Source organism: Equus asinus, chromosome 27 (assembly GCF_041296235.1).
Source record: "Equus asinus isolate D_3611 breed Donkey chromosome 27, EquAss-T2T_v2, whole genome shotgun sequence".
NCBI lineage: Eukaryota > Metazoa > Chordata > Mammalia > Perissodactyla > Equidae > Equus > Equus asinus.
In genome coordinates this window covers 32708732-32780820 of record NC_091816.1, presented here as the reverse complement: position 1 = coordinate 32780820, position 72089 = coordinate 32708732, and the positions used below count along the sequence as shown (strand labels likewise).

At 40.2% G+C, this 72089-nt stretch overlaps 1 protein-coding gene and 3 long non-coding RNA genes across 6 annotated transcripts; 2 read left to right on the top strand and 2 right to left on the bottom strand.

The window, feature by feature from the left end:
* Positions 1-4295: 4295 nt before the first annotated feature.
* LOC123281441 (alpha-defensin 1-like) lies at positions 4296-5032 on the bottom strand. The gene is made up of 2 exons (XM_044760619.2): positions 4861-5032; positions 4296-4477 (listed from the first exon to the last, which is right to left on the bottom strand). The coding sequence occupies exons 1-2, from the start codon at positions 5030-5032 to the stop codon at positions 4296-4298; spliced, it is 354 nt and encodes a 117-aa protein (XP_044616554.2).
* Positions 5033-18885: 13853 nt separating this feature from the next.
* LOC139042262 (uncharacterized) lies at positions 18886-27728 on the top strand. Its single transcript, XR_011498778.1, has 4 exons — positions 18886-19071; positions 21722-21834; positions 26593-26667; positions 27392-27728. It is a non-coding gene; the product is annotated as an uncharacterized lncRNA (long non-coding RNA).
* A 7270-nt stretch (positions 27729-34998) lies between these two features.
* LOC106841387 (uncharacterized) lies at positions 34999-38603 on the top strand. The gene is made up of 3 exons (XR_001400619.3): positions 34999-35204; positions 35610-35701; positions 38383-38603. It is a non-coding gene; the product is annotated as an uncharacterized lncRNA (long non-coding RNA).
* A 3967-nt stretch (positions 38604-42570) lies between these two features.
* On the bottom strand, positions 42571-61445 carry LOC106841426 (uncharacterized). Of its 3 annotated transcripts, none has more exons than XR_011498851.1 (5): positions 59618-60000; positions 56779-56919; positions 50559-50836; positions 46887-47035; positions 42571-44495 (listed from the first exon to the last, which is right to left on the bottom strand). It is a non-coding gene; the product is annotated as an uncharacterized lncRNA (long non-coding RNA). The 3 variants fall into 3 exon arrangements; XR_011498852.1 differs by having other exon boundaries at positions 56779-56915; XR_011498850.1 differs by lacking the exon at positions 59618-60000 and adding an exon at positions 60457-61445 and having other exon boundaries at positions 42572-44495.
* Between the last annotated feature and the right edge of the window lie 10644 nt (positions 61446-72089).

The following is a 72089-nucleotide window of genomic DNA, read 5'->3' as shown; positions in this document are numbered from 1 at the left end:
CTCAAATTAAGAAGTGTTCACAGGGCAAAGATCAAATCAAAGTTATTTCCATTAAAATGTGATTTCAGGGTAGATCTCAAGGCCATGGCTGTAAGAATGTTTGTGGCAACCTTGAAAACATTAAATGGTGGGTAGAGAAGGTGCTTTTCATCTAGAAATAAGACTTCCATGAATCTTAGTGGCTTCCCAGCGCCTGAACGTTGAGCTCAGGAGAGAAGGGCCAGTCTCTGACAGAAGTGTGGGCTCACTTTTGTCTAACAGGGTGGATTATAACTTATACACAGGAAGCCCACCAAGTTTTTAAAGAAATTATGCAGAATTGGACAGGAGGAGACGGAGCAGTGCGAAATGCCAAGAGCACTTTGGATGTGCAATGACCCAAAGGCAGGACCCCCGCTGAAGATAAAAAGCAACCGCAAACGCAGGCCATATTTTATGGAAAAGGAAGATTGACTCAAAGGGAAACTGGAGGCTGAAAGTGTGTTTTCCAGATGGTGTGAGGTGTTAAGTGAATTCAGCACCTTTAGAGAAACTGAGGTGATTGAAAGTACCAGTGTTTGTTTGAGGGTTTGCACGATGAATTGTTTATGAAATCAGTCCAATTCCTTTTGTTTTCTGATAACACCTTACACCACTGTCTTTTTATTTTGCATTTCCACATGACAATATAGAAATTGTCATTGTGTAAGTATCATATGATTTTTGGTCTACTTAACACATCTCTGGGGACATGATCACCCCCATGTTAATTAAAGAGTTCCAGTGGGACCGATGTAACCGAAGGCTATAGAGAAAGGTGTGTGATTGGGTCCTCCTCAAGGGGAGCACTCCCAGACTATGCGGATGGAGACAGTGGTTCCTGCTAACCAAGAATTTCTATTAACTATTGCGAAATCTCCCCATCGTCTGAAGGGGGAAATACATCTCTTGCCCGTCTTGGTGGCATAGGCTGATGCCCTGTTGGCTGAAGACTTGGTGTTTAATTTAATAGCTTGGGGCCTAAGGAAACATTCATTTTGTTTCTTATTGTGAGTTTTATCCAGGGCAATCGAGAATCACATACTCTCCCCCCAAAACCTCGGCATCCTGCTCCGTGGAGTTTCTTTAGGTCCCCTGACCAGTACTCTAAGAGAGATGCGAATCTTAGCTTTAAGGTATACTGATCACTGAAGGGGTCTGTCTAGAATCCTAGATGTGTTTATATTGCGGCCCCTCTGAGGGAAGCAGCAGAGCCATTCACAGACCCCTTCATTGTAGCTGATGATTGTATAAAGGCATATGAGGAGCTGGACAGATTATCCAAAATTCATATGATAATATGACACTTTAAAAGTAAGTGCAGTCAAGCCTTAGAATGGCAAAAATCCAGAACATTCACAACACCAAATGCAGGCAAGAATGTGGAGCACCAGGAACTCTCATTCATTGCTGGTGGGGATACAGAATGGTTCAGCCACTTTGGAAGACAGTGTGATAGTCTCTTACATAACTAAAGATACTCCTGCCATACAATCCAGCAATCATGCTCTTTGATATTTAGCTAAAGGAGTTGAAAACTTATGTACACAAAAACTTGCGCACAGATGTGTATAGCAACTTTATTAATAATTGCCTAACTTGGAAGCAAGCAAGATGACCTTCATAGGTGAATAAATAAACTGTGGTACATACAGACAATGGAATATCATTTAGTACTAAAAAGAAATGAGCTAGCAAACAGTGAACAGACATAGAGGAACCGTGAATGCATGTCACTAAGTGAAAGAAGCCAATCTGAAAAGTCTACATACTATTAGCTTCCAGCTATTGACCTTCTGGAAAAGGCAAAGCTATGAAGACAGTAAAAAGATCAGAGGTTGCTGGGAAATGGGGAGAGGGAGGGACAGATGAATAGGCAGAGCACAGAGAATTATTAGGGCAGTGAAACTACTCTGTATGATACTGTAATGACGCATAATGTGGCTATATATTTATCCAAACTTATGCAGTGTCCAACACCGAGAATGAACGCTAATGTAAACATTAGACTTTGGGTGATTATGATGAGTCAAGGTAGGTTCATTGATTGTAACAAAGGTACCACTCTGGTGGGGCGTGTTGTTATTGGGAGAGGCTATGAATTTTGGGGCTAGGGAGTATGTGGGGAACTCTGTTCCTTCTCCTGAATTTTGCTCTGAACTTACAATGGCTCTTAAAATGGAAGCACTAAAGTTATATGCAGCAACACGGAGACTCTCAGAAACGTGATGTTAAATAAAAGAAACCAGACACAAAAGAAAAAAAAGGTAAGTGTAGAGACCAAAGAGATAGTGGATTTGATCTATGGGTCAGGCAGGTAAATAAAGGACCATCGAAAGAATTTTTAGGCAACCAGGTCGGACTCAGAAAATCCTGCCCGTTTCCATCTGCTCTCCCACCTGATCGCAAAACACAAACTTAGTTGAGAGGCCTCACCTTCCGAATGATACACTCGTGTCCAGACCCTGGGCTATCTCCACTCCCGTTCTGGTCGCTGCAGCCAGAGAGCCTTGCCCGCTGGGTAGGTGCATGAGAACACTCACTCTCTTCTATCACACTCACTTTTGACTTTTGGATCTAGGCTTAGGCTGTGTTAGCAACATCAGAAGGATCCCTGTTCTGGAGAAACAAGTAGAGAACCCAATCCCCACCATCAGCTGGTGGGAGGAGAGCCCTGACCACAGAGCTCAGGGGAGAGGAAGCAGGGCCAGCCATCACTGCATTGATGGATTCTTCGATATTGGAAGGGCTTTTGTGCACAGAGAAAAATGTCACCACTATTTGCACTAAGTTTAATGCTCAATCAGTGCTTTGGAAAACCAGTTCTTGAGTAATACATATTGATACTAGTGTGATAATTTAAGTGATCTTAACCATTCTACAATGAACTAATGCCTTTAGCATGTCTACTTCTTTTTGATACTTCCATCCTTCAAAAACAGACAAACATACTCAAGAACATGGATCACAAACTCGTTCATCGATTTCACCAAAACTGTTAGACAAGTGTTGATCTCATGGATTTACCTCTGTTTCTCTTTTGTTCTGACAATGCTCCCTCCCAAGGTTTTTGGGATAATCCCAGACCCAGGATGAGGCTCAATGAGGTTGCAGATCTTTGTGTCAAACAGCTGACTCTCCATCAGGAAAAGGAGCTGGGTGTGTCTCCATGTTGATTCACATCTGAGCGACGGGTTATTACCAGGATGAGACTTGTTTTTGTAATAAAAATAATTTCTTTTGTCATATCATGGTGCTCTTAAATACCTGCCTTTTATAGAAATTTTGAGTTTAGGGACTTGCCTTTCTGACACATAAGGTGTTCTTTAAGTTTTTTCAGGACAGTAAGTGTAGGAGCCATTGTCTCATCATTATGATGTATTGACTTGGTTCGTTAGCATTACTGCAAATGCACTATTTCTTGCTGGAATTTCACTAAAATAAGTAGGGGTTTATTATAATTAGTAGACTCAATGACTTTGAAGAGAGATAGCTGAGACCACCTCCTTCATTGGACATTGGCCTAATTTACCTTTTGATGTTCGATGGTGGGCCAATTATTTCACTGGTCACTGGGTGTGACCACCTCTTCTGACCAGCTTCTGGACCCCCCTTCTCTCTGGGCATTAGTTGGGGATACTGCTGCTGATCAATATTTTATGTTTGCGGCACACTTCTTACTCTTTCCTTGGTTGTGGCTCACTGAAGCTGTAGTTCACTCTGTCTTGTTGATAGAGTTAGAAAAACATATATATGTGTACTTAACATATACTCTTAAAATAAGAAAATATCCTGTATATCAATGCCCTCCCATCTGTTAAGTGTAAGGAACAAGTAAAGAAGCCCATTCCATCCATTTTTCCTTTGAGTCCACACCACCTTCTCTTACACTTTATAGTTGGATTTCTCATTGGAGGGTCATTATGAATGGATGGAATTTTGTAGATTAACATTGTTGTAATGAACAATCATTTTTATTTTTTCTGCTTTTGTTGTTGTCGTATAATTCTCAAATTTTGCAGCACTGGGAGGTAAAGTCCAGTTAACTTAATGATACCATTCTGGACTGAATTCTCTATACAAGTCAAATGAAGCTATGAACAAGCTCTATGAAAAGCCAAAAAAGAAAAAACAGAAGAAATTGACAAACACACTGCGTTGAATGCTGGAAGTTTATTTTGGAGAGAGAATTGAGAAAAATTGAAGGTACAAAGAGTAAACCCTTTTCCAGGTCTTGAAATAGAATCCTTTGCTGCGTGGGTCTCAATCCACAAAGCTCAGGCAAGACGAGGAGGAGGACGAGGAAAAGGAGGAGGAGGAGGAGGAGGAGGACGAGGAATAGGACGAAGAGGAGGACGACAGCAAACCCCTTTGAGTGGGCCTTTGTTAAAGATCCCTTGTGGCTGAGAAGGTCTTTGGCAGGAGGGGCCGCAGTGGCTCATAAGATCTGGCCTAGAGCCTGTGGAAGGAAGAGGAGGGTCAGGCACAGGGGCAAGGAGGGAGGGCAAAGAGACAGAGCCAGCCTCAAGGGGATATGCAAAGAGGCCAGGTGTCTTCTTACAGTAGGCCAAACCAGTCATGTTAGGGTGGAGAGAATTCACCTTTTCGTCATAGCTCACAAGAAATCTTACTGACTAGGTGTTCGTCATGCAGCTTCCTAATTTTTTCTCTGATCCTACTCTGTCATGTAGATTCTTTCACAACAGTCCACCTCTCAAACTTAGGGTTACTTACTCCTCACCCCACCTCATGCACACACCCAATTTGAGCCCAGCCTCCATGTACTGACAAGTCCCTCTAATTGGCCTGCAGATCCTAACAGCAAACTGGTTGGTCTCTCACCTGCAGCATCTCGAGTGGAGCGTTCGTCCCCTTCAAAGGAGATGGTCATCCCCTGGACGTCGGCTCCAGGCTGGTCCTGAGCAGGAACCTGGTCATCTTTCTCTCCCAGGGGCTGAGCCTGGGCATGGAAGGCCAAGAGGAGAAGGGCAGCGAGGAGGGCGAGGGTCCTCATGACTGTGAGTCACCTGGAGGACAGGGTCCAGATGGGAGAGCAGGAGCCTGAGTGAATGCGGAGCCCAGAGTCAGTCTGTATTTATAGGAGACAGATTGGAGGAAAGAAGGTGTTGTCTTGAAAGTGTGACTAGGTGAAGGTGGGGCGGCCAAAGATCCTCTTGTCGGCCCAGAGTAACTTTGATGTCCTTTTGATCTAGTTGCGCCCCCCTGTCCCCACCCCATGATCCCTCTATTTTCTGGTGTCCATGTTTGTTTTTCAGCTGTCGTGACTAACGCCTCATAGGAACATGATAACCTTCCCTATTTCTCACCTGCCTGAATATTTACCAGTAAAATGTGTGCATACGCCTTATAGGGCATATCAGACCTCAAGAGATGCGGGTGAAAACTTCTAAAATAGTGGCTAACAAAGAACAATAATCAGACGTGTACAAGATTTCTCACTTACACTATCTACTAGATTGCATTTTCACAAATTCTGAGAGAAGATAACTTAAATATAGAATTCTGTGCTGAGGCAATATATAATACCATCTATAGGGACAAATGGTCTGCTTTTGGATGTTCTAGACTCAGGAAATTGTTATGCATGAAGCCCTTTGGGAAAATATTGCTCCAGGATGCACTCAAATCAATTAAATAGAAGATCCAAGTGAGCTGACATGAGAGCAAAGAACTTATTACTAGTCTATCTTTATTAATTTCCCATGAATGTTTGATAAGGCTATATATCTTAAGGCTGTTGTTAAGGAAAGATTAGTAAACAAAGGAGGAAAATTTTTAAAAAAATCATGAATTGTTATTGGGAATCAGAATTCCCAAGAAAATCAACCAGACTTGGGAATTGATCAAGAAAGAAGAGGAGATGGAGATCAGGGATCATGACTAACTCTCACTGTTCACAGGGAAATACTCATTTACGTATAGGTTGAAAAGATATGACGTTTCCCACTGGAAGGATATACCAACAGAATAATCAACATACGGACACAATGGAAGGAAGGATGGAAGGAAGACAATTCATTCTTCCTAAATATGAGAGAAAAAGTCAGGAATCAGAATTAATAGAAAATGTCTGGAAGGTCATTAGCCTGGCCTGCATCCTTTGTCTGTGCTTTCCCCGCTCGCTGAGGGAGGGGCCTTGAGGGCAGGGACCCCATTTGTCTCAGGCCTTTATGTCCTGTGTGTGTGCATCTGGGAAAGTAGGTTTCTGCCCCTCAGTTTCTTCGTCTTCATTGGGTTGTTGTGAGGATAAAATGATAAAGCCATGCAAAATGCTTAGAGCAATGCCTGGTACATGGTCCAAACTCCAGACATGCTCTTATTGCCATTCTATGATTATATCTCCATCACACAATCATATCAAATGATACATCCTACCAGTTAAGATAGTACTCCGTGTAAAGCCAGTGCTAAAAACACATCTGCAACACCCAGGTGTATTAGCAAACGAACTGGATGACCTTGGACTGAAGTACCCGCTTCAATGACTTCAGCTTTCACTGTGCAGTCCTCCTCTGCCTGGGGCCCTGCAGCAGCAGGTTTAGTCTCCTCTCTATTCCCCCTGCCTTCCTGTCCTTCATGGAACATTCCTGAGCTTGGCATATGGAGTCCCACTATTCCCTCCCAGTCTGTATCCCTGTGACGTGTTCTCTCTTGATCTTTAGAGATGATGCTGGGGCAATTTGGGAAAGCTTGGTTTCAGTTTCAAGCTTTCTGTGTGGATTCTGTCCTGTGCTTGATCACCCAGTGTCCTTATTTATTGAAGAATGCTTTCTTCAAAGATTGGCCTTGAGCTCACATCTGTTGCCAATCTTGGTTTTTCTTCTTCTCCCCAAAGCCCCCCAGTACATAGCTGTATCTTCTAGTAGTAGGTCCTTCTGGTTGAGCTATGTGGGATGCCGTCTCGGCATGCCTTGATGAGCAGTGCTAGTTCGGTGTCCAGGATCCGAACCGGCCAAACCCTGAGCCACAGAAGCTGAATGTGGACCTAACCACTCAGCCACAGGGCTGGCCCCTATTGAATAAAATTTTCTTTTCAGCCTCTCTTCATCCTTCTGCAGCCCAGAAATTTCTTGCTTTCTTGGGAAATCTATAAAGAGATGGGAGTTTTCAAAAATCACTTTCTAGTCCCCAGTGTAACAGGTGGAGCTCAGCATTGACCTTGAACCAGAGCATGCCTGGGGGCCCATTTGCCTGCTTTGGACAAGGACTCACTGGACCCGCTCATGGCTCAGCCTAGAACACAGGGTGACTGCCGGGGTCCAGCCTCGGCAGAGTCAGGTTCCCGCGGGAGAGACGGCGTCGGCGAAAGTGTAAGTGCTAGACGTGAGACTCGAAGCAGTTGTAAGCGAGTCCAATTTACTTCAGGGACAGGGTACACTTATATAGGAAAAAACCCCACGAGGTGGTCTAACTATTGTCGTCATGGGAATAATAGATGAGGGGCAGTGCGTGACTAAAGGTAATAATCAAAGGTGGTTATCTACATCCAGATTTGCAGCATACATATCGATTGTTTAGGAAGAGGTTACATAGTTTCAGGGTCTTCAAAGAAGTTAGGAGGACAGCGAGTATATAATTAACGGACTATAGACCCCCTCATCCTTGGGGGCTGCTGTTTGTTCTTTGAGATATGTTTATTGCTAGTTCTGCCTGTTTTTACAAGGCTTCCAGGACAGAGGGAATACGTTAATCAGTAATAGGCTTTAGAAAGGAGGACAAAGGATTCTGCTTAAAGAATTATGTTCCCTGGAGAAGTGCCTTGCACGATTCTCCTTCCATTGCCAGACCTTGTCACAATACAATGGCAGCTAGATTGGGGGAATGCTTCCCACAGGCGACTTGCCGCCCAGCATCTTTTTCCTAGATTTCTTTCTGGGAGAAGTATTTCTAGAAAATTCTACTGACATTCTGGGAAATGATTGTATACTTTTAATGTGTTTCTATGGAATAATTTAGAACAAAATAACTTTCTTTTTGTCTTTCTTGTTTTGTTTACTGTATCAACTCACCATTGACTATTGTCCTTTGACTTCAAACTCACTGCCATTTACAATAACGCCTAAAGAAACGTTTTTCTTGTCTTTATTCTGAGTCTGATCCAGCTTCTGCCAACTTGAGGGCCAGGACAAACACCGTGCACACATCTGTAACGTGGAAATCCGCGGAAAGAGGGAATGAATTCCCCTGAGCCATGAGTTTAGAATTTAACATGGAGTGAACCTGCCCATGCTGAAAAGTATGGTGCAAGTGAAGGAGCCTGAAGGGAAATAAATTCTTGATATCTTAAGGCATCAATAGATCTGGTTTGGGAGGAAGGTTTTGTGTCCCAGGCTATTCCAGAGAGCAGATGATGCTGCGAGGTCCCGTTTACTGCTGGTGACCGTAAGCAGATGGGGAGAAGGAAAGGCAATATGGGCCTTTGTCAACACGCATAGGTGGTGTTGAAGGGGAGCCGTGGGATCAGAGAGCTATCAAAGGTCTGGTCAACAAACGCGTAGCCTAGGAGCACACAGACATCTCATTTTAGGACAGAGGTTTCTCCGTGGCTCATCACCCCCTGCTCCTGCTCCCCTCAGACTTGTATCCACACAGGGCTGGAGGACTCTCGCTCCCCAGGGAAGCCCAGGCTCCCGTCGCCCTCCTGGGTGCTCTCCCCACTCAGGAGGCTCCCAGCCACGAGGACCCCCTGCCTGTTGGCTCTCTGTGTCTGCTTCATCTTCAGTCCATTTCTCCCTCCACTAGTCTGAAACACCTCCATGTCTAGCCACATGAGAGTTAGAAAACAGACCATAGAAATTGATACATTGTAGGTACAGCTTCCTTAGAGAATGTGCTATGCGTTGACTACTTGAAACATGTTTTTTCCAGATGAAAAATCTATGAAAATGTTGCAGGAGTTGGTAGCGCTGACAAAAATGATTGTGTTAACTCATTCTATATAAATGTCAGACCCTTCTTTTTATTTTTCCATTTTAAAAAATTTACTATTATTACACTTCTCACAGGAATGACTGATTGTTAATTAATGAGACGTCAGAGAGCAAAAGGGAGGAAAACAGTGAAACACCTAAACATTCTGACAAACTGACATAAATGGTTAGATACTCAGATAAGATGAGGAAGCCTCTCAGTCCAATGTTCTCATTTTCTAGTGATGTCATAGCTGGTTTGTGGCACATTAGGACTGCAGATCCCCACAGCACACCGTCTGGTGTTTCACTTTAAGCCTCTTGAGTAGAGCGTTCATACTCTGCATAGGAGATTGTATGTCCCAGATCTCGGGCCTAGCCTGGTCCTCGGGAGGAACCTGGTCAGCTCTCTCTTCCAAGGGCTTAGCCTGGACCTGGAGGGCCAAGAAGAGAAGGGCAGTGAGGAGGGCGAGCATCCTCACGGCTGTGAGTCACCTGGAAGTGAATGTCTGGATGGGAGAGCAGGAGCCTGAGTTGAGTGGGGAGTCCAGAGTCACCTGTATTCATAGGTCTGAGAGGAGGAGGCTCAGAGACACACAGCACAGTGTGAGAAGGGCGGCATTTGCCTGGGGGATGGGGCCCAGGTCGCTGTGCCCTCCAATCTCTCTGATGCTCCTCTGTTTCAGGAGATTTTGTCAAGCACGAGGCTGTGTGTTTAGTGTTTGCACTTGTTTCAATCTGCAATGATGATAATAAGAAGCCTGGTCTATTTTCTATTTCCATCTGCTTGAATATTTATCTTTTAATGTTCAAAAAAACAAGAAACAGTGTTTTCATTCAAGAAGTTCAGGGAACTAATCCTTCCCCTTTTCTGAATGGGCTCTGCTTTTCTCTGCAGATCTAGACGGTGTGATCAGACCTGGACTCCAGTGGAGCAGAAGGTTAATGGAATACAGGATTCAGGGGCATTACTGCCTTAAGAAGGAAGGTTTTGGGGTTCTGAGATGAGTAGGCTCCTGGATTGGAGAAGACAATGACTTAGCAGGCTCAGGGGACATGAGCTGAGTGGGATTCCAGTTAAAATGTTGGTGAGACAAAGCCAAAAATCAGATTTATTTCAAGAAGCCAGTAAGCTCTAAACACATCATTTAAAATGCACATCAGTTACACCTCTCCACCTTGAGAAATATGAAAGGCAATGATACCCCCCCAACCACTCCTAAAATCTATGTTTTTTTCAATTTAAAATATTTGAATTCATGCCCAAGGCACAAAATTCAAAACAGAGAGGAGTAATGAGAACAAATAGAAATCTCTCCTCTCCCTATTCCAGTCCTCAGATGTTCTCCAGGAAATCCCCACTATTAACACAGCTTTTTGTAGTTTGCTTTATTCATGTAATGCTTTAGCTTGAACACTTTTATATCAATGCATACAGAACTCTATCAAAATTTTTTTTTTTGGTCAGGAAGATTGGCCCTGAGCTAACAATTGTGCCAATTGTCCCCTATTTTGATGTGTGACGCTACCAGAACATGGCCTGAAGAGCCGTTTACAGGTCTGCCTCTGGGATCCAAACCTCCGAACTCTGGACAGGTGAAGCAGAAAGCATGAAATTGACCAGTATGCTACTGGACTGGTCCCCATCATTGTTTTTAATAGCTTTATGCTATCCTGTTTTCTACGCCATCTGTTATTTTCTTATTGACAAAATGTTGTTATTTTGCTACAATTTGGTTGTTTCTAAACTTTTGCAGTTACAAAAAACACTGCATTGAGTATATTTTTATATAAATCATCTTTCTTAGATGACTACATCTTTTAGATAAATTTCTAGAAGTAGAATTGCTGGGTTGAAGAACATGTTTACACATTTACAGATGTTACTCCATTGTCCTCTGGGGAGGTTGTCCCAACAGCGCTCACACAAATACACCAGCCCGGATGCTCCCCGCCCACAGTGGAGTGGAGCCCTGGGATTATCATCCTTTCTCCCTGCTGAGAATCTAGGCAGTGATGCACTTGCTCAAAATATGTGATGTCCCAGAACCACTTTCTGCTCAGAGTGGCCCCTAAACACAGTCTGACCAATAAAATGTCATCCCTCGGAAGGGCACTCTTTTAAAATAATAAAACAAATCATTCTTATTTTTTTGCCTCTGTTGTTATGCGATTGTTTTATATTCTCCTCTCTCCCTCTGCTTGGATGACAGAAGCACTTTGACCTTCAACAGCTGTATTTTGACCATGTAGAGGATGGTTACTCCATGTGGATGCTGGACCAGGTGCACAGGAGATGCTGGGAGCTTGAGGCCATAGCTGAGCCACCTCACCCTTCCTGGACTCCCTGCCTTCAGATTGTTGTGACTTGGGAAAAAGCTCTTTTTTCTTTCTCAAGCCACTAGTTGTTGGCTTCCTGGTGTTTTTGGATGAAAGTAATTGATACAACTATTTTTGGTCTTTCCCAATCTAATAAGTAGAATTTGGATCCCATTGTCATTGGTTTGCATTTCTCTCAAGAATCAGGCAACATGTTTTCACGTCTGAGACGTATTTGTATTTATTTTTTCTGAAATGTCCTTTTTTTTTTTTTGCTTGTTTTAGGAAACAGAATTTTTGACCTATTTATTTCTATTGTTTGTAGGAGCTGTTTGTAAATTTAAGAAATTAGCTCTTTGATATAAGTATTGGAAATCTTTTCCAGAGCTTATCATTTTGGATTTTCTTTTTCTTTTTTGCTGTGTAGAAACTTTGAATTTTCGTGTCATTTAAAACATTCTTTCATGATTTTTGAGTTTTGTGCCTTCCCCACTTAAATCTGTAAAACTCAGTCTGCCACGTGTAGTGGAGGATCATGATTTTTCTCTCATCCTACTATATTTTTACCTGTTTAATTCATATTCCCCCCAACAATCTACCTCTCAAACTCAGAGTTACCTATTCCTCACTCTCTCTCATCCACACATCCAATTTGAGCCCGGTGTCCTTGTACTGAAAAGTCCCACTAATGGGCCTGCAGATCCTAACAGCAAGCTGGCTCGTCTCTCTCCTGAAGCGTCTCGAGTGGAACGTTCATCCCCTGCAAAGGAAATGGTCAAGTCCTGGACCTCAGCCCCAGTCTGGTCCAGGGCAGGAACCTGGTCATCTCTCTCTCCCAGGGTCACAGCCTGGGTCTGATAGGCCAAGAGAAGAAGGGCAGCGAGGAGGGCGAGGGTCCTCATGGTTGTGAGTCACCTGGAGGACAGGGTCCAGATGGGAGAGCAGGAGCCTGAGTGAATGCGGAGCCCAGAGTCAGCCTGTATTTAAAGCAGACAGATTGGAGGAAAGAAGGTGTTGCCTTGAATATGTGACTAGGTGAGGACGGGGTGGCTTAAGGTCCTCCTAGCACCTCAGAGTCACTTTGATGTCCTTTTGATCTAGCTGTCCTTCTCGCGTCATGCATCTGTTTGCATTGTGTCCATGTTTGCTTTTCACATGTCATGATAGATGCCCTATAGGTACATGATAACCTTCCCTATTTCTCATCTGCCTGAATGTTTACCTGTGAAAGTGTGTGCGTGTGTGTTATAGGGCATCTCAGACATCAAGAGAAGCTGGTAAAACTTCTATAAAGGAGGCTAATGTAAGGCAATAATAAGACCTGCATGAGATTTCTCACTTGCCATATTGGATACTGGATTGCATTTTCACATTTCTGAGAGAAAATAACTGGAATGCAGAATCCTATGCTGAGATAATATACAATATCATTTATAGGGACAAATGCTCTGTTTGTGGATATTCGAGACTCAGGAAATAGCTATGTGTGAATCCTTTGGAAAAATATTGCTCAAAGCAATGCTCCGACAAATGAATAAAAGATCCAAGTGAGAAGACATAGGATTAAAGAAACAGAATAAAAAAGACTCAGTAAAACTTCTTTGTAATCTGTTTTAATTAATTTTCCGTGAATGATTGATAAGACTGTACATCTTAAGCCTGTTGTTAAGAAAAACCTATTAAATGAAGGAAAATAAAAAGAAAATATGTTACCATTTGGAATACAAAATCCCAAGAAATTAATCAAGACATGGAAATTGATCAAGCAAAAAGAGAAGATGGGGATCATGGATAATGACCAACACTTAATATTCAAAGGGAAATGCTCAGTTAAGTATATGTTTAAAAGATGTAATGTTTGCCACTAGAAGGATGTCTCAATAGAATAATTAACAAAACAAACACAATGGAAGGAGGGAAGAAAAGAGGACAACTTATTTTTCATAATTAAGAAAGAAAAAGTCAGGAATGAGAGAACTAGAAGAAAATGCCAGAAATCTGTCAGGAAGACCATTAGCCTGGCCCGCTTCTTGTTTATCTTCTGTCCCCACTCTCTGAAGGAGAGCCCTGGAGGGCTGGGACCCATCTGCCTGGGCCTTTGTGTCCTGTGTGTGTGTGCATCTGGGAAGTTACTTTTCTGTCCCTCAGTTTCTTCATCTTCATTGGGTTGTTGTGAGGATAAAATGATACAGCCATGCAAAGCACTTAGAGCAACGCCAAGCACGTGGTAAAAACTCCATAAATGCTTACTGTTATTTTCTGATTTTTATCATCATCACACAATCATATCAAACGATACATGCTAAGCACTTAGGATAATGCTTGGTGTAAAGTAGGCGCTAAAAACATCCCTGCAACACCCGTGTAATTCGCAAATGCACTGGATGACCTTGCACTGAATTTCCGGCATCAATGACTTCAGCTTTCACTGTGCAGTCTTTGCTCCACCTGGGGGCCGTTGGGCACCAGGTGTAACATCCTCTCTGTTCTCCCTGCCTTACTGTCCCTCCTGAACATTCCTGAGCTTGGCATGTGTAGTTCCACTATTGCCTCCCAATCTGCCTCCCTCTGGCATTTTCTCTCTCTCTATCCATAGAGATGACTGCGGGGCAATTTAGGAAATCTTTGTTCCAGTTTTAATCTTTTTGTGTGGAATCTGTCATACGTTTATCCCCCAGGGTCCTCAATTATTGGAGAAAATTTTATCTCTAGCCTCTCTTGATCCATTCTCAGGCCCCAAATTACTCACATTAGTGGAAAATCTGGAAAGAGAATGGATGGTTTAAAAAATCACCATCCAGTCTCTGGAGTAACAAGCAGAGCTGGGCATTGCCTGTGCCCCAGAACAAGCCTGGGAGCCCATTTGTCTGTTTGGGACCAGGACCCCCTTGATTTCTTCACTGCTCAGCCTAGAACACAGGGTGACCCTGTTGCTGATCATCCATTTTTTAGGTTTCTTTCTAGCAGGAGTATTTCCAGAAAATTCTAGTCCTATTATGGGAAATGATCATGGAATTTTTGTGTTTGTAAACAGAATTTAGAATCAAACATCTTTCCTTTTGCCTTGTTTTTTTTCTTATTCTACCAAATCACCATTGACAATTGTCCATTGACTTCAAAACTGCTGTCATTTACAATAAAGTATGATGAAACATTTTTTTCTCTTCACTCTGTGTCTGAACCAGTCTCTCCTACCTTCAGGGCCACAACATGGAAATGCGCGGAGAGAGGGCATGAATTTCCCTGACCTAGGAGCTCAGAATTTAACATGTGGATGAGCTTGACCATGCTGAAAAGCATGGTGCAAGGGAATGAGCCCGAAAGAAAATGAATACTTGATATCTTAAAACATCAATAGATCTGGTGTTGGAGAAATGCTTTGTGTTCCAGGCTATTCCAAAGAGCAGGGGATGCTAAGAGGTGCTGGATACCGCTGGTGATAGTCAAGCAGATGGAGAGCAGGGAGGGCAACATGCGCCTTTGTTAACAAGAACAGCAGGTGTTGAAGGGGAGCCGCTGGATCAGAGAGTATCAAAGGTCTGGCCATCAAATGGCGAGCACAGCAGCACACAGATGTCACCTTTTAGGACGGAGCCTTCTGTGCAGCTCATCACCCTCTGCTCCTGCTCCCTTCAGACTTATATCCCCACGGGGCTGGATGCCTCTCACTCCCCAGGGAAGCCCAGGCTCCCGTCTCCCTCCTGGGTGTCTCCCCCCTCAGGAGGCTCCTGGCCCCAAGGACCCCCTGCCTCTTGGCTTTCTCTGTCTACTTCATCTTCCGTCCACCTCCCCCTGCACTCACCTGAGACACTTTCATGTCTAGCCACAGGAGATGCAGGAAACTTGGTGCAGTGCTTATTTACATGGTGAAGCAAAATTACCATGGCTGAATAAACCAGGGATTAGGGCCATTTGTTTCTCACCTAATTGTCATTTAAACCAACTATTTTGTTCACACTGTGCCTGCCTCTCTCTGTATTTAAGCGCATTGTCTGCTTCCAGCAAGTGCAGAGTCAACACGGTAGGATGACTCATTTTCCAGGCAGGTCCCTCCAGCTTCAGAAAGTAAGAAGTCCCTTGTCTGTAACAGATGAGATGAAGAGAATATCTCCTCTCCCCTCCTCCTCGTTCCTCTCTGCCATCTGGCCTTCAGCATAACAGCCAACGTTGTTCTTTGTTTGTTTTTTTTTTTTTTTAGTATGAATTCTATGTTCTGGGGAAATTTCGTCTTCTCCAAGAAGCACTCATTGAGTTCATTCTAATTTGGGGCCCTAGAGGGAGCTAGAAATGCCCTCTATGATGTCATGCAAGGAGGAGCTTCTCCCCTTCTCCCCATGCAGGCAAGCCTCAGAGGAAGGGTGGATGAGAGAAGTGAAGTGAAAGGCTCCCCACACACTTTCAGGGTGCACTGCAGGGGTTCCTAGCCCAGAGAAGGCAGGGAGGATGCCCAGAGGTGGTGGAGGCAGCTCAGGAATGCAGATCATATCGTGTGCTTTCCACTCACTCTGGGCATGTGCACATGGATAAAGTCTTACAGAAGTGAACACTGGTGGATTTCTTGAAGGGGAAAAATGAATTACAAAGCTTGGGGTTTGTCTGGGGGGGGTCAGAGCACTCCTGTTAGGACAGTAATAATGTTTATGGTGCCATTCTTATACATCTACTTCACTTTCTGGGGCTGACTCTCAGCTTGACAACTTTGCAGAAAGAACGTGATGATGATGGCATATGGCACAAGAATCTGCAGAAAGATTGTCAGGAGAAATATCCTGCCTGCTCACTATGTCAGCACGGCTTGTTTTTGTCCTGATAACCTTGCTGGGTCCAGCTACAGGTATGAGGATGAAGACCAGCCCTGGCATCAGAATTTGATGTCTGGCAACCACAGGTAGCAGTAGGCCTAGCAAAGGGTAAAGTTACAAGTATACACAGTAATGGAATCTTCCCAGCTCCTCACAGCCTTGGAAAATTCAGGCAAACCTGGTGGCAGGAAACCCAGGAAGTTAGTGTTGGGGTTCTCCAACAGTGAGCAGCAGGAACCTGGTCACTGAGCTGCTGTCCAGACTGGGCCTACAGTGTGGAAAGGCGAAATAGCAGGCGTAAAGAAAGGCTCAGATTTCAATACACCATGGAAAAGATCTGAGAGTGACCTTGAGGGCTGGTTTGGGGGTGGAAATGATTTTGAATTCCAATATTTTGGGTCTGAAATTTTTAAAAATAATTTCTAGACAATACTTTTTATTACAAGGGAAATAAATGCAAACAATAATTTAACCTTAAATGAAACCATTAGATAACCCAGTGGATAAGTTAAGAAAAAAAGGAATTTTATATTCCTTCCACAAATGGTTTTTGAGTTTCTGGTTACTACTACATTCCAACCACAGTTGTAAGCATGGGGGAAATCAGATAACACACAAGACAGAAATCCCTGCAACACAGGGCTCATTTCCCAATGTCTGAGAGAGTGACAAGAATAAAAAACTAGTTAAATGGTGCAACAGTCTGAGGGGCAGAATTGTGTCCTCCAGAATTCATAATGTTGACTCCTGAAGCCCCAGTACCTCAGAATTTGACCGTATTTTAAGATCGGGTCTTCACAGAGGTGATTAAGTTAAAATGAGGCCTTTAGAGTGAGCCCTAATCCAATCTGACTGTGTCCTTACGAGAAGAGGGAATTGGGACACACAAAGGGACGTAGGAGCACAAAGCAAAGACCAGGTAAGGACACAGCGGGTAGGGAGGCCGTCTGCAAGCCCAGGAGAGAGGCCTCAGGAGTAACCAACCCTTCGACACTTTGATTCCGATCTTCTCCAGAATTGTGAGAAATAAATTTCTGTTCTTTAAGGCACTCAGTCTGTGGTATTTTGTTATGGCAGCCTTAGAAATGTAATACAAACAGTTCATAAGATGTTAAGAGCCATGAAGAACATTAAAACAAAGTAAAGGGCATGGGTGGGGAGAAGGCAGACCATGCACATCTCTGGGGGAAGAGCATTCCATGCAGAGAGTGCCAGGGTCCACGGTGGGGAGCTAGGAGAATGCAGTTACAGCTGGTGGGGCAGTGCCTGTATAGGCAGAGGTGTGTGTGTAAAGATTTTGGATTTACTTTGGGTGAATTAGTTTTTCTAATTAATGAAAATCCTGTTGGTTTTCTTTGTTGGGTTTGTGTGATAGATGGATAGGTAGATAGATAGATAGGTAGATAGATAGATATTAAATTTAGGAAAATTTGACTATCAAAATAATGTTGGGTTTCTCAATCTCTGAATGTGGTACCCCTTTACATGTGTTAAAATCTTATTTTTTCTCTCTAAATTTTGAAAGTTTTATTCATACAACTCTTACACACCCAGTAAGTCTTTCTATTTTCTTTACTTGTTGATATCGTAAAGGATATCTTTTCTCCATTATAATTTTAAGTAGTTTAGCTTTTTTTTCCCCTATTGGTTCCCTATAAGGAGCAATGATATGATTAACAATTTTCACTTCCTCACCCCTGCCCTTTACTACCCAATTTTAGTTGTGAATATCCCTTTTCTTTTACTTAAGTATGTGTTAATTGATTTGTCATATTTAAATGATTTCTTTTTGATTTCCAAATATAAAAGCAGAGGGGAAAAGTATCAACTGACATTTTCACCACCCTTTCTTCCCCTTCCTTCCCATCATTCGTTAGTTGTGCAATTTTCCATTTTTGTTATTTGTAGCATTTACATTGGGTTCTGTATCCATCATCATTCCATTTCTCTCTTTAGTTCTACTTTAAATCAGTTTCATATTCATTCCCAATACTTGTATCATGGACCACATCTTTCTTGCCATTGGCTGAAATTAGTTCTCTAGCTTTTTTTGTTCCCCCGGGAGAGCTCCTCACTGGAGCCATGTTCCCTAAGTGCCTTCATGTTTGAAAATGGCTGTTGCCTTTATAACAGAAGGATAGTTGTTTGAGTAAAAAATTATGGCGTCACATCTCCTGTTCTTGATGGCTTTGCTGGAATTGCTCATTGTCTTCTAGTTTTGAAGGTTATTTTGCATGTCTGAGCCTTCCTGATATTATAGGCAACTGGACTGTTTTTCCTTATTATTCCAAAGATTCTTTCTATTAAAAATCCAGAAATTTTATTGAAACATTAAGATAGAGTTTGTTATTGATTATTATGTGTCAAATTTTCTTAGGACACTACTACTTTAATTTAGTAGATTAGAACCTTATTATTATTTGACTGTTCTTTTAAAAACTGTATATTTAAATTTTTCCCAGTTACCTCTTACCAGTCATATAAATGCTGAATCTGTTTTGTGTCCACCACATCAATCATTTCTGCCCCCGCTCTTCCACATCAACTTTGACTTATCTCTATGACATTTACTCACTTCACTTCATCCAGTCCTTATTGTTCCCATCTCTGTTTTCAGAAATGTGCAACCTCATTCGTGTGCCCCTAAATGGGCCTTCAATTTTGTCATGGTTTATTTTCTTCTTTCACTTCCTACTATGGTTCTATGAATTCAGGTTTCTTCTCCTTTTTGACCTCAAAATATCTTTTCTGAGTTAATACATCTATGATTTGCATTCTGTCTCTGTTTCAAAAAATGTGATTCTTTCATCATCATTATCAGCAACTTATAGTGCTCTGGTAGGTCATAATTTTTATCCATTTCATAGCGAAATTGTCAGCTGAGGGTTTCTATTCTACTAATTCTATTTTGCCCATTATTTTTCCTGTTCCTTAGTCATTTTTTTATAAATATCTTTGGAGAGATGCTGTGTGGTTTCTGGCTGATGATGACTCATCTTTGTGTAAGTGAAATATTTCTGCACTATGTATTTTAGAGAAGCTTTTGTAGGGGAGTAGACAAAACTGGGTTCTAGGCTATAGGGAATTCTCCCTATGATGCAAGATTGTTGGAACGAATACTTTGTTTTAATGGCTATTCAATGAGAATGATACATTATGTGCCATCAAAATTCTCATAACCAGATTTATAACTGCAGCCTCATAACCAGATTGCTTCTAAGAAATATGGACTCCCATGTGATGGCTAATTCAACATGTCTTTTCTCCTTCTTGAAATGTGGTGCCAGTCTGGGTTCAAAGAACCTCACACTACCCGCTCATTCATCTGACCCCACCGTTTCATATAAGGGATTGTTGGTTTGTGTCTTAGGCTGCAGGAATGATTCAGCAGAGTTGTGCTCTGGCAGCATTGTCTGAGCCCTCATTCATACCAGCTTTTCTTGTTTCCTTTCCTACCTCCACGTCTCAGAATATAATGACAGTGTATTATTATATATTCTTTTTAGGGTCATAAATGTGTATTAATTTGGCAAATGATGAAGTTTATAGTTTTATAGCTTATTTTCTTGCTTTGATTTTGGAGAGTTCCTGAGAAGAGAAGGGAGAAATCACATTTTTACTTTCCCACTTTAAAACTGGAAGTCTCTGGTTTATATTAGTTCCTCACTTGGCTTTCCTGAATCCATCCTACATCTTGCCATCGAGTTACTTCCAAATTGTAAATTTGACAATATTATTATTTCATTTAAAATCCTTCAATGTCTTCTCTTTCCTTACAGGACAAATTCAAAGATCCAAGGTCTGCTCCTATGGCTCCTATTTCCTTTTTCCTGTATCTTAGCCAAAGGAGACACTCACGATTTCCCAAATTCATGTTGAAATCTATGTCTCGATATCTTTGCCCATGAACTGCTTTTTCCCTAGATTAGTTTTGTGTGTCTGCCTCATAAATGTCAATTCTTCTGTTAGGACATAGATCAGGTGTTAACTCCAGAGCAAAAATTTCCCAATTTCTCCTCCCTACTCCCCACCCTCACAATATAGAAACAGCAACAATGGTTCCTCCCTTTAAGATGCCCTGTGCTTACTAGATCATACAGCAATGAACTAATGCAGAGTTAATCTATTGGATCAAGCTGAAGACCCCGCCTGTTCTGAGATCATGTTGGTTTATTTTATACCCTGGTTCTGTCTAAGTAACTGGCAAATTGTAGGAGCAGAGGAAATGGTTTCTTTGATGAATGGTGCTGAGCCAAGCATGCCACATCCTTGGAAATGGGGTGAGGAGAACGATAGAAATTGAGAACCAGGCAACATCTAAAAGGACCAATCTCACTAATTTCCTAACTCTGTATAATTCCTCTCACTTGAGTAATTTTCTTGCCCCTATGAATTTGCCCAGAATTCCAAAGACGTTAGATTAGTGTCCTGCCCTAACAAAAGGCAGATAAGTCTACCTTTTGTATAACTCACTTCCTTTTATTAAGCAGGAGGAACAAAACACATTTCCCTGGAAGCAGATAATACAGCTTTTACATAGTGTGGGAGGTAGCTTTTTGCTGAGAACTCATTCATGGATGCCTCCTGTCACCAGGTGCAAGAATTGGGCTCAAATGTTGTCACGTCTCAGAGTTGAAGGAAACTTAGAGATCATCTAATTTAGCCTTTTTATTTTCCAGAAGTTACTGCCCGGCGGTTCATAAGCAAGTCGTATCTCTGGAGCCTCAACACGGGTCTTCTGACTCTGGTGCTTTCTTGGTTAATCCAAACTTGACTCAATAATAATACCCTCTCATAGAAGAAATCTCTAGTGTTCTGGTTAAGAATTAGAAGAAAAATTAAAAAATAAAATAAGAGAAAAATGTGAAATTAAGTAAGAGTACGATATTTCCTTTTAGCAGCATTTTTTAATAATATCCCCAAATGATTTTTGTGGTTTCCAACCCAGACCATTTTTTATCCACTTATTTCAAATGCACTGTTATGGAGCACTCTCTGTGGACTTCCCAGGGCACTGCAGATTCCAGGACTCTTCTTCTCTTCTCAGTGGAATTAGATACTTCTCTCTCCACTGCTCACTCAGTGGCTAAAGCACAGGTTCAGTTATCATTTAATGATTTGTTTCAATGTCTGTCTCCCCCAGACGTATTTTATTTCTTTTTGTTCCTAGAATGTTTCACTGTTTCCTCTTGATTGACTCCCTTCTGCACAGCGATCTTACATTTTCCATTTGTTTATGATCTTAGCCCTAAGGAAGTTCCACAATTTCACAGAAATTTATTTTCCCAATCCTCTCTTTTCCATGTCTTCCAGTTCTCATGGTCTCAATTTCCCCACTTGAAACATGCTCTCTAAGGCAGCACTTAGATCCTCTGACACACTTCACATCTCATCCATCTGTGTGCCTTCTTAGCTCTTGGTGGTGAAAAGAAACTTCCCTGTGACCTTCCTGGGAAGCAGTGACTCTGCTGGGCACTCCCGCCTTTTAGTAGGCTCCTGTTAACTGAATCTTCTGCCTATTAGGCAAGCCCTCTGCAAGGAAAAACACATTTACCAATGCTAACAGGGGTGCCTGCTGCTAACCTTGGGTCACTGCCAGAGGCAGCCGCTTGTCTGGAAATTGCCCACTTAATGGTTTCTCTGGTTCACTAGCACCAGTGTGATCAGAACGTGGTCAGGCCATTAGCGGCACCTCCAGGAGCAACCACTGAAGAATGAAGAGGAGGCTGAGCGAGCCGCCCTGCTGCCCACAGGAGAGAGAGGAGGTGAGTGAGCACTCGGCAGTGTGCAGATCGGGGAGGATTTGGGACGGGGCTGTATTTTGAAGACCAGCTGTTTTTAGTTCCTATATTCTTAGGCAGAAGATCCCATTAAACTGAGGCAAGCACTTCATTCTCACTCACATTTCACGCCCTCTTCCCTTTGGCACACGCACACCTCTCGGAAGCACCTAGAGCCGCAAATCTCAGAACTGATGAGGAGACTTTGGCATGTCACCTCACCCAATTCTATCATTTCTCAGATGAGGGATATGAGGCCTAGAGAGGTGATGTGACTTGTAAGTCAGAGGCAGAGGCAGAACCAGAATCTAGGTATCCAAAATCTTAAAGCACCGTTTATTTTTTCTGCGTAATATTCTCAAGGTAATTGAAGCTATTTCCATGTAAAAGTCTGTGCTGCATGAAGTGATATTGTACAGTGGCTATGCACGGAAGTTTGACTCACACTTCAGTTCAATTGCTGCTTGACCACTGTGTGGACCTGTTGCCTCATCTGTAGAACAGTAGTTCTTAGAACCCATGTCTAAAGATCATTTTGAAAATGAAATGAAATGATCATGCAGAGCACTTGGTACAATGCTTTGTACATAGCAGAGTCTTGATGCCCGATATCTACCACTGGGCACAGCTGATGCTCATTTTCAGGTTTATAGCTGTGTTGTAGAAGACCAAGAGCCACCTATCTTCATATGTAAGAACATGCATTTCATTTAAATTGACCTAAAGTAAAATATTGGGTGCTTCAGAGGACACCTTCCTGGGTTCTCACTTGAAGCAGGACATTGGCAAATGGGAGTGCATTCAGAAGCGGGCAACCGAGCTGGAGAGGGACCCAGATTCCCCGTCTGAGGAGCAGAGTTCAGAGACTCTTCAGAGCAGAGAAGGGAAGGCTCAGATGGGTGAAAGCATGGCACAAAGAAGAGAGAGGAATTCCAAGTTTCTAGGCTTTTGTGAAAGGTGTTTCCTATGTTTAGGCTAGAGTTATTCTGTTTGATTCATATGGAAATGATCAACACTGAGGAGACAAAGAGAAAAGAGACCCATCTCAGGTTTTCAAGACTCCTTAGTGTCATAGGTCAGCAGGTAAAGGGATACCCAACTGGTTCTTGGTGGCAAGGAGATAATTCTACTTTTCTAGTGAGAGAGAGAGGGTTCATTCCATAAGACCTGTCTAGTCAGAGATGGTGTTAATAAGCTCAGGACTCTGTAGGCCAGAGAGTTGAAGTGGGAACAGAGCAGCCATCATTTTGTTTTCTCAGTGGAAAGAAGAGAAATGAAGTATTGACCTAGGAGCATCTGCTCAGTGGCCTGCCTTTCTGGAATGTTTCCTGTCAGGGGAGCAGACTCTTTCTCTCCCTCTCAATCTCTTTCTTTCTCTCCCTCCCTTCCTCCTTCCCACTCTACCATCCTTGCTCTCTCTCTCTTTCTCTCTCTCCCTCCAACCTTCCTTCCCTTTCTCTCTCTCTCTCTCCCTCTCTCTCTTTCATTTTTATTTTCTTTCCTCTTTCCCTTCATTTCTATTTTCTTTACTTAAGAATATCAACCATCCTTACATTTGAGAACTTTTCTCACCTTCTCTACATTCTCTGGAGATTTCTCTCTGGGCTCATCAACAGTAGTAGCCCAAATTCCTAGATCCAAAGTGGATTTTCTCTGGCTCTAATTTGTCAAATGGACATCTGGGTGTGAACTACCTCACCTCAATTTTGGACTCTAAAAAACAGATTCAGTCGAGGGGTCACAGGGGCACCGGGTTTTTGTGCTGTCATTAAACAATTCTCTCAGTTCCTTCACTGGGCACAGAGTTGTCTCTGATCCCAAGGATGACTGGGCTGAAGCCACAACGTGTGCTTCATGCATGAGTTGGAATTCTTCATCAAGTTCTGGAAGAAAAATCAAAGGCTTTTGCAAAAGAAATCACATATAGCAAAAAAACTACTGAAGCATTTCTTTTTTAAAAACTTATAAAACAGTGAGTTTTGAAAAATCTTGTTTGGTTTTGGATGTTAAGGAAGTTGATCTTTGATATGAAAAGGTCAGAATAAGAGGAACTAGAAAGAAGAAATGGGGGAAATGGGAGAAATAAGGTAATTTTTGCATGGTGGTAACTGGGAAAGAGTTCTACAAAATAAAGGCCATTTGACACAGGCTCACTCTGTGAGGTTAGTGACCTTTCTTGTTTGGCCATAGTCTGTTGCTCTGTAAAGTGAAGAGATTGGGTCAGATGATCTCTGAAGGCTCCAGTAATTGTTAATCAATGCATTCTATGAGAGAAGAAAAAAACAAGTCTGTACATCAGAATCAAGGAGGCTAAATGATAAGTATTACAGATCATGATTTTATGACTGAAAAATCATTGAGAAGTGATCACACAAAATCAAAATCCACAAGAATCAACATGTTTGCTGATGACAAAACTATTACACAAGATCAATAGCTTTCCCTATACAAAGCATAGCCAATTATAAAATATAGTGAAAGAAGAATTTGAAACAAATAGAGAAACCATAAAATATCTAGATTTTAAGTTACAAAAAACGTTCTAGATCTATGCAAAGAAATTTATTGAAGGACACGAAAAGGTTATATTAAAAGAAGACAAAAATATGTAAAGCAAAACTTGTTCTTCAAAAAACTCAATGATCCATATGTCATTTTTTTCTTAAATAAAATCTGTCCTTTTTATGCAGAATCAGTTAAAAAAGCAATAAAATCATTTTTAAGTTGATGAAGTAATTTAAAATTTCTTTGGTAAGAGGGAATCATTGAGAGCCGTGAATTCTGAAAAAGACTGAAGAGGGAGATTTCACTACCTTGAATGGTAGGCGCTATGCGATTAAAATCATGTAGTGCCGGCTCTGGGAGAGTGGATAAGAATGGAGTCCACGCTGTGAACCTGGGAACAGCTAGGCATTTGATACCTGAAAAGGTTAGGATTTAAATGCTCTGATGAGTATGCAAAATGTCCCCTCTGTTCCCTCCAGGATGTCCTGCTCATCAGGGTGGGTTGGATGGTCTTCAATTCTTTCCCATCACGTCTGATTTTATTTCTCTTCTGTGCAAGACTCAATTTTCTAAGAGAACAGAGACATAAAATCAGACGTGTGCCTTTTACATGAGATCGCGTAGGATTAGACAGTGATGGCATGTCTGTGGGTTCATGTGAATTTTCACATGTCTGGGTGGGGCAAGAAACAGTTTTCATGTCACTGTTGGGAACTCAAGTCTGTCACAGGTTTTCAGAACAGTCTTCATTGCAGGGCTGAAAGAATGAAGGACAACACTGTTCCCATGGCAGACAAAATGAGGTAAACACACGAAAAACACAAATATCTTTCAGGAAAACCAAACATGAGCAAAGCAAAAAGTAATCACTGAGAATAGTCATGAATTTTGGCTATTGGATCAGCGAGCACAGAGTAAAAAGCAAGCCAGAAATAATTTTTGCAATGCATGCAATAAACAATTAATGATCTTAAATGCTCATCGAGTTCTTAGAAATCAGCCAGAAAAGATGAATAGAAGAATGGAAAAATGGGTAAAGTGCATGAACAAGTAATAATAGATGAAAATAATCAAAGAACATTAGAAAAATAACCACATCAGAAACAATTTTAAAGATATATTAAAACAAACAGGAAATATTATCATTCACTCAAATGTTTTGCAAAGATTAAAACAGTTGATAATAACCGGCACTGATAGGAATATTGACAGTCAAAAACACTTTTATACATTGTTAACAAGAGGACACAGTAGTACACCAGTTTCTAGAGTGATCAATAGGGTGATTTCCCCAAAACTTGAAATACACGTATATGTTGACATTCTATTTCTAGGAATTTATACAAAAGTAATAGTTACATAAACTAAAGATGTATGCATAGTCATACAAATATATGAGGGATATATATTTGAATAGATACTAGAGAATTTCCAGGACAATATTTGAGAGAAAAAAAATCACACAGTGGAGCTGCTAATGAAGTAAGATTATATATTTTAAATTTAAAATAAATATTTACATCATTTTATTTACAAAAGAAAAGAACTGAAATACTCTGAATTGTAAATAGTAGTTATAATTGTAGGGTGGGGCTATGAGATTTTTTATCTTCCATTTTTTTACATTTCTGTATTATTTGGAATTTTCCAAGGTGTAATTATTTTTTATAATAAGAAAAATAATAGACTTCAATGAAAGTAAATGATAAAATTCAAATCTAGGAATAATTGGGTATATTTTTGCACTAGCTTTTAACCAATATGAGCTCTTCCTTCCTCTAGTATGGATTCTTTAGGAAAGTTATAACTAATCCACCACCATTCTGGAAATTCTTTGTAAGGAACCCTGGAAGATCCCATCAACTTGCCTCAAAATCTTTTCTAATGAACTTTCTCACCTGTGAGAAACCATCCTTATTCTCCTTTTGTAACAACTCAACTCTGGCCCTACCACTCACCTTCAGATGCCCCAGTCTCTGCTTCATCCTGATGCCACCTTCATATGATATGGTCATACAAGAGTGCCTCAACCCAAAAGTTGAGAGAAAAACAAAGCAAGCAGCAGCTGGGGCTCCTGGAGCAAAAAAAGGACAGTGCTGTTATGGCCACTCCTGCTGAGGGAAGAGCAGAGTCTTGGGCAGTGAGAAGTTACTCTCTATACTAACCCCTGGGCTGCTGTGAGTTCCCTGACAGGGAACCTTGGGCTCCTAACTTTGTCCTCTGGATTCTTACCATCAGGTCTTTGGGAACCTCCATTCTGGAACCATGAGATTCCTCCACATCTTCCTTACTGCTCTCTTTACCATCTTCCAGGTACTACCCGGTAATTACCAACCATGAATCCCTTTCTGATCATTATCTTGTTTTTTCCTTTCCCTCAGTCAACCAAAGTGAGAAAGTAAAGTATTAGGGAGCTATTCTGAGGTCATCTCTATACCCCAGCACAACTTATTAAGAAGTTAAAAAATTCCTCTGAAAGCTAGTTGTTGTGTCTTCATGACATTAAAAGTCTTGTTAGGTAGTAATCTTTTACTCCCTCCCCTTTCCCACTAGTGAACTGGATGATTGAGAACCAAATCAGTTGAATCACCTGCTTAGTACAAGTTGGTGTGGAGACAGAGTCTTTATATAAGCCCCAACCAGAGATCTCTTGCCACTTGTATGACAGTGGTGACCTTGAGTTTAGCTGGACAAGGCTTCCATCTGGTGAGACTGGAAGAATTGGGATGGGTTTTGTGTGATGGGGAGGTCAGGTGATTGATGAGATGCACTGGGCAATAGTTACTGATTGAGCAGCACACCTGACTCTCCAGTTAATGCCCAGTTGTTCCTATGGCCGGAAAGACAAGTCAGCCAATGGTTCTATCAACAACAGTGACATGGCAGAATAAGAGGGTGAAGAGAGGAGAGAGTGAGTCTTTCCCTGATTGATGTTGGTGTCTAGCAGGGAAAGATGGGGATTCCATCCAGATGGTGGGATCTCCAGCTTTCCTCATCAGACTTTCAACTTCATGCAAACATTTTTTTTATTTCTCAGACAGTACTTGGGCACTCAATTTTGAAAGACCCTGCTACCTTCGGGGTGGAATCTGCCTGAAGCAAGGGACACCAAGGTGTGAGCCCTTCAGAGGACCCTGCCGAGCATTCACCGTTTGCTGCAAAATAAAGAGGAGCTGATAGAAGCAGCCTAGTCAACGAACCCCGGCAAAGGATATGAAGCATGGCTCCGCTTGTCCAAATAAAAGCAAACAATATTCAAGTCTAGCTAATCAATTATTTTATCATTAAGATTGATTAAAGGAACAGCTGTTTTCCATGAAGAGGTAGTCAGTGGGATGGAATCAATTATAAGAATTAAATTTATATCATGCTTCAAATTTTGCAAAGCATTTTAATTCACACAATATATGTAATCTTTAAACCATTTTTGTTTATCAACTCCATTTCACAGATGTAGAAACCAAAACTCAGCTTGCTTAAATAACTCACCAAGGATGACACAGTCAGTAAACGAAGGACCACAGTCTAACTCTTTTGGTCATTCTATGATATTCTACCCACATGGAAGGGAAGTCATGATTTCCTTAACAATCTCAGGGAGGCTGGATGTGAAAGAATTCACTACAGTGGGACGAGATGATGTGAGGACAGGGCGTGGTCCTGGATCTACTGTTGCAGTGGGTAAAATGCTGAGTGGGAAGAAGCTGTTGAGGGAGCACAGTGCTAAGGGGTGTTTTGCTGTTGGGGACACACAGGACACAAGCACATGTGTACAGAGAGACTATTCAGAAAGCGATTTCAATTGCAGGTCAGAAGGCTTACACTATGAGACGGGGGATAGGTGTGATTATTTTGTGTCTTCCTTGTTCATTTTTCTTGTCCCGGTCATGACATCAGCTGCAGTATCCTGAGTAAGTCATCTTTCCTCTAGAAGAGTCACTGTCCCCTCAGCTGAGGGAGGAAGCCTAGAGATCGCCTTGACTTTCTGCAATTTACAACACAAGTTTTGCAGAGAGAGAGGGGGCAGGAATTTGTACAAATTGCTTAGGAAGTTGGGGGACAAAGAGGAAAGATAAGATACACTAACATTCTTCCAAAACCTGAACAATCCCATGGAAAAGAAAAGAGTGGCTGGCCTTACAAAGAAGACTAGCTGTATAATTGAGTCCAAATCAATGAATAACTAAAGAAAATTCAATGCAGGTTTACAGGTGAATGACACACGATTGTCAGCTAAGAAGGTTTTTTAAAGATATTCAGGTACAGACGCATATGTTAGTTTCTCTAATTGTTCTTAATTGACACTGACTTCCTATATAGTCTGCCAACAGAGTTATCAGGATTTTGAGTATTCCTGATATTTGGGATGTTAGTTGCCAGGGTGCTGTGTCAGAACCGTTTATCCATTCATTAGTAGAATGGTCTACTACCACCCAGAGAAGCTAGGAACCAAGGAGGAATTTTAAAGTAACTAATTTCCTTGTTTGTAGTTCTTCACCATAAACTTCAAACCTTCTTTGCCTTCCCATCTGCTTCTCCATCATTCACAGTCTCACTGACATCTCTCTCTTCCAAACTCTCTGGAAAACCCCAGCCATTGCCTTATGCCTCTATTCCTTGATCTTCCTTTTCTTTTCTTCTTGATTTAAGCACAGACGACTGGCTTGATAATAGTAGAACAAATCTCAGAATGGAGAGGAGAGAAAGCAAGGAACCCCAGTTGGAAGTCTGGAACTTTTTGTCATGGGTGAAGAAAAAGAAATGGGAACACCAAACGTAAATTTTGCTTGTGCGTGTCGTCACAACTCTGATGTTCTTCTTCACAGTAAATCAGTAAAGTGACATATTCCAACTTGACTGCCCGTGTTGCTTGACTACTCAGAGAAAATTCATCAATTATGTCAACTTTTATTCATTCATTTTTTTCAACAACTATTTATTGAGCTGTGAACAAAACAAATATTCCTACTTTCATGATGCCTATATTCTAATGGAGGAGATAAAGAAAAGAAATAAGTAACACATTTAATACATTAAACATTTATAAGTGCAAAATTTGAAAACAGTATCAGGGAAGAGGGATATTAAATATTGAGGGGTATGTGGCATCCAGGGAAATCCGTGAGTGATAAACTCGTCTTTCAGAATCTATCTCTGCCTTGTGTGGGTGTTAGTCACTTGGTTCTTCTGAGTTTGAGGCTGTGCTTACTCTTGGGCATCCCTGAAAATTGTTAGGGTTTTTAAAATAAAGAGGCAGATTCTGGAATGGGCTGACCTGAAGTCTTGCCCTAACCCAATTGGCCCACGTTAGATAACAGTACTGCCATGCCTACCATTTTAATTTTTCTCTCATTTATTAGCTAGTGCAGTATCTCTACAGCACAATTTCCTACTGTAATACTTGTTTACATTTTTTATCTCAGAGGCTACTGCTGAAAATAATTCATTGCAATCTTACTCCCAGGGTGCTAGTTTCACAGTGACTCTATTTCTATATTTCCTAGATTCTGGACGATGCTAGGACCCCTAAGCCCCTCAGAAGGATGTACAATAAGTTCTTTAACACATCAAAGATGATACTCTGTAAATTGGCATCATGCTTTTCGGGCAGACATTCAAGTGGAAATACTAGCTTTCTCTTACTCTGGGACATATGTCCAACAGTCTGTGCTATGAGCTCCAGAATTACAATAAGAAATTTTTCAAGGAAATAGAGCCCTCAGTTCTCTGGCCTTCTGTTCACAGTTATCCACCACTTTTGGTTATGCTAAGCTAACTTGTATGTTTAATTGCCTACACTTAGTGACGCTAGACACCAGAGTACTTGAAAAGAAGTTTCTTTCCTCACAAGGACCAAAGTCACTAGTACCCGGAGGACAGGACAGGTAGGACATGAAAGAATAGTTATGGAAACCTGCCTCCCACCATAGGAATGCTCCAATTCTATCTCAGAGAATACTCAGGGAAACATGCACCCTATTTCTACCATGGAAGGGGTCAACAGGATTCAGTTGGTGATGTCCAGGCCAGATTGATATTCTTAACAACTTGCTTGCTCACACTAGAGACCAGGAATGTTGCACAAAAGCCCAGATGGACTGTTCGTTTGGTCCCAGAGTCTCCACCCCTTTGCTTTGTTCTATCCTCTCTATTTTCTCTACAACTGCCTGGCTCCTGAATCCATGTTCTCCGAGTGGAACAGTCAGTCGATTTCAGGGACCACCCTCCAGGAGAAACATGACCACGAGTGGAATTTTCCAGAGGAACCAGATATTAATGGGGTCTACAGGAGTCTGTTAAGGAGCCTCATACTTCTGGTTCAGATTTATCCTCTCTCCTTAAAGTGTAGGGTTGGGAGAGGAGATAGAAAGAAATCTATTTTATCAGAATTGGATTCAGATAGGATTAAAGAAACAGACATTTTAAATGTCTATAATAATTATTAAAATAAAATTCTCTTCAAAAGCTATCCTAATTGGGATGGTTTGATGGATTGGAGACGTTAAGAGAGTGGTGAGACGGTCTAAAGAAGTGAGAGGCACTCTGCTCCCGATGTTCTCAGTATGCCAAGGAAGGCTGACAATGAGTTTTAAGGATAGAAGAACAAGGGTCTAGGTCTTCTAAGTGCTTAGTTCCTTGTTATCACTATCACATAACCTGTATCTTTCCAGACACAGAAGAAATACACCAATAATGTCATCATAAAATCAGAGAAATGAGGTATTCTTGTAGGAACAGGCTTCTCTCTTTTTAAATCCTTTCAGTCTCTGTATTTGTTGTATGCATACACTACATTTTTTTATCCATTCACCTGTTGCTAGACACTTAGGTTGCTTCCACGTCTTGGCTATTGCGAATAATGCTGCAATGAACATTGGAGTGCAGATATCTCTTCAAGATCATGATGTCAATTCTTTTGGCTACATACCCAGAAGTGGATCATATGATAATCCTACTTTTAAATGTTTTGAGGAAACTCCATACTGTTTTCCATAGTGGGCGAGCCATTTTCCCCCTTTTTATCTTGAAAAAATGATCAGTTCACAGAAAGTTAGAAAGTACAGAACAGTTATGTTTACCCTCACCCATTTTCCCCAATGGTTATTTCCGCATCTATATAACTCTAGCCCAATGTTGAAATCAGGGAAATGACCTTGGTATAACATGTGGATGAGTGTATATATAGCTCTAAGTTATTTCATCACAGGGGCAGACTGAAACCTACCTAACTATAACACAATAGCAAAGCCAGGACATTGACAGAGATATGATGTGTGTATGGTTCTATGTTATTTTATCACAGGGACAGATTTGTGTAACCCCTACCACAATCAACATACAGAACTATTCCATCACCACAAAGACCTCCTTTGTGCTATCCCTTCATAGTCACATTCACTCTCCCAACATACTATCCCTAACCTCTGAGAACCACTTATCTATTCTCCATCTCCATAATTTTGTTATTTCTAGAATGCTGTATAAATGGAATCATGTAGTATGTGACATTTCAAGATTTTTTTCATTCAGCATATGCTCTAGAGATCCATCCAAGCTATTGTGTGTACCAACAGTTCATTTCTTTTTGTTGCTGAGTAGTATCCTGTAGTATAGATGGACTACAAGTATCTTTAGCCCTTCATCTATTGGAGGATTGTTGTCGTTTGCAGTTTTGGGCTATTCCAAATAAAGCTGCTATACCCTTTTGTGTGGATATGAGCTCCTGTTTCTCTGGAATAAATACTCAGACATGTCGTTGCTGGGTAGTATGATAAGTGTTGATTTAGTTTTTCAAGAAACTGCCAAACCAATTTCCAGAATGGCGGTAGCATTTTACATTCTCCATGATTGTTTTTTTTAAAAGGTGGGGAGATATAAAGCGTGTTTTTTCCTCAGGTTTATTGAGGTATACTTAACAAATAAAAATCGTATATATTTAAGGCATATGACTTGATGTTTTGATATATGTAGACATTGTAAAATGATTATCACAATCAAGCTAATATATTCATAACCTCTCCTAATGACCTCTTTGAGTGTGGATGTATGTGGAGAGAATACTTAAGATTTAGTCTCAGCAAGTTTCAAGTGTACAGTACAGTATTGTTAGGTACAGTCATCATACTGTACATTAGATCCCCAGACTTATTCATCTTGCATCACTGAAACTTGGTACCCTTAGATAAATATCTCCCCATTTTCTCCATCCCCCAACACCTGGCAACCACTGTTCTTCTCTGTGTTTCTATGACATCAGAGGAAGTGACCAGAATTAGTGTTTTAAGGTCCTTCTATTTATGGAGAGAGGATAATGTATTCACTTTAGATTTTGTTAAGTTTGTCTTGTAGAATTTCAACTACCTCTAAAAGAATAGAAATCTAGTATTTAACTTTCAAGCCTAGAGGGAAAAAATGGAACCAGAAAACAAAAAAAACAAGGACTCAATTAACAAAGGCACAAAAGGTGTTAAGGAAACATAGAAAAAGGAAACAAATAGTAATAAAAAAGTGCGGTGTTAGAAATAAGTCCCTATATATTAGTAATTACAACAAATGTTAGCAGACAAAACCTGGCAATTAAAAGAAGTGATCAAATTGGATAAGAGAATTCATTCGAACTAGATGATATTTAAAAGAAAATCAAAGTTCGAGGACTTATAAAGCTTAAAAGTAAAGGATAGAACTAGACACTAGAAGCATCATAAACGAGGGATAGCTAGTATAATTTTGTTCTTTATCAGGGAAAATAGACATCAAATCAAAAAAAAAATGTTAGGTAAAGAGAGGGTTACTATATAATGATAAGCATTTCAAATAACCAGAAAGAGAACAATTTTACATTTGTATGCACTTAACAAATGCTCTCAAAGTATTTAACAAAAATTAGTACAGCTACGGGAAAAGTGTTACAAATTCACTATCACAGGTAAGATTTCAAACACTTGTATCAATCATGCATATGTTACATATCTTGTATTTGCAATATGTCTTAGTCCATTTGGGCTGATATAACAGAATACCATAGATTGGGGGGCTTATGAACAGCAGATATTGATTTCTAACAATTCTGGAGGCTGGAAGTCCAAGATCAAGGTGCTGGCAGATTTGGTGTCTGGTGAGAACCTTCTTTCTGGTTCACTTATGTTTGTCTTTTTGCTGTGCCCTCACATGATGGGAGGGATAAGGGAGCCTCCTGGGATCTCTTTCATAAGGCCATTAATCCCATTCAGGAAGGCTCTGCCCTCATGGCCTAATCACTTCCTAACACCATCACACTGGGAATAGGCTTCAACATATGAATTTCAGGGAACATAAACATTCAGTCTATAGAGGTATGTATAATATTTTACACTAAAAAGTCTAATATATTTAATCCTTCTGACATTTTATTAATTTTAATAATAAATATTGTCATTTAATTTTTAATTTATAGAAATAATGCACACGCTCTTTGTAAATCATTCAGAATCTAAAAATTAGGTAGAACAAACATTATAATCCATTTTCATGCTCCCTCTTAGAATACAGAATAGTTTTTCTCCAAGTGGATAGTCAATAACTCTGCAAAATTCATTAGAAAAATAGTCCACTCTCCTCCCTCTGTGTTCATGTAGAGGCCACCTTTATCATAAACTAAATGTCAGGATCTACATGGTCTGTTTGTGGCTTCTCTGTTTTGCCTTTTTACTCCTGGCCCAGTGCCATATATTTCCAGCCCAGCAATGTTATAAATCCTACTGACAGTGAAAGTCATCATGCTGCTGTTTGTAAAAATAATCTTGTTTATTCTTGCACATTTTCGCTAAACAGTGAACTTTTAAATCGGCTAGTTAACATCATAAAAATCTTTACTTTTAAATCCTAATTTCTAAATTATCACTAGTCTATGGAAAGTTATCAGCCAACTTATCACTCTTTTTGAATGTATAATAATTTTCACTTGATTCTAATAGCCAATCTTTATGTAAAGAGATTAGGAGAATATCCTGCAGTAGTAAAGAGCTCAGGATCTGGAGCCCGATTCCTGACTAATTCTGATTTCACCAGGTACAAACCTTATCACCTTGCTGAATATCTCTCATCCTGTTTTCTTCATGTGTGTGGTTAGGGATAATACGAGGGGCTGTGTAAACTAAGGCTAATTTGCGCCTGATTGTAGGAAGGGCACAATAACCACCTTCGATATGCTCTTCTTGTTTGCTTCTAATTAATTGTATAAATGTAAGACAAGCAATCAACCATAAGAGGGGAAAATGCTCGAGTCAGCCGCTTCTGCAGACATTTGTTATAAACAATGATTCTTTTAGAATGAGGAAGATCACTTTTTATAAGGAGCTCAAGATTTTCTGGGTGAGAAAAAATGGAAATCTCACCCCCAGCTCCCTGGGATTCTAAGTTAGGGTAGGCCGGCCAAACCCCAGCGACAGAGGAGAGAAACAACAGGTTAAGAAAAATCAAGGAGTAGGCTGCTCTGAAGCCTCTGCCTCAAGACAAGGGCCTGATCTGGGAAGAGAACTAGTTTTTCTTCAGGCTTTGGCAAAGGAGGAAAGCCCCTCAGCTTTCACTTACCCTGGAACTACGCTGTGCTGGGCAGTACGACAGCCGAGAACACGAGGCTCCATCAGTCATGAGACATGGCCGTGGCCTGGACAAGGACCTGAATCAGCAGAGTTGTTGCTGGAACAGTAGACACATTTCATTGGTCTGACTCGGGGGGACCAGGCCTCAGTAAGAACACATGGCCTGGTGACACAACGCAGCTGAGTATAGAATAGATTCCAGATGTGTCTGGAGATCTGAAAGACAGCCTCTTCAGGGAGAATAGAGCCTTGGGAGGTGAGTCACAAAAGGTAAGTGATGGTGTCCATTCTACTAAGTTCCATTCTACTAAGTACTAGAGTGATTATCGGAAAAATAGAAGATTACATTGTGACTGTATTTGTACCCGGAGTTGAAATAGCAGATTATACTAGTTTTATGAGAATAAATGGAAAAAAGAGTCATACAAACTATTCATAAGTTTTCATAAAGCAAGTCCTTCATCAATTCTAGTCATTTGCATTGTGCATTGTTAATCATCATTCTTGTTGATTTCATGGGTGTTCATTGTCCAGTATATAATGCAGTTAGTACTCTGATTGCAACTGGACATTCTCTTTTGCATTTAATCACCCTGATCAGACACATAAAAGAGGAAGTCTTAAACTAATTTTTATTCAACCACATTATAGTGCCATTTGTTTTCTCCTTCCCAGTAGCTTCAAAAGAAGTGTCTGCTGAATTGGCACCATGAATTTATTTTACCTTCTCATCTTTGTTGTCCTCTTTCTCTCTCAAGTAATGCCAGGTAAGCCCCCTTTGGCATCTCCCTTCCATGTCTGAATCTCATTTCTTTTCTCCAACCTGTTCCACTTTCAGAAGGATAGCCTTGGTTACCCAGAATCAGTGTAGGGATACTAAAATGGGAACCATGAGAAAAGGGACATTTCTGAAGTGCTTCACTGGGTTTGCATCTTCAGGCTGTCTGCACGTGAGGCACTGAGAAGAAACACTGAAACCAGAGAGGGAAAAAATGGGACAAAAATATGGCAGGCTTCCCTGGCCAATCTAATGACACCCTTGCAAAGATCCTCTTCTTTCTTTTTTTTTTTTCTTCAAACATTGGCACCTCAGCTAGCAACTGTTGCCAATCTACTTTTTTTTCCTGCTTTTTTCTCCCCAAATCCCCCCAGTACACAGTTGTATATTTCAATTGTGGGTCCTTCTAGTCGTGGCATGTGGGACGCTGCCTCAACGTGGCCTAATGAGCGGTACCATGTCTGCACCCAGGATCTGAACCCTGGGCTGCCGAAGCGGAGCGTGCGAACTTAACCACTCGGCCACGGGACCGGTCCCCTCTTATTGCTTAAGAAAGATGTATGTGGCATGTGTGTGTGGGCTGATGCAGTTTCTAAAGTTTACCATTAGCCTAATTCTAGAGTCGTCGTTTTTAATGACTGGCTCTAAGAGCAAGGAAAGAAGCAGCTTAGAGGTTTTTTAGAAGAAGGAAATTCACATATTTAGAACCATGGCATTTTGGAGGAAACTTAGAGGTTTACTCTGCTCCCTAACTTGAGCAGGGGGTGGCAGGGATAGGGAGACAGAGGGAGGCAGGAGACTGACTTCCTCCCTGTTCATTCCCTGCATCATAGAAGTGCTGATTGTCACAGAACAGCTTGGAGGGCTTTATAGAGTACTACAGCTGCATGGATCTGGGGGGAGAAAAGTGCCTTGTGTGGGTGAGCACCATGTGATCTGACAGGACGCTGAGAGTTTGAACCTTGCTTCCTGCAGAAAGTCAGCAATCTCTTCTACTGCCATGTTGTGCTTTGTACTCACCCACCTTAGTCCTCCGTCTCCCCCTCACTTTTGTCCTCTTCCAATAGTCTATCTTAAAATAAATAAATTCATCTAATCAAATATGCCATTCCTATGCCTCACTGCTGAGGGGACCTGTGCCTTCCAGAGCATCAATTCACAAAATTGATAGATAATGAGCTGAGGGGACAAGAGCTGGATGCAGCAGTGTCCCCCAGCACTGTTCTCCTTCTTTCTGCTTTGGATTAATAAGAGTCTGTTTACTGTGACCCACTGGGCATGATGACTGATTCTATTGCATTACTCAGAATAGTGAGCCAAGTCTGTTTCTTCACTGGGCTAAATTTCACTCAAAGAGAAGAGAAGAGTAGGTTATGGTGGGCTGTGAGGGAATTATAAGGAGACAATATGCAGGACTCCTCCACAATGAGACTCTTGGTTACAATACTAGGGTAAAGAGATGTTAGTGCTTCCCAGGTATAGGTGGCCCAGATGTCAGAGTTCCTTGGTCATAGCTGCTATGAAGCACAGGATGGGCATGGGTGGCCTTTTCATGGTAGCTACAACCATTTTGCTTGAAGATGGGGATACAAGAGCTCATGATGAGCAAGTTTGTAAAGCTGTCTGCTAAAAGCCCAGTTCTAAGCATCTCCCTTGCAGCATGCCGGTAGAATGGGGCAGACAGAACAAAGTGGAAGCAGAGCTGAGGTCCATGAGTGGGGTGACATGGGGGAGTGTGAGCCTTCTCCATCCCTGGCACTGATTCCACAAGGGGTGGGCACTGAGGCCAATGAGAGCCAACCCTGGTGACCTCTACAGCCTGGGTTCCAAAGTTGATGACTTCTGCTAATGACTAACAGTGGACAGTTTGGACTAGAGGGACCACAGAGACCCTTCCTTCTTGGGGCTGAGTGTAGGCTTTCTCTCCTCCACCCTCAAAGAAGCAAAAGGAGCAGGTTTTTTCAGGCCTGGCTTAGAGTCAGGTGGATATTTTTTTCTCTTTTAGGAACTTCTCTCACCTCAGCTGATTTCCTTGATTATTCAGGGTCCTTTCCTTTAGGGACTTGAATTGTAGATCGTGAATCTTATTTTTAGGATGTATCTGATACACTCTGAAGGCAGGGGTTCTAAACCTGGAAATTGTGGGTGAACTTCAGAGGGTTGCTGGCATCCCTCTAACGGTTTTGGCGTATAGTGTGTGTATGTTTGCATAACTGAGTAAATATGTATGTAGACCCTCCTTCCCTAGGCTAGGGGCTGGGGTATCATATTGTTTTCAGTAGTACCCTGCTCCAGGAAGATGAAAATACAAAAGTTGAATCTGTTGCTTCCAAAGGACATCAGTTGACAGTTCCACAATAGCAGATATCTGATGTCACACTTGCCAGCTCTGTGATATGTCAACCCAAGAGGAGTATTTGAAGTCTCTTATCCCATCCTCCAAATTACTGCACAAAAATTTCTGTTCATAACAAGCTCTTGAAGACCAGCATTGTCCTCCTGTTTAACAAGCAAGTAGGAGGGACGAGGTGGGGAAGAGGAGGTGCGTAAGACAGAACACTTTCATGAGCAATACAGTGTGGGGATGCCTGGTTGGACCGAATCATTCCTTCCCTTGTATGAAGCTTGAGCCTCTCTTCCCAAAACAAATAGTTTTTGTCCTTTCTACAGGTTATGGATACGGTCCAATGCATCATTTCTGTGACTCACACATCAGTGTCTGCCTGAGGAGGAAAAGAAATTGCATTATTCGTATGCCAGGGATGTGCCCTGGGAGGAGTTTCTGTTGTGTAAGAACGAAGTGAACTGAAGAATCTATGTTTAATGTCTCTTCCCTGAATTAAATTGGAAGGATGAGACCTCCTGGTATCATTTTGTTTCTTTGAATCATTTATGTCTTCAATACCTATTGAGCACCTTCTCTGCACTACACCCTGTACTGGTGGCTGGGGATATGGATTCAAGTTTCTCCTGCTAAGAAACTCACAGCCATGGAAATCTTATCCAAGTTGGGCAGATCAAGGATGTCTTCTCAGTGAGGGCCAGATATGAGCTGAGTTGTAAAAAAAAAAAAATAAGAATTAGCCAGGGAAAATTGAAGGAGAAGTTTAATAAATGTGTTTCAACGTGAAGAGAACAAAATACGCAAGGGCACTATGCCAGAAACGTGCCTGCCATCATGTTAGGGGGTAGTTTGAGAACCAAGATGTGATAAAAGATGAAACTAGATGAAGTATGGCGCATTGCTAGAGGAATTTAGCCTCTAAAGAAATTTCACGTTATCTTTTAACCTTCAGGGAAACATCGAAGAATTTTAAATGGAAGCATGGAGGAGGGATTAGAAGATGGAGAGACTGGAGACACAAAGGCCAGTTAGGATATTATGCAATAACTGAAGTGTGAATGTTTGGGGTTAAAAGGTGTGAGTTAAGACATTTCCAAAGACATAGAGTGGAGGCTAGTTACTTAAAAAATAACTTAGGGAGTAGAGGCATGAGGATTTGGTAATTGGAGGTGGGAAGTGCGAAGTAGAGTCCCTGTCTAGAGTTTAAAGGAGAGATAACAAAGGAGAGAGTCATTCCTGAGACATTAGGACTCATATGGGTGATAGTTGAAGCCCCACAGGCCAGGAATCCAGCAGAGACCGAGGAGTAATACTCTGAGACGAGAGAGAACTAATTTGAAGAACTAAGTTGGAGATGCCGAGCAAGCCAGCAGGTTGAGATGTAACCTGTGGTAGCTTCATCTGCAGCTATTCTGGCAATCAGCTCTTCTATTTACTTTCTGGCAACACCACAATCAATTCGAAATTGCTGAAGATCTCTGGGGTTAAAACCATTCTGATTACCACTCTAACCCCAACATCTGTTACAATAATCATATCTATCTTGAATCTAGGCCATTAAGTATTGCCATTTGGCTTCCGACAGGCTAACTTCAGTGACATCGGTGAGTTTCTTTGCACAGTGCAATCTTTCCCCATTGTCCCCAGATTATGGAGAACAGGGACTATAGAACTTTTCACACTTTTGGTGCTCTTTTCACTAATGAATTTCTTAATGCTGTGGTGAAGGAGGAGTCCTCTGAGCCCCATAAAATGTCACAGTCAGAGCATAGCTCTCTGGTCACATATAATAAACCAATTCTGGCACTCCTTCCTATGTCTTTGGATTCCTTCCTCCAAGGTATACTTTGGATATTGACACCCCAACTTCATTTAGTGCCACTAAATTCATTTTTAAGTCAACCAAGCTTCTCTTCAAGCCACTCCTGGCAGCCCGAGCTAAATTATTTGAACCAGAATCATGGGTTACTGTACATATATCCCTATATTTGGCCTGACCCAATGCTCTATTGTTTCCTTCCCATTCTAACATTCTTAAGATGCATTCAAAAACATATTTCTTGTGTCAATATTTGCAACAATTTGCAATTCTTTTGATGTACATAGCACATCTTCATAGTCAGACATTCTGTAGTTTTTGTGGATTATTGCCTAGCCGTGATCTAGAAGCAATGAGACATTGAGAATGAGACATGGAGAAACATGAGCATCCCCCCTAAAGGCAACTGCATCAGGTGAGGTCACTATAGAGCCTACAGGAAAGAGATGCTAACCTCCTTAGACTGGGGAGGAGGATGCTTCAATTAGCAAGAGATGCTAAGATCTGGGCATTCAAAGTATTTACACTTATCAGAATTTACACAAATGTCCCCATTCCAATTTCAAGTCCCATTCTTTCTTGATAAGCAGTACATTTTTCACATGAGACCTGGGGAGGCTATGCATTTCACTTGGGTCATAAATCGGCAATCAACCATATGAAATATTGGGTCTATTTTTCAGAAACACAAACACTGCAGTTACACGAGTTAAGACCTTCTGTAATGGCAGTCAGGGGAGTTGTCTGTTTATCTGACTCTGTCCTGCTTGTGGAGAAAAAGACTGGCCGCCGGGGTCCTGAGGGCTGAGTGGAGGGAGGAGGCTGGTGATTTCATATTTGACTTTATGGATTTTCACTTAACTCACCTGTTTTCAGCTCAGACTCTCATTGACACCTTAGATCTGCCCAGAATTCCAAATCCACAGCTTTCTCGTTTAGCCTTTCCAAAAAGTAAGCTCTCCACCTTCAGCTGAGGTGGGGAGAGGGGATAGACAAGCTGGGGAAGAGGCTGTAAAGGTCAACTTGTCTGTTCAGACTTTCAGCTATTTCCACATGCTTTCAGCCCCATCCTGCCTGCACACTTGCAAGTATTTGCTGCCTCAGATTCCTGAGTCTTCCTGGGGTTCTGAGCCCATCCTGGCTTGGCTCATATTGACCTGCTTTCATTTTTGCAGGCACTTGGGTTAGTGTTATCTCCTGTGCTGAATCAGCCTCCACAAATGCATCCACTTTTTGTAATATTCAAATAAACTTTTAAATTTTAGAATAGTTGTTCATTTACAGAAAAGTGAAAGTATAGAAAGTTTCCATATACCCTGCACCCAGTTTCCCCTATCATTAACATTTTATGCTACCACTATATATTTGTCACAACTAATGAACCAATACTGGTCTATTATTTTTAACTAAACGCCATACTTTATTTGGATTTCATTAATTTTCCCTAATATCTCTTTTCTGCTCCAAGTTCCCATCAAGGATACCACATTATGTTTAGTCATCATGTTTCCTTGGTCTCTAGGCTGTGATGATTTCTCAGACTTTCCTTGTTTTTGATGGCCTTGACAGTTTTGAGGAGTACGTTTGAGATATCTTGTAGAAGATCCCTCGATTTGGGATTGCCTGATGTTTTTCTCACGATTAGACTGGAGTTATAAGTGTTTGGGAGGGAAATAGATGTAGGGCCAGTCTCAACACATCAAATCAAGAGTATGTACCGTCAACATGACTTTTTACTAAAAGTGTTAGCCTTGATGCTCTAGTGAAGGTGGTATTTCTCCACTCTAAAAACTCCTCTCCTCTTTCCGTGCTGAACTTTTTGGAAGGAAGTCACATGCATAGGCAACACTTAAGTGGTGCAGAGTTAAACTCCACCTTCTTGAAGGGGGAGTATCTACGTAAATTACTTGGAATTTTTCTATAGGGGAGATTTGTCTCTTCTTTCCCATTTATTTGTTGGATCCTTTATTCATATCAGTATGGTCTTATGGATATTTATTTTATACTTTGAGGAATAATCCAATACTACGTTATTTGTTTTTGTTGCTCAAATTATTTCAGCTTTGGCCAGTAGAAGCTCTTTCAGTTGGCTCTTGTGTCCTTTTGGGTATCGTGTTGGCTACTGTCAAGATTTCTAGGCACTTTTCTACTTTTTTGCATCTTAGCAAAATACTTTCACAAAATGACTGCTTTCTTGAGTAAGGTGGTATCTGCTAGGATTCTCTGCAAAGCTATGATTTCTCTTTGACATTACTAAATAATTTGGAGATATTTTGAGATTATGCAAGTATCCTGTTTCTGCTTAAACTTTTACCCGCTAATGGTGGATCTTGCCTGCATTTATTAGTGTTGTTCTACTGTTGGTTTTTCTAGTTCCTCATCACTTCTGCATTTACCAATTGCAACTATTCGGTAATGAAGAGTTATCTCTTCTCTATTTATTCAGTTATAGATTTATGTCAATATGGATTCATGGATGTTTATTTTATCTTTGGTTTATAATTCAATACTTTGGCTTTCTGATGAAATTGTTTCAAATTTGGCCATTGGAGCTTTTTCAGGTTTCTTTTATGACCTTTCAAAGTCCTCCATTTTTTTGAGCACTTCCTTAATTTCTGGTGCTTTAAAACGCTCCAGTCTCACCTTGTATTTTCCCTGCTCCAGTCCTGGAGTTGATTAGTTCTTCAAGGATCTCTTATTCCATTTACTGGAAAATGGTATTAAGAAACCAAGATCTGAGTACTTTGTGCATTCACTGATACTGAGATGTCACTGCTGCTTATTTCTCTGAGAGGCTAAAGTTAGGAAACATACATATGGGCATTAATTCAGTTATATACATCCTCTATATATTTCTGTATCTCTCTATTTGTATATAAATTTTAAAAATTCCGTGTTCCACATCAGTATCTTTAACTTCAATCCAGCACCATAATGGTCCTTCTCGTCTTCCCTCTTCCTTTATTTATTCCTCTTTTTCCTCCATCAGTGAAAAAACTGGCCTTTATTGTTTATAATATATTTTCTTATTTGTTCAACTTTGGTATACAAATAGCTTTAGAATTGCTAAGCCAAACCACTGTGAGAAACAAATCTAACAACTAGAATGCAGTTCTTCTGTAAAGTCTTTTCATATTTATTCTTGGAATATCCAGTAAAAATGGTTTTTCAAAGTTTCTTAGGACTGTTCTTTCTCTCCCACTGCCTTTAGTGTGGCCATATGATTAATCTGTAATACAGTTAGATTCATTCATCACAGTCTGCATTCTATTTTTCTGTCCACATTAATTATGATTGCTTTTTAAATTTACACATAGTAAAATTCAAACTTTGTGGTGTAGAGTTCTAATGGTTGTTGCATGAATAATCATTTCTTCTTTTCTATTGCTGCATAATATTCCATTATATGAGGCACCACAGTTAATTTGTTAATTGAAAGACATAGGTGTTGTTTACCATTTTTGGTAATTATAAATAAAGCTACTACAAACATTTGCATACAGGTTTTTACTGTGAACATACATTTTCATCTCTTTATGGTAAATACCCAGGATTGGGAGTGATAAATTATATGGTAAGTATATTTTTAACTTTATAAGAAACTGCCAAACTGTCTTCCAAAGTAGCCTTAGCATTTTGAATCACAGTGTATGAGAGTTTGATTTGTTACAAAAAGAAAGTCACTAAGAGAAAAGATGACTAAGAAATTGGATTCTGAATGTTTCAAAATGAGAGATACTAAGATGGGATTTCCCAGTCTAATCAGCAGGCTGCTGCTGTACAACTTAAATCTAATCCATGCTGAAAACAATTCCTTGGGTTCTAAGAGAATGGTTCTAAATGGATCTCACTATTTGGAAAGACACCTTTGGAGAGGAGAAAATAATCACCCTCTATGTCTTAGTTCTCAGTAAAACAATGAGACAATGGGTTGGTCTCTGTAATCTATGAGTTCTGAGTTTATAAGTTGATGCCTAAGTGTGCACTGAAATCTCTCTGTGCCTTCAGGCCCTTCTGATCACTTTCCCAGCTCTTCAATAACCAACAGGGAGCCATTGCTTGATACCCAAGAGTCATTAAGGAGTATGAAAATGAGAACAAATTGAGAACACAATTTCAGTGACTTTTCCCACATAAAATCTATACACACACACAGTCCTCAGTTACTTTCTTCAAGCCATAGATTTATAGACATATATGAACAGGTTACAGATGGCTTGGAGAACATTCATTTGAATATTTATAGGTGCACAAGCTGAGACCTGGAAAAAGAAAAGCCTTGTCTAAAGTCAATCTGCTAATTAGTGGTGTGACCAAACTTAGAACTTAAACTCTCCCCTCCTTTCCCTCCTCAGTCAATGACCTGCCATGTAAACCTGCCCTTAGAAAGACCAGGTCCAGGATCCATGTGAGTGGTGGTGCTTTTATTCAACAGAAGTCAGTGGTGGTGAGACTCTCGTGATGCTATGGGGATCCTCAGGGGACTGAGCTAGACTCTACAGCAGTGTTTGTTCCGACTTTTGCAGTCTGCAGGAAGGATGGTGCATCCATGGGTTTTTTGGTGCTTGCAGGCACCACCCATATTTTGACATTCGTGTTTTTTCCCTGTTTTTTCATGCCCTGTAAAGGAAGGGGAGGTGAAAGAAAAAAATAAAAGCACATTTACTCAAAGCTACCAGAATTCATCTTTCATAGCAAGGATCTGCAAACTATAGTCTACATGGACACATCCATCCCTCTATGTGTTTTGGTGAGAACTGCAAGCTTAGAATGGTTTTTACATTTCTTTTAATTACAGGAAAAAATTCAGAAGAAGAAAAATCTTTGATGATATATGAAACTTGTATGAAATTCAAATTCTGGTGTCCATAAATACTTTTATAGGAAGACAATCATGATCATTCATGTACATATTGTCTATGGCTGCTTTCATGCTAAAATGGTAGAGATGAATTGTCGTGACAGAGTAGTTATGGCCCACAAAGCCTAAAATATTTATTACCTGGTCTGTTACAGAAAAAGCTTATTGAAATCTGCAGTAGAGTGACTTTCGTTTTCAGATGAAGAAGCTTTATACGAGAGAGAGCAAGTGACTCGTCTGTGCCGTGAGATTAGGGATGTACTTCACTTCACATGCTCTTCATGAAAGATTCCTAAAGTGCCTTCTTCTTTTTCAAAAGGGCAAAATCTTACAAGTATGTAGCACAAATTAGACAATAAGTATTGGACTAAGCATTCTCACTCCTGAATACTGTGCCTCGCACATCCCATGCAATGAGAGTTGTTTCATAAATTGTGATACTTTAAATGCCACAGGCAAGGCACCTAGTGAGCACCAATCTTCTTGTGCTCCTGTGAGTTAAGTTGGAAAAACAGTGGTAAGAGATTAAGAAAGTGACTACAGCAATTCAGAAAGCAACACGACAGTAGAGAGAACTTAATGTCTAAAGTCAAGAGAGCAAGAGAGAGAAGGACAAACAACCATGAGGAAACAATAACTAAGAAGAGTCTCCATCAGAGGTGTTGGCTGGTAAAGGCCCTATGTTCTGATGGAAAACACACTCAACCAGGAAATGGGTGACCTGGCTTCTAATTTCTGCTCCACCACAACTCTAGTTTTTCTTTTGGAGCTGCAGATTCTTATAAATTTTCATAATAAAAGAAAGGTAAAAATAATTATAAATGTAATTCATATATATTTATGTTCGTATTATAAATATGAATTAATATATATGAATGTTATACTCATATATTTAAAATTTATATAAATATTATATAATATGAACGCATATTCATGTATGTCCATATCTATGTCTATATCTATATCCATATCCATATTCATATCTGCATCCACATCTACATCTCTATCTATCTATCTCCATTAGGCTGTCCACCAAATAGGTCTGCCTCTCTGTTTTCTTGAAACAAAATAGGATTTACCTTTTGTGTTATGGGGTGGGGCCATAAGACTTGCTTGGTTATGGAATTTTGAGCAGAAATTATGGTCACCTCAGGGCTGGAGCCTTTAACTGCCAACATGAGACTCCTCAGAGCTCTTTCCCCTGACAGAGTGACCAGAAACATTCACGGTGGTTGCTGCTTCATCTGCAGGGTCTCAGCAGCTATGATGAACAGAACTCCCTTCTGGCCGCGATGGGTTTGTGTCATTTGAGCAAGAATTAAACCTTTGCTCTTTTAAGATGCCAAGATTCGGATGTGGTTGTCACCACACCACAATTTGGCACGTGCTGACGTGCATAGGGTTGCCACGTAAAATGCGGGACACTCAGTTAAATTTGTATTTTGGATACACAACACATAATCTTTTGGTATAAGTATGTTCTAAGTATTGCATGGATCATGTTCATATAAAAATATTCATTGTTTGTATATAATTCAACGACTAAATTTATTTTCTGGGATTATTAACTGTTTAATAAAAGCATGGCCTTTGAACCAAACTCACTTTGGCTTGAGTCAAAGGCTTCACTACATACAGTCTGCATGACTTTGAGCAAGTTACTTCATTTCTTAGCCTCATCTGTAAGGCTGAATATCATTATGAGGAATACTGGTGGGAAAGCACGTTTAAAGCTTTTGTTTTGGTGTTTGGTAAAGAGGAAGTGGTTGACATTATTTGCTATTATTATTAGTGTTGTTATTGTTGTTCACATGAAAATGATTTGTAAACTGAAAGCCCTTTAGTACCTATCTCTAGGTACTAGAGGTGTCTAGGTATCTAGTACCTACCCTCCAGTACCTATCATGGGTACTAGTTATGGATTTACCACCAAATAATTAATGTCAATCTTAGAGAAATCTTAATTTCTTTAAGCTTCTCTTTTCTTATTTGACAAGTTGAGTGTGTTGACATGCTATGCTTCTTTCAGCCATGATATGATTCAGTTGTGACATATTTCAGCGCATCATTGGAGTATGAATCCATTTGACCTTAGTGCAGGCTCCAAGGTCATCCACCATGTCATCCTACTAGGTGGATCCACAGCTTACCTGATGCCGTCTGGATGAGACACACAAGGAGTAAAAAGAGAAGGAACAGTAGCCTCATGCTGGGAAATGAATTCTCAGGATTATAGGAAGAACTGACACTGTCTGATGGTGGTTTTTTTCTTCAGTGCACATCAATGACAGCAGGTGATCTGGGAAAAATTTGAAAAGTTCAGCTAGAGAGAAAAAGCTTCTATTTCTAATAAAGGTGTTCAATTAGGGCCTGGGTGTCATTTGAGAGTATTTCATTTATGACACATGGTTACAGATCCAAGTTTCCCCCAGTCAAAAAGGAAGAGCTTTATAATAAGTCAGCATTTTCTGGTTGATTCTCACTTCTGCTTATGCCTCTGAGGTTTGGTGCATTTTTTTTGAGAAAAAAGTCATTAAAAAACTGAATTTTTTAGGCAAATCACCCATTTATTCATTCACCTCTATTGCATGTCACTGCATCAGTCAGTTTCCCTGTTAGGAATGCAAAGAAGTGCCCCCTTTTTAGAAGTTAAAAAAAAGAGAAGGAATTTTGTAAATAGAAATGATCTTGTTTCCTTTTTTTCTCTCAATAGCTTTTTTTGTTAATAGCTAAAAGAGAGAGAGCTGATCCATTCTAAGCAAACTTTTGAATCGATCACAACCCAGTGAGGCTTTGGGGTCCAGAGAATTTCTTAATACAGGATTTGTATCAAAGTATTCTCATGGTAAAGCAGTTAAATATCACAGAAGTGTGTAAGATAAAACCTTGACATTCCTCTCCATCTCTTCCTGCTCTCCTGAGTTTTGCTTTATATCATTTACAGTATGTCTCTCTCTTTCACTATTCTGTGAATTTATAACAAATCAGGTCCTGTTTTATTATCTCACATTCTCAGGTCCCTGAACAGTGCCTGGCATAGAGAAGAAACTCAAATATTTGTTTAAAAGAATAAGTCCTTTACAGACGAACAAATACATGGATGAACAAATGAATAGATGGAGGAAATAAATAAGGGAGAGGAAGAAGGGAGGAATCGATGGAGGAAAGAAGAGAAGAGGACACAGGGAGGCAGATTTCCCTACTAAGCTAATAATGGTCACTCTACATTAATAATCAATACTAAAGTTGGGGAGTCAAAGGAGAGATTGCTCCTTAGATGCAGACATCAAAGAAGTCATCCAAGCCCTGAAGTGAGCTGTGGACTTTGGGGGAAAAGAGAAAAAAGGAATTTCATCTAATAATTATGGATCTTTGGATTCAGATGGACCTTAGTTCAAAGTCTCTGCTCTGCCCCTCACTATCTAAGTGATCTTGAAATAACCTTTTAAAGCCCTGGTTTCTCCTTCTGTACATTTGATGGCAGATAGAGTACGATTCTCCTATGCCACGTCAGGAAAAGGGACTTAAGAGGAGTCAGTGGCTGACCAACACCTCTCTGTGCAGAGAGTTGCATTTTGCTTTTTTTTTATAAGATTGGCTAACACCAGTTGCCAATAATTTTTTTCTTCTTCTTCTCCCCAAAGCCCCCCAGTGCATAGTTGTATATTCTAGTGGTAGGTCCTTCTGGTTGTGCTGTGTGGGGCACCACCTCAGCATGGCCTGCGCCCAGGAGCCCAACCGGCGAAAGCCTGGGCCGCCAAAGCAGAGAGCACAAACATAATCACTCGGCCATGGGCCCGGCCCGAGAGTTGGGTTTTAACCAGGATCACTGCTAAGTGTTTCTATCTAAACTATGAGACGGACTTTCTAGGCAATTTCTGGGTCCCAGAAATCACACAGGAGGTAGATTCTTCCATCAAGTCCTGGAATGGCTCAGAAAACACTGAAATTTAAAACTTGAATGAGGGAAAATTGTGCTTTTTTGAGCCCCTGGAACTAGAGGGTGGTAGGAAAACTTATTTTTGACATGAAAGAAAGATGGTCTTATAAAAGAACCTAGTATTGTAGGTATGCACACACAATTCTTCATTACATTTCACTTATTAAATGCAACCATAGCTTAATACATTTAGATAATTTAATTAAATAATATTGATCCTCCTTTAACTTTCACTGCAGTGACAGGGACTGCTACAAAATTTTTCTTGACTACCTATTCTGTCCCAGGAATCTTAAAAACGATATCTTCGTCCCCACACTGCCTTGTGAGGTAGATATTTTCATTCTTTAAGCAAGTAAATGTGCGTTGTGCAACTGGTAATAGAGCCTGGATTTGGACTCTGTCTATCCATTGTCAAAACTTTTACTTATTTTACAGTTTTTCCTGCTGAGAAAAGAAAGATAGTTTTTTCTGGATGAAGGAATATAGCTATAGTGAGATAAAAGTGCGTGTGTGTGTGTGTGTGTTTGAGAGAATGAGTGGAGAGCTGTGTATTAAAAGTATTCTAAATACACTTTCCTATCAAAAAGGGAAAGTATGTGGCACAAATTATGTGAGTAAAGGCTGGTGCTCCCTCAGCAAGTCGACCAAATCGTTTATCATCTAACTGGGACACATTTAGAATGTAAGGGACTTAGTTATGTTGAACGACAGGCATAAATTTGGACTGTCTCACACCCTGTCCCTAGGAAAACCTCCTCCTTAACAAGTACAAGTGTCTTTTCTGGAGGTTATGCAAAGTCTGGGAGTTGATGATTCTCTCTCCAATGCTCTCTCCATTGCCACTCTGGAAATGGCCAGCAACACATCAATGGAACACAAGAGTCGCATAGGACATGGTGATTATTCTGATGGCACTGACTTATCTTTCCAACTCATCCTTTGCCCATTTTCCCCTCTCACTGCAGAGATTATGGAAGGATGGGATTGGAAATGATAGCACTACCTTCTTACATTTGGAAGTCATGTCAACTTCATTAGTAGGAACTTCTGATTTTTTGCTAAGGGGAAACACACTCTTTCTTCTAACCGTGGACCATTCACAAGCCTCTACTAATATAGATAACATTCTCACAGGTTTATGAATCTTGGAGGAAACCTGAGAAGGCTTTCCTACATCCCACTCTTTTTGGTACAAACTGATCCACCATCTCTTAGAAACCCTCACCACACTGAGATAACATCAAATCTTTCTTGGAACAAACTTGTGGTGTCAACAAATGACTTCTTTCATATTTTGGCCCAGGCATGATCTTCTGGGTTTGAGGGTCTGGTGAGACCCCATTAACTTGAGTTATCCTAGACTGTTCTGTGTGAGTGCCTACACACACTTTCCCCTCCACACGCTCAGTCTGTTATTGGCCTCACCTTCCCCCACCCACCTCTCTTCCACCTTAAAGGAACTAAATACGTTTCTGACATTTTCTTTCTCCAGAAATAACTTAGGAATAAAATGGATCTATGTTCGAATCTTAGGATCAGCATTTGAATCTTTCACTGAGTAAACATCTATATTAGTTTAGTGATATTAATGTGAAAATTAAGCACTTGTAGTAATCTGTTTAAATAAATCACACTTAATTCTACACAGTAGCTGCGAGGGCTTTACTTCCCTGTCCCAGTAACAATACGTTTGATGATAATAATAATAATAATAAATAATAATAATATTAGAAAAGAAAGTATAGACTGAAAGCTTTGGTTCACATTCTTATCTCCTATACTTATACACTGAAAACAATTCTCTTTACAGACTCCCTAAATATTGTGCATATACTCCCACCCGTTCTTCAATCATAAGTGATCTCTTCTGAAAACCTACCTTGCAGCTCGTTCCTCCACCTTCTCAGGCTGTCTGCTGCCTGTCTCGTCCGGCAGGGTTGCCTGAAAGCAACTGCCCATTGCCTCATAATTAGCAGTTAGATCTACAATGGGCAGAGGGAGGGCTGAGTCGGGTGATATAAGACGCATTATGATCTCATATGGAGAGGGGTCATTTGGGGGAAGATGGGAGACGAGCCAGATTTGAATGATATCAGCCTCCAAGAGAAAGACAAGAGGAAGCGGCGACTGCGTAGACATTCCTTTCAAAGGGTTTTTCTGAAAAATTAAGGAAAGACAAGAAGCAATAGCTGATCAATGATATAGTGTCAGATAAGAGGTGTATGCTTGTTTTTATTTTTATAGATTCAGTGGTCAGGGGTGAGATGTAGAGCAGGGGAGAGTTTCACCATGAGGAAGCTAGAGAAAGGAGACCCAGGACCCATTGGAAGCATTGCCTTGGGCTGGAGCATGAGCCCATTAGCTCATGATTTGCTTAGAAAAGCCACCTGTTCTTGTGACTAAAGTGAGAAATGTATTCCTCCCATGTGAGCATTGTAATAAGACACTTAGGAATGTTGACAATAAAACTCAAACAGATTTTATAGAGTAAAAGTTAAAACTTCAGAAAAAAATTAAAATCCTTGTAAAGAAGACAAGAGGCTAGCTAGTAAACTGTAAAACCAAATTACGTTTAAAATAAGATCAAGCCTGAGTGATAACAAAATAATCTTAAAGTAAAGAATAAAATGGGTGGAAGATATATGAGGTATTGGGTTAAGATAATGAATGAGATGAGATGAAAAAGAGGAAAAGTTTATAATTTAAAGTGAACAGAAATTCAGAACTGGGAGCAAAAATAAAACATTTAAATTAGAAGGAATAGAATTTTGGAAGTTAAGGAAAAGCTTGAATTTTGGCAATCAGATCAAATAAATGTTAAAGTTTTGGTTTAAATCCTGGGCTACACAAAACTATTGAATGCTTTTAAGATGATTAACATATTAAAATATGCTCTCTAAGATCCCTGAGAAATGATCACAAAATTTTTCATGTGGATAAGGAAGAGACTGGTAAAGTTTATTGTGACCCCATCAGGCAATGAGCCTTGGGCAAGAGTAATAAAATTCCAATCGTGAGATTTCCCTCCCTTTCCAATGTGTTGGGAGGTATATTTGTGGGCAGGCATCTTCATGGAACCTCTGAAACCACAGAACATGGATGGCATGCCCTGCGCCTCAGCCTAAGGGCAGACCTCTGCTGAAAAAAACCCCAAAGTGCGATCTTGAAATGAGAGCCTTTCACATGACATTGAGCCCAGGGACCCTCTGAGGGAGGGGAAGTTCACACATGCACCATGGGCTTTTGTCAATAAATACAAAAATGTGTGCAATCTTAGACAATGTTGGTAGTTTTTCATTATTTTATATGTGGCTCATTAAACAAATCAAGATTTTGGATCTTTGGTTCTGTACCCTTTTTGCTCACGGAATACAATTTTAAGTAGTAAAATAAGACAGCAGAGTTTAAGAAACCAACACCTTAACAACAACAATAAAAACCAAAGGAAGGACGTAAGGAAATATCATAGTGATATAGCTTTGAGAATCAAAACCATTTATTTTAGCAAATTCTTCTCCAAGTAGGAAGTAAGATGCTGCTTAAGTATAAATATTTAAGCTTACAATGCAGGCTTTTCTCTAAAACAGCATTAGTTCCCATTTTGTTTATGTCATATAACTGACTCTCTATCTTGACTCATTGGGGGAATACTGCAATGAGACCAGTGGGACCAATGCTGTCCGTAGGACGCTCTGCAATGATGGAAACGTTCTAATCTGTGATGTCCCATATGGTAGCCCTTGGCCACAGGTGGCTATCCAGCCCTTGAAACGTGACTGATGTGGCTGAAGATCTGAATTTTATATTCTATTTACTTTTCAGCATTTTTTCCCCCTTTTGACCCAATACAGAGCCACTATTATTCCCTATTACAGGTGAGGAAATAAATTTTAGAGTCAAATCGTCTTCTACATCCACTGAATATTCAAGCTTCTTCTAATACAAATCTCTCTGATGATAAACAATAATTTGCCTGTTTTCTGTGCTGTATTTTCTCTCAGCTCTCCAATCGAGGACAATTGCTGCCTCGGCACCAGGAAAGCAAAATTTGATTACATACATCCTCCTAGACAAAGAATTTCTAGCCTAATTGTGTTGGAATATATTACAGTATGTTATATTATACTTTATTATGTTAAATTTTATTATACTACATTGTATGTGTAATACATATGTTAAAGATCTGTGTAAAAATATACAGCCAAATATATAAAAATTGCATAAATGTGGATCTTGTGACTATTAAATTCTCTAAACCAAGAGAGACCAAGGGCCATTCTCTTATCTCTTTCCTCTTGACCTCTGTTGCCCTCTTCCTGAGTTGCATGGGACGTTTTGATTTACTTGTGTCTTCATTATGTTGTTTCCTCTCAACGCTTATTTGAGTTATACTTCCTCTATTTTCAGAAAAAAAAAAAACTCCCAAAACTAAACCATTATACTATAATGTGTCCAATTCAGTTTTGTGTAATTCTATGGAAATTCCTTGAAAAGGCCTTGTCTACAAAGACTTTGTAGCTAAATGAAAAAGAAAAACACAGGAACACAATCAAGGTTGAGTAAAAGACTTCCATTAAATAGAACAGAAGCATGTGCTGCACGGAGGGCTGAGAGGTTTATTCACCAGTGGGTTGGGAATGGTTTCTTGAAGGGCATGGAATCTGAACTGGGTCTTGAAAGATGGGTAAAATGTGCAATGATTAGTTGACTCTAGGAGGTGACATGTGAAGCAGCCAAAATAGCAAGAGCAATACAGAGATGATAGGAAAAGGAAGCATATATGGGAAAACAGGGGTCCAATTTATCTGGAGCTTAAATGGTAACCCTGCAAAGTAAGTTCCAGTGTGCTGTGGAGCTGCTGAATGCTAGTGTCAAGAGTACGTATTCAGAGGTAAATGAGAAATCATTCGAGATCTCTTTGACAGCCCTGAGTGAAACAACAAATAATAACCAGAATTACAAGAGGTCAGGTTCTCTGATTTGGAACAAAGTGATTTCATTGGTGTGTATTTTATGAATCACTCTTAGGCGAACAATTTCTCTCTCCAAGGTGGTATTGGTAGCTGGCTTTCTTTATTCTTATTTCCCTCCTTTGCAGCATTTTTTGTGGGTAGGAGGCACATGCCAATCTCTTCCCAGCTTTGAGGGCATTTGAAAGGAGAACAAAAGCCCCCACTCCCAATACAAGATAAAGGGAATAAGACTCTTCTGGAGAAGGCTGGAAAGAAAGGAGAGCACAAGGAGAAATTCCAGCACCATTTCAGGAAGATTCGAAACATGAGTCATTATCCTTTTTTGTAAATCCTTGGAGGAAGAGCTCCTTTGCCAAGGATGGGGCTACACGATCCCCAGTATTTTGACATGGGATAATGATTTCTTGTGTATAATTTTCCGACAAAGGGACTGGATACTTGTTTTTGAAGAACCAACTGGCTAAATGTTCTGATTTGTGGCTGAGTAACCTGGGCCAGTAGGCAGGTTCAGGTAGAAGCTTGTCGAGTGTTTCCTGCAAATCTGTCCCCAGCACAAGAAAGCCAACTAGAGGCTGTTGAAAGTCAGCAGTTTCTAAACATAGGTCAGCAGTTCTCAATTCAGAAGAGACAAACAGGAGTCCATTTGTTTGTTTTCCTCTTCCCCTAATGATCTGGTTAATTGAGTTTGCATTTAGATGGGAAGAAACACTTATTGTTTTATAAACATTTAATCATCTGAGTGCTAGCATGTGAACTCAACAAATTCAGTTAAAGGAACAAGACATTTACAACCATGTTTCTTATTTATGCAGTTTTTTCTAGTTCCTTCTCTTCCTCCCTCCCTCCTCTTCCTTCCTTCCTTTTTATCTCTTTTTCAGTTCTCTCTCCTTTTTTTCTTTTTTTAACTTCAATTTCTGTGAATGCCAGGACAAAATAAAGAAGACAACCAAATAAACAAAGCTTAAGGTCACCTGCCAACCCAAGAGAGAACAACATCCTCTATAATTTCCAATGTGAAGGTACTACATGAAACACATATAGCAAAGGTTTCCAAAATGTAGGATGGAAGCTCTAGTCATCTTATGAGTTTCTCTTAGTGGCCATACATTACACTGTTTAATTACAAAAGGATATACTTACAAAAGAATATCCTGAATTTATATTCTTAGTATAAAATTAATTCTCCAATTTCTGTTTAGAAAGGCACTTAACTTATGCTTCAAGAATAGGTATTGCAGTTTCTTGCCATTAAAAAGCAGTAGGATTTTTAACAGTCCATTTTGTTAAATTGGGTTAAGAAAATACAAAACTGAAATGTCCTTTAATATCTTATGCACCTTCAATGTTAAAGAGAAGGTGCTTAGTTTTAATGAGCAGTTCAAATAATCTATTTAGTGTAGATAAAGAATGTGTAAGAAGCTTCAGTTAATCCTCAAATTATTTCAAGCCTCTTATTTCTCAGATCCATTTTACCTGGAGCAAGAATGAGAATAAAAGAGACAATCTGTAGAAAAGATAATAAATCCTCATAGCTGACAGCTGACAAACTCAGTGAGTACCTAAGAAAGAAGACGATGGTGATTTTTTTTCAGTTTTTGTGAAGATTAAGGCAATATTGTTACTTGTAGACACGATGTTTTCAATTCTAGTACAATTATGCAATTATGAAAATAGAGCATCTTCCCTCCAGGTTCTAATGACTTGCTCTTATAACATTTAACACTGAAATGTAGGAATAAACGTTCAGTAATATAAGCTAATTCTTTGTCAATTCTATGAGTAAACGCTTTTTGGGTAGGGATCTTCCTGGAGATGTGAAATCACAGAACACAGACAATAAGCCCTCCACCTCCACCCAAGGCTTGACCTGTTCAAAATACATCCAAACCACAAATTTAAAATAAATGAGTCCCTCTTGTAATACTGATCTTGGGGTCCCCACTAAGGTAAGGAAAGTTGACATATGAACCATGGGCATTTCTATGAAAAAAAGGTATGTAAAGTCGAGTAAAATGTTGAAAGACTTATCATTTTTTCTCCGTTAAACAATGCATGTATGCATCTCTTGGGCTGCTAACTTTATGCTCAGTGTATGATTTTAAGCTACTGCCATATTGCTTTCCTACTGCTGCTGTAACAAATTCTGACAAGCTTAGTGTCTTCAAATAGGACACATTTATTATCTTTCACTCCTGGGGATCAAAAGTCTGAAATGGGTCCCACTGGGCTAATATCAAGGTGTTGGCAGGACTGTGTTCCTTCTGGAAGCTCTAAGGGAGGATGTGTCTTTTTCCCTTTTCAAGCTTTAGAAGCTGCCCACCTTCCTTGTCTCATGGCCCCTTCCGCCATCTGCAAAGCCAGCAGTGGCTGCGTGAGACTGTCTCACATCACATCACCCAACCCTCTCTGTTCTCCCTCCGTCTTCCACATTTAAAATTCCTTGTGGTTACACTGGGCCCATCAAGATAACCTTCCTATTTTAAGGTCTGCTGAGAAGGTCTGGAAGTTGGTACTTCCAAGAACAAGGCACTGGAAGAACACATGTCTTGTGAGAGTTGGCTTCCTCATGGACTTCCATCTTCTCAATGTAACCCCACGCGGCAGAAGGGACAAACTAGCTTCCTAGGATCGTTTTTAGAAAGTACTACCTTATTCATGAGAGCTCAACTCTCATGACCTAATCACCTCCCAATGTTACCATCTCCTAACTCCATCGTATAGGGCTTTAGTTTTTCAACATATGAATTTCATGGACCAAGGGATATAAACATTTAGTGCACTTCACCATGTAAGAGAACATACTCACAGGTTCTTAGGATATGCACTTATTGGGGAGATCACTATTCTGACTACCATACTTAGCAAAAATAAAACTCAATTGTGTAATAAATAAATTCTTTGGTCAAAAAATTGTCTTTAAGGAGAAATATTTCAATGACTTACAGGGTTTTCAGAGAAAATAGTGATGTCTAGTTAAATTTAAATTTCAGATAAGCCATGAATAATCTTTTAGGATATGTATGTTTCAAATATTGTAAGAGATATATTATGACAAAAACATATTGGTGAGTTTTTATCGGAAATTCTCATTTAACTGGATGTCCCATTTCCTAGGTATGGACCTACCTGCCACTTGTCAGATCATGCTGTGGCAGGCGTCCCATATACAAAGTAGAGGAAGAATGGGCACGGATGTTAGCTCAGGGCCAGTTTTCCTCAGCAAAAAAGAGGAGGATGGTGGCAGGTGTTAGCCCAGGGCTAATCTTCCTAAAAAAAAAATACATATCAAATGATAATTCTAGAACTTAAAATACAGTATCTGAAACAAAATTCACAATGGATGGGTTTAAAAGCAGATTGACTAAAGCAGGAGGAGATCTTAGGATTGGATTATGGCTCAATGGAAAATCTCCAGATGAAAGCACAGACAAATAAAACAATGGAAAATACAGAAAATAGCCTAAAATACATGTGAGGGCACAGGAAAAAGGCGTCATATATATGGACTTCTGTTCCCAGGAGGAAAGGAGATAGAGGATACACAGCAGGAATTCTTGAAGGAATGATGGTTGGAGATGTTCTAAAACCAATGCAGAATATTAGCCCATATATTCAAAAAGCTCTGCAAAATACAAAAAGATCTAGACGAAGAAAACTATACATAGACTTATCAGAGAAAAACCCTCTTCCTTGGAGAATCTCGTCACTTGCTTTAGACATAGTTGAAAAAAAGATTATGTGCTAATTATTTAGAGTTAGCCAGATGAATTCAGTAAACACAATGAACTAACTGCAGTGTTCTATCTACTATCTTTTTTTCCTCATCATATTTCAGCACAGTAGGATAGGTATGATTTTCTTTTTTTAAGTCATAAGTTTCCTGGTTTAAATGGTTAGGGTGAGAGGCAAGTGGGTTTGGGTGGAAAGCAGTTTGCCACTGCCCCAAATTTGGAATTTCTCCTGTTTTTTAAGATCCAAAGTAAACAACTCCAGCTTCCAACCCTTGTAAATTCTGGCAAATATTCAAATGTTTCTCGGAATTGCCCGTTGATGCTTCTGCTCACAATATTTTGTCCAAACGCCTACTTACAGCTTTTCCATAACCTTCTCTGGCCAATTCCACCTCAGTTCCTGTGCCAACTGCTCTCTTGCTTCAGAGCTTTGCACTAAGTATGACTGAGGTTCTCCCGCATTTCCCAAGATTTCACAATCACAAAGCAATTGAGTGAAACAAGATTTTGTGCAAATTTGAAGGTAATGGTATATGGTTACTACACAGAAGTTTCAGAAGATAAAATTCGAAATCAGAATGCACTTGTGAAGCAGAATAAAGGAAATGTCATTTAACATGAGTTTAGGGGACGGCACTAAGACTTCTGGTGGTGAACACGATGCTGTCTTTACAGAATTTGAAACATAATGATGTACACTTGAAATTCCTATAATGTTATAAACCAATGTGACCTCAAGAAAAAGGAAAAAATGAAAGAAGAAGAAGAAAATGAGGTTGGGTGACCAGAAGGGGGAGCTCTCACACACTTAACTGCTTAATGTCAATTACAGGAAGAATTTCAGTTACAGACGTCAGCAAGAAGAGATATATATTGCACCCCAAAAATAAATAGACCAGTCCAGTAACTTGGTCAATGATAACTGTCACTACTCTGAACTCTTGCCTTCCACCAGTGGACGTTTTTTCAAAAGGATCCCTCTTAACTCCCTCTTTATTCTCTATGAAGTAACATTTGTCTCCTTTGTTTACTGGACCTGCTTATGGCTTTGCTATAGCTCGCTCATCTCGAATTACAATTCCTCTGGCACTCCCAAATAAACCCATTTTCCTTGTGAAATACCTGGCTGTTTTATTTGTTTAGGTCAACACACTCTTGATGAAGATTTCTCGCCATTCTTAATTATTAATCTCTCCAGGTTATGTCTTATCATATTATAGACACACACATTCCTTTTGGAACCAAAAACTCCTTTCATTTTTAATAGATTACAGGTGGAAAAACAAAAAGTCCTTTTATTTTTAGAAATGTAGAGTTGCTTCGCTCTTACTTGCTTTCATCTCTGCTTCACAGATGTACACAGGTATCTTGCCTTCAAGACCAAAACAGCCATTAAAAAGGTTTCTTAAATACAAGAACAGTTTCTCCCTAAATAAATTGCACCATCCCCCTAGAACACAGGAATGAGTGACATTGTTCACTCAATCAACAACACATTTACTCTGCTAAACTTCCTCTCAACTATACAAAGAAGTATACTTCCAGGCACCAAGAGAGTGACACATCTATCATAAACAAAAATGCAATAAATTATTAAAAATAAATGATTAAATCAAGCCAGGACTGAGGTTTGGGTGAGGCCAGTGAATTAGAGTTGTGCAATTAGAGGATCAGATACTGTGCTTATTTAAAATGTTGATATTTTATTGATTATGGGGTTTTTGCAGTAATTTTACTTAACAAACATTGCATCATATTATTTTTCTTATTACAGAAGTTTTTGGCAGCCTCTTATGTTTCGAACCCACAGCAAGTCCTTCACTCCTCGAACCTTAGTCTTGCTGCATTATCAGGGGTCTCTATCTGGATAAAGATATTTTTATTCGAACAGGGTCTGATTACTCTTTTCAACCTGGAGTCTCAAGGAAACCTGAGGAATTACTTTGGAGCTAAAAAGCATTACCGAGAGGTACGTTATTGGTACATTGAGTGAAGGGTTAATGTAAATAGACATCTGTTTACACGTATGTACAGGCTCCCCCAACCAAACTCTAGATTTAACGACCAAACCCTCCCAAGGAAGAGGCCCCCACGTAAGGGCAGCATCCCCATTGTTCCCTGGCCACCTGTGGTCTCTTTCTTTTGGGGTTCAGTCCTCTCTCCCTCAGTTCCATGTTATATTATCTTCATTTAATCAGGCTTGCAACAAGGGCTTGTTTTCCCCCAGCGCCTACTTGCATTGTGTGATGTCCACATGGAGAGAAACGCTTTATCCCACTCAGCTTTGCCATCCAACTGACTGCAATTCATGAAGCAGTGTCTTCCCTCCACCGCCACCACATAAATGAACAAGACAAAGTCCACTCTCATAGAGATCCTACAGCCCCACAGAGAATGAGAAGTTTATCCTCACGTGCGCAAGGCGGGGCTGAGGAAGAAGCCCAAAACACAGGGAGTGAGGAAGGGGGGAACATGGAGGAGGAGGGGCTGCTTCCTGCGAGGATGCATTATGGTTTCCGGCAGGAAGGAGGTGGTGATGCAGTGCAGACTGGATGAATGAGGGCACGTCTGAGGGATGATGGGGCGGGTGAGGGCAGGAAGAACAAGGCACAGCTGACAGGACAGCACAGGCAGTGACTGGGGGAGGCCAGGTGACCATTGCCCTGAAGAGCATAGAAGGGTCCCACGTGGTGGCCCTGGTGGTCAGTATGGGGAACTTAAAGGGGATCCTCAAGGAGCTTGGAGAACAGCCTGTGTGATCAAACACCACACAACAACCACAGTGACCAGGAGGCAAGATTTCTTGTCTTTCAACAGAGCGGTTTAATCTGCTCTAAATTTTACGTGTCTTTGCGGAGGGAGCACTTTCTGGCCGCCCTTTCTGTGCTTTGTGTTACTTTCTCTTGGAGCATTTTGCCTCGCGAAAGCCACAGGTGCCGACAGGTTTCATCCCTGGAAGGCACCCAAAGGGCACGCATACGCCTCCATTCCTAAGGCAGCTAACAGGATTTTGTATCTTGTTAGTAAAACCTAAAAGGGAAATAAGACAAAAGAGTCTCAGAAACCAACGTACCGAGTCAGAAAGGCGCGCTGCGTCCCTTGAGCAGATCCTCAGCGCTTCCCTTCCCGAGGCTGCGGCTGTTCTGTCCCACAGGCTGACGTGCAGTTTCCAGACAGAGGCTGGCAGCGCGGCGGTTCCAGGGGGGCCTCGCGTTTCTAGAAGCAGAACGCTGTGCTGCGCGGCCCAGAGCCTGGGGTCTACGGAGGTCTCTGTGCGAGTTCGGCTCCCCCGACGGAGAGAATCCCTCCACGGTGTGCGAAGGCGGTTCTCACACAGGCCAGAGGTTTCAGAACTAGAGACAGCCAGCCGGTGTCTGATTTTATTTTGTTTTCCAAACCATGTAGTTGATTAAGGATCTCAGCTGAGATGGGAGAATAAAATGCAGCTTAAAGGGTAGGAATTGTTTAGTGAGAACTTAATATCTAAGTAACCTACAATGGAAAGTAACAGTGGTTAAAAAATCTTTTGTAACAATGCTTCTAATATCCGAGGATTATCTCAGATGTGGTCTTGGTCTCACACGTCCTTCACCCCCTCTTCATTGCTTGCTTCCATCATTTCTGTCTTCCCATCTTCCTCATACTCCTGTCTTCCTAACACATTTTCCCTCCTCCTTCTTGCCCTCCCTGCTACTGTTCTAAGTGTTGGAATATAGTTGTAAACATAATTGATAAAATGAAACTTTTTCTATATAATTTCTATTTAACAGCTATCTCAGTTTCCAGCCTTAGATTTTCTCTCTCCCTCCATCTCTCAATCCTCTTTCCATCTCTCCCCATTCCTCCCTCCTTCCTTCCTTCATCTCTTTTATTCTCAAGTATCTTAACAAGCTTGTTTCCAGTCCTGAGGGCTTGGCTTAATAATCTTCAGGTTGAAGGTCCCAAAATATGGTCTGACAAAATGCGGTTGCACCCCATTTTGTGGTCAGAGATAGTGAGACAAAAATGTGGGTTGCGCACCATTGGTGCCTAAGGGTTCTACCAAACTGCCACCAGCCTCAGGCAAATTTATTGGCACTTAAAAGGAATGTTCCAATTAGATTAGATCATTCAGAGTGCACTTAGAAGTAAAAACTTCAAAACTCCATAATAACCTTCTTGATATTTTTGTTGCAAAAGAGCTAATAAAAATTAAGCTATAAAAGGTACTTAGGGGAAAATATATTAGGCCATGACTTTACAGAAACCCCCGTCATCTACTTTTAGAGTTAATGAGACTCTGAGAGGCTTTCTGGGAAACTGCTATGTTCGAGATTACTGGAATCCTTCAGAACCTCTGGGGAATTACTGTTTGTCCTGGCTGAAACCTGGCAGGGACTTTGAAAGGATTTAGCAACTTATGATCAGAATTTCAGCCTAACTGGAAGTGATATTCAGAGCCTGATAGTAATTTTCTTTCCAGACCTTCTTCTCTAAGTTAAAATAAAACTAAGCACCCAGAGGGAAAGAACCATATTAGGGTAATGTCTTTGGACAGGTAGAACAATGGTCCCCAACCTACAAAGCCTTGTAAGACTGGAAAAGCAGCTCTAGAGGCAGTTCAGATTCCACCCAGGTCTTTTATCTCAAAAAGGATATCTCTTTGCCTCTCTGGGAACTGTTATCTAGCCCATCCACAATTCCTAAGACTGAAGAAATAAAAGGAAAAAAGGCCAGAAAAACAGCCAAAAGAGCACCCTCACCAAAAATCTAGCATCTTGATTGTCTTCTTCACAAGTATCAGTAAAGAAGAAGCTTAAAACAAAATCTGGATTCATAACTAGGGAGCCTCCTTTTACTGTACCTGATTCATGGCAGTGAATTTGAAACATCTGTGGAGTCTCTATGTATATTATGTATGTGTGATATCTTACCTCCTGATAGTACAGTTTCTAAAGAGCTCTATTTAATTGCCTTAAAGTGAGCTTTTACATAAATTATTTCTAAACGTAATAGCAACTAACCTAAATGTCTTTCAAGATGATGTGATATGAAATTATCTTTGGTAAATGAGAGCTTACTGAAATTTGCTGGTTTGATTGCAATAGGCTTGTCCCTAGAATGATCAGCATTGGATATGATGCAGACAGGTGACCTCATTCTACATTTGGTCAAATTAGTTGATGTTATCTCTATTACAAAACTGGTCAGCAAAAATGATAGCTTAAAATGATGGCTAATTTTGCCTAATGTCTCATGAAGTTTTGTTGGCAATCTAAATAATTATTGGGAACAAGTAACAAAATAGATATGAATAATATAAGAGTTTTAGTTGAATATTTTTAACAAAAATTATGTGTTATTGTGTATGTACTTAAAATAATTTCAAAACATTTTCCTAACCTGAAACCGTAGTTTCGCTAATTGAATTAAATAATAAAATGCATTGAAAAAATAAATGAAATGTATTGAGTATCTAGATCATTTCCATGAAAGAGAAAATATCAGATGTTAATTACTAAAATACTGAATTTTATCTATTTTTGGCTTTTTATTACAGAGAAACTGAAAGATTTTGAGTCTATTAGGAAACATGTATTTCTTTGAAAGATTGTGCTAAGAAGTAGCATGTTTGTAGAAATTATAAAAGGTATTTATAAATTAGCCAAGCCACAGAATGCTAATGTAAAAAACAGTTTGTAACTACTTACTTTTTAGTTTTCACTAAAAGTTAATGTCTCTAAGGGTTAAAAATTTTAATTAATATATGTGATTAAAACTACTAAAAGTCAACAAGGAAAGCATCTTTGTATTCAAAGAGAGTAAAATGTATATTTTCAGTAAAGAAGGTATAAAGAAAGGAAACATTTTTGTTTGTTTTGTTAAGAAAGATAAATTTGTCCTAAAGTACTAGAAGGGAATAAGGAAGACATGGGGCAAATTTTGAATATAAAAAGAAAGTTACAGGTTAATGGAAGTAAAGCCCTGAGAAATTTTGTACCTAGTCAAGTTGGCTAAGATTAAAATAAATTTAATTTAGTAAGTTTTAATATCAGAGACAAGCTAGTCCAAAAATTAGAATTTGGCTTTCTCTCTTAAAAGGGATAATTTTCTTAAACTTTTAGTCTGCTCTTGCTAAAGAGTTTATAAAAGTTTTTTCCTAATTTTGAGTGTCTACCTAAAAAACAGAAAATATGTGTTTTATTAAAGTAATTTCCTATGTTCAGAAAGATTGAGGTCTCTCTCAAGGTTTTTTGACTTTCTGATATCACTTTAATTGAATGGATAACTAAACATTGTTTCACAGCAACACGTGTTTCACAGTGGCAAGATCAGCAACCTCTTGATCTTGTTTGACCACGTGTTTTAAAACCTTTTGGTATTTTTGACAAATTCCCCAAAATTCAGATCCTAAATGAAGGCTTATTTTGGACTTAAAAGAAAAAGAAAAGAAAAACTTCTCTGAGAATTTTCAGAGGGCCCCTGGGACTTCTCAAAGAAATATTTTCTCTCTTCCTATAAAGTGGCTGATACTAATAAGGCTTGTTTGGTATGCTAAATTGCATGGGAAGCATTGTCAAGTAAATGATGATAAACCTTCTTAGGTTATATTGCATGGGTAAATATTATTCACTGTTTTACCCTGCTACCTTGCTTCCAACATCCTAAGAGGAAAAGGCCACAGCTGCATTCTATTATTTAATTGGTTTACAAACGGGTCTTCTTTAAAAGATAAGCAAGGACATTATCAAGCTGGATAGGCTGTCCAACCTCAAGAATGCTTACTACTTTCTATTAACTCTGCTAATTGAGTAAAAGATTTCTTTCTATAGACTCAAGAAATCACCATGGAAGAAAAGAAATAAAGGTGGCAACAAAAGGAGGAAAACAATACTTTTGGAAACTTTCTCCTACAGTGGCTCATAAAGCCTATATGCATGCTATATGCCCAAAATATAATCTATGGACACTACTTTATGACTCACAAGGCCACTCTACCCTTCCTAAGAGACCTTGTGAGGTATGGCCATTGGACTTTGTCCAAATGCCGCCGTCTCAAGGATATAAATATATCTTGTAATAATCTGTTCTCAGATTGGGTTGAAGGTTTTCCTTGCAGAAGAGTAATGACTTTAGGTAAATTATTATTGAAAAGGATAATTCCTGTTTGAGTAATCCCTACCAAGTTATACAATGACCACGGAACTCATTTCACTAGACAAATAATTAACTCTATTTGTGACATTTGGCCAATAATACATTTTAACTAAGGGCACAATCAAAACTCAATTGGCAAAGCTTTCAGAAAAATTTAATGTCTCCTGGCCAACAGCTTCTCTGCTAGTGCTCTTCAATCTGAGATCTATATCTTTTGGGAAACATTGCATGTTCCCTTTTGAGATAATAACTGGACGCTTATGCAATTAGATGAACGAAACGAAGGTATGAACCAACTTGGCCTAAAGGAGAATCTTAATTATTGTCAAGGTCCCATTGAGACACTTGCTAGAAATGAGAGGTTGGTAGCTGATTCTTTTCACAGTGAGCTCCTGGGAGACAGAGACCTTAAGGATCATGGACTATAACCTGGAGAACTTATTTATAGATCTATCAAATAAAAGGCTCTCTGCAGTCCTGTTGGAAAGGACCGTACCAGCTACTTTTAACCGATTCATGTGCTGCAGAATCAAAAGGTGTAGACTCATGGATTCACATTTTTCATTTAAAACAGAAGAAAAGTTTCTCCACCTGAGTGGGTTTCGGTTCCTATTTCTGAGCGCTGATTTCATCTGACCAATGCAAATATCTTCAAACCAGGATGAGAAGAAGACAGCATCTGTTGTAAACAGCTGTCCCAAGGTTTCTGTATTCCCAACCTTACATCTCCTCATTAAAACTTTTGTAATGCTTAAACTATATACCTATTTTATAATTGTTCCATTTAAGATTTTCAGAATACTATTATAGTCAAAGAAAGTGATTGATTTGGGACAGACTGGTCTCAAAGGCCAGGCATTTATCAGGTGGCTCCTAATGGAACCCAATGGTTATGTGGAACAAATCTCTGGCCGTGGCTACTGCCTGGATGGCTAAAACACTGCACCCTGAGCTTTGCTTGGATGCAGGGAAGGATTTAAACTGTGCCAACACCAGCTGCCAATCCTTTTCTTTCCACTGGTAGGCCACCTAGCAGCTATATTTGTTTCTTCTTTAGTGCTAGAAGATGTCATTTCACATATGGAAGCCCCGACTAAATTTACTCAACAAGCCCTTAACGATGATGAAGCAGGGATAATCTAATTGAACACTAAAATGATTTTAATAAAAAAAACTATACTCCAAAATAGAATGGCCTTAAATATTTTAAGTGCATCTTCTAAATCACATGCAAAAGCAGGTGAATGCCTTAAACGAATCATTTATAACTGTAAACAATGTGAGCATGACATTGTAAAAGCACATGTGCAATGTTTGTGCAACAAACTAAAATTATGCAAACTGTGAAATGCTTCTTCTGTTAATATAGACCTCTATTCCCCCCCCCCCCCCCCCGCCAGTGTGGATAACTGGGAAAATCAATGAGATAAAAGCCTAGCATTGAGGGGTGTGATGGACCCAAGGCAGGCAACAGCCACCCTAGTTTTGAAGGACAATATTTTGATCATGAGTGCTTTCTATTGAAAGATTATAGATCAAAAGGGGGAAAATGATGAATAAATGAAAAGCAATAGGATATTTGGATAATATGAAGAAGACATTTGGTTTAAAGCTAACTCAGCCTGACATTGTTTTCCAAAAGGGCCTGCTGTGGCCTGTTGAGCATGCATTGTATATCTGCTTTAAATATTTACTGTGTCTCCAAAACAAGAATTATACCCTTGCAGATAAGAATGTAACTTTCCATCATACCAGCATTTATTTAAGGATAAACATCTCTTCCTGGAAACTAAGAATTAATTACAGACCTGCTGTGCTCACCTTGTGACCACTGACCTGCTGACCACCAGCCTGCTGTGCTAAGCATCTCGTGACAATTGTAAATGGGACATTCTTGTCATATGTGATATATGCTCTTTGTACCAAGTTGGTATATGACCACTCCATACGCTTGAATTCTTTGATGCCTTTCTTTCCTTGGGAAGGAAGGCTCTTGGCTAGTCCTCAGATTTAGCTCTTAATAAACTCACTCCAATTTTAATTAATGGATTAACTATGGATTATTTACATAGACAGTCTCAAACCTTATTAACTCCTCCTTCATTGCTTCCTTCTGACATTTCTGTGTTCTCACCTTCATAGTATTCCTGCCATCCTGACTCATTTCCCTGCTCCTTCCCTCCCTCCCTGTTACTATTCTAAGTGTTGGCATATAGCTATAAACAAAATTGATAAAATGAAAGTTTTTCAATATAGTTTCTAACTAAAAGCTATCTCAGGTACCAGCCTCACATTTTCTCTCTCCCTCCAACTCTCCATCCTCTCTTTGTCTCTCCCTTCTTCTCTCCTTCCCTCATCCCTTTTATTCCATTTTCTTAAATGCAAGGATAAAATAAAATTTAGTCATACAACTTTAAACACTTCTTTGGACAGACTTTCTCTCAGCTGTGAATTGAGAGTAGGGATCTCAGGGGTGTGTCCTCAAGGACCTCAGAGCTGCAAAGACAGAGGGACAAGGGTGTTCCACAAAGGCAGATCCCAAAGAGCAGTATGGCTTTTTTATTTTCTGGGATTCTCCATTACCCAGAGACTCCACTCATTAATACAAAGATTTATAAAGTGACATTCTGCAATTCTGTCCTTGGACAGAATCAAATTTGTTGCTTTTATGAAAAAAGAAAAGTCACCTAACAAAGATGTCCTCTGTTATGCAGCAGTTTTAGCAAGAAGAGCAGCAAGAAGAGGAGGTTTACAAGCTGTCTGGTCCTTCAGATTGGCTGAAACAAGGTCACGAACTGTGCAGTAAGGTTCTTAAAGTCTTTCCATATTGAAAGACATGGTGACTGGTTCTCATAAGCAACCCATACAATCTATTTGGCCTAAGAATGTGTGTAGAAGAGAGAGGAGGGAGAGGGAGAGAAGAAGAAAGACGGAAGTAGAGAGAGAGAAGGAAAGAGAGACTCCCTCTTGTTCTTTCCATTTGTTCAGCCCTCTGTTCCCCTGGCCCACCTTAGATGGAACAGGCAACAGGAAGACAAAGAAGAATGCAGGGAGGAGATATAGGATCCTTATGTTGATGGCTGGTGAGCGTAACAGCAATTTGACAATGGAGAGGAAGCTGAGCTTTGCACCTTGTAAAGGTTCCAGTTTATTGGCTAAATTTATTATTGGCTGTGACTTTGATAATGACAGGGATTAAACTGAACATCTTATCTGCTGGGTCATGGGACTGCCTTTAGAGCACAAAGCACATGTGGTCATCTTTATGCAAATTATGACAAGGAAAATCACAGAAAAACCTCCTGTGCCTTTGAAGCTAGAAACTTTTTCCTGTCTTGTTCATTTCAGGTGGGGCATGATGGGATGACGGGCCAAGTCTGTCTTCATGTGGGAACAGACTTCCCGGTGCTTATTTGCCTGCCCCGTAGAACTTTTAGTCTGCCAATTTTGTTCTTCCTGAGTCTGGGGATAGTCTCAGGCCAAAGTAGGAACTATTTCATCTAATTCCGTCACCCCAGGACATATTGAGCTCCTGGGCATGAAGGATGGCTTTCTCAAACCCAGCGTGCCTAGAGGCAGTCATGGTTTCTCAAGCACAAGGAGGGCTTTGGGCGCTAAGGGAAGATGGGCATGGTGGGCCTGACCCTCCCCAGGTTATCACGAGATGGTAACTTTCATGTGAAAAGTCTCCTGAAATTTACCATCATCACAATGTGACAGATGATGAGACAGATGGGGCTCCATTTCTCTTCATCAGAGAAAGAATGGGAGGATGAAGTTGTGGCTAGACACATCTCCTTAGTCTATGAATCACAAAGCAAGGACAATGCTTGTAGCCTCAGTTTACTCAGTAGCTCAGGCAATACTCAGCTACATATCGTCCATGCTTGGAGAGCCGGGGGTTAATTGCTTTTCAGAGCTGTCAAAGCCAAGGATCTACCTTGCCATCAGGATCTTGTGGTGGAGAACTGAGTGGACTCTAAGTCCCCCAAACTCTTTCCCTGCTGTTGGTGGGTCCCAGTTGTGAAGGTGCCCACAGAGCTTCAGGCTTGTGCGAGGTCTCCTGGTGTCGCTGAGACCCTCACTATTGCTCTGAGACCCAGCAATACAGACAGTGGTCATAGGGAATGGACAGGGCCCTTTGACCAGTGCTCAGAGGGAGGGATTTATGAGGTGAAATAAATTGTATTAATAGTAGTTTCTTCCTCTTTAGCTTTAAGTGATGTTTCAGAGAGACAAACATCTGTTTGTATTCATTATAATTATCTATAGATAACATGTTTAGTTCCTTACAGACTTTATAGGAAGAAACCTATATTACAGGGTCAGTTTGATGAATGCTATAATATGACACTGGAGAGAGAAGTAGAATGAGTCACAGTCCACTTTATCTCTTCAGTTAAAATGTCGTGTTTTCGGGATCCATGGTTGGCAACGGGGCAGAGATGTTTCTAAAAGACCAGTGATGACTTTTCACAGGAGGAAGTTTCTGATGGGGTGTGAAGTTGAGGGCTAGGCCAGGCTGCTGTGGAAGTTCTAAGGGAGATCCAAGCTAAGGTCCCAGGTGTGATGACCAGTAGGTGATGTCCCTTGTTGTACCTTTTTTCTTTGTGTGATAAGTAGGTTGCATTGAGCAGCATGTTGATCAATCCTGACCCTTAAGCTGTTTCTTTCAGGGGAAGTAAGCATAGGGAGAAACTGAAAGTGAAAGAAAACCTAAACAGTTGTCTGTCAGTATCCATGGGGCATTGATTCCAGAACCCTCCACTGTTACCAAAATCCATGGATGCTTGAGTCCCTTAGTTGGCCCTCTATACCCAGGGTTCCACATCACAGGATACACAGGCGGTACTATATATGCTTTGCCTAAATTGAACTCTTTTTAAAAATATATACTTTCAATTTGCTTTTTAAAAATATACATTTTAATTTGCTATATTGCTTTCACCTTCTCAAGAAAGGGGGAAATTTCATGGCATTTCACCCTAATTATCTCAGCATACATCTCTTAAGGATAAAGAAAAATTCCCACATAAATCACTATACCGTTGACATACATTAAAAAATGACAAAAATTCCTTAACATCATTTAGTATCTCGTCAATATTGACATTTCCCCAGTTGTTCCATGAATGTGCTTTATAGCTGTTGATTTTATTCCTACTTCATTTTCAGTCTAGATTCACACACTGAGTTAGGTTGTTATGTCTCTTTATTTTTTTGATTAAGCATTCTTAAAGAAATACGACACTTTGGTAAAGAATTAAAGTAAGTTGAGGCAAGTTAGTGGTTTCCACCCTTTTTATCTTTGATATCATTCCCAACTCTTACAGGTTAAAATTATTGTTATAAAAGTAATACTTTTTCATTTACAAGTTCATCCATAGATAGGGTGAAGCTCCCTGCAATATTTCCAACTCCAGAGACCCACCAATATCATTTTTTATTGATATAATTGACATAAATTTCTTAGTTTCAGTTGTAGAACATAATCATTGGATGTTAGAATATGTTGTCCAATAATCACCATAATAAGTCTGGTTAACATCCATCACCACACAGTTACAATTTTTTGTTCTTGTAATGAGAACATTCAAGACCTACTATCTTAGCAACTTTCAAGTATGCAAGTCAGTATTGTTAGCTACAGTCATCATGCTGCACATTACTTCCCTGTGACTTATTTATTTTATCACTCAAAGTTGTGCCTTTTGACCCGCTTGAACCATTTCTCCCTCTTGCCTCCTCTGGTAACCATCAATCTGTTCTCTGTCATCTATGACTTCAATTTTTTATTTATTTTTTTTGTTTTAGATTCCACATATAAGACAGATGATGTGATATTTTTCATTCTTTGTGTGACTAATTTCACTTAGAGTGATATTCTCAAGGTCCTTCTATGTTGTTACAAATGGCAAGATTGCCTTCACTTAAGACTTATGCCATTTTGTACATATACCACATCTTCTTTATCCGTCCATCCTTTGATGGCCATTAAGGTTGTTTCCATATGTAGGCTACAGTGAATAACATCGCAATGAACATGGAGGTGCCGATATCTTTTTGAGTTAGCATTTTGATTTCCTTTGGATAGTAGCATTTTTTTCTATATACTTTTTGCCGTTCCCAGATCCCAATGCATTTGGGAAGGCTCTATTAGATGAGAATGAAAAATTGACCAGAAATCTGAAAATCACTGAAATGTATCACCCATGAGTCCCTGGGGACAACTACCCAAAGAAGTAAGTGGCATCAGCATGGTTGCCTGAGGACATTGTTCTGAGTGTTCCCATCAGGAATTCCTATGATTGTATCTACTGTTTTTTCCATTGACTTGGTCTAAGGGTGACTTCTTTGTGGCTATGTTCATCCTGGAGATTAAGCCTAGGGACGCCTTTATCCATCAATGGTCGGGTGATCTTGCTTCGGCAAGGGAACTGCACGTCAGTGAAACCTTAGATTGCCTCAGAGAAAACCAGAGATGTAACTACTATGGGTTTCAGGGAAGGGTTGAGTTTAGGAAAAATCTAGATGAATTAGTATTTTTCACAGGCTCAAAGCAAAATAAGGTTGTGTATAAAATAGTTACCATCAAACCTGGGCTGAGAGGTAGACTCATGGTCCTGCTCCTTAAAGAAAGATAGATGCTGTGTCCTCAAACCTCTTTTACCTGTAAACAAGCAAGAATTTGAGGCAGGGTCTCTGTTGCCAAGTGGCTCAGTTCCCAGAAAAGAGTGGGGTGTCCCATTCCTATAGATACACTTTTGAACAGTGAAGTCCTTCATATCTAAAACTTTACAAAACAAGGTTTCTCAGAACAGAGTCCTCGATATTAATTAACAAAAGCAGTTTTTACTGGTTCCCATCTCTTATGGCCAGGGCCAGCTTCATGGGTTGTGACAGTCACAGAGGGACCAGCTTTCATAAGGGCCCCAGGCTTGGTTTAATGCTCTGCTGCCACCACTGACATTCTTAATAGATTTTTCTTTGAACTCATGTTCTGTGAGTGAAGTTCAGTGGGACAACGGAGCCTGCACCTGGGCAGGGCAGACATGCTCAGGGTGCATAGGCTCAGGCCCACGGACACCAATGGCAGTGTGTGTGAGGACACTTTGCCAAGTTGCCCAGAGCACTCACATCTCTGGAGCAGCCTGGGCAGCTTGAGCTGAGGGGGTGAGGTGGGACCCAGATTGGCAGTGACGATGGTGGCCGCAGCAGCAGTGCCCATGGCACTGAGAGAAAAGGTGGTGTCTGTGTGGAGGCAACACTGAGACCTCTGCTCGGGTCCATTCTCAGAGTAGCTGCTGGTGCATCTGCACGGATAGTATCTACTGGCTTGTTGCACTGAGATAGGACCCATAGGTACTCAGGCAGTAAATGATGGTCAGCAAATTATTGCAAAATAAGAATGTGCACAAGAACATTGCAAGAAAGCATACTGATGAGTCTCTAGATATCTTCCAAGAGTTTAGAATTCTTTAAGAAGTTATCATGGTTAGAGATATAAATTAAACCTATGAAGATAGTCACATTCAGCAGAGAAGAGCACTATTTTTACACAAAGTTCAG

What these genes read in the sequence shown, in the direction of transcription:
- LOC123281441 (XM_044760619.2), bottom strand. Translation starts at nt 5,032, where the DNA reads ATGAGGACCCTCGCCCTCCTCGCTGCCCTTCTCCTCTTGGCCTTCCAT. An exon ending in CTCCACTCGAGATGCTGCAG is followed by an intron (nt 4,478 to 4,860) that starts GTGAGAGACCAA and finishes TTCCTTCCACAG; the next exon opens with GCTCTAGGCCAGATCTTATG.